Source organism: Clupea harengus, chromosome 12 (genome assembly GCF_900700415.2).
Source record: "Clupea harengus chromosome 12, Ch_v2.0.2, whole genome shotgun sequence".
NCBI lineage: Eukaryota > Metazoa > Chordata > Actinopteri > Clupeiformes > Clupeidae > Clupea > Clupea harengus.
This window is the reverse complement of record NC_045163.1, coordinates 25,072,349-25,137,777: the sequence shown is the minus strand read 5'-3', so window position 1 is coordinate 25,137,777 and position 65,429 is coordinate 25,072,349. Positions and strand designations below refer to the sequence as shown.

At 43.2% G+C, this 65,429-nt stretch overlaps 3 protein-coding genes across 4 annotated transcripts; 2 read left to right on the top strand and 1 right to left on the bottom strand.

Annotated features, from left to right (window-relative positions):
* The first annotated feature begins 11,120 nt into the window (after positions 1–11,120).
* Positions 11,121–33,819, top strand: amacr (alpha-methylacyl-CoA racemase). 2 transcript variants are annotated; one of them, XM_012837969.2, is made up of 6 exons: positions 11,121–11,193; positions 11,690–11,943; positions 13,984–14,127; positions 25,124–25,284; positions 31,532–31,718; positions 32,759–33,819. In XM_012837969.2, exons 2-6 carry the CDS (start codon positions 11,697–11,699, stop codon positions 33,166–33,168), a joined length of 1,149 nt encoding a protein of 382 aa, XP_012693423.2. In that variant the 5' UTR covers positions 11,121–11,193; positions 11,690–11,696; the 3' UTR covers positions 33,169–33,819. The 2 variants fall into 2 exon arrangements, with proteins under 2 accessions (XP_012693423.2, XP_031433555.1); XM_031577695.2 differs by lacking the exon at positions 11,121–11,193 and adding an exon at positions 11,209–11,523.
* A 1,208-nt stretch (positions 33,820–35,027) lies between these two features.
* On the top strand, positions 35,028–55,869 carry slc45a2 (solute carrier family 45 member 2). The gene is made up of 7 exons (XM_031578071.2): positions 35,028–35,784; positions 37,804–37,980; positions 41,648–42,006; positions 46,929–47,072; positions 51,393–51,516; positions 53,205–53,410; positions 55,552–55,869. Exons 1-7 carry the CDS (start codon positions 35,301–35,303, stop codon positions 55,777–55,779), a joined length of 1,722 nt encoding a protein of 573 aa, XP_031433931.1. The 5' UTR covers positions 35,028–35,300; the 3' UTR covers positions 55,780–55,869.
* Positions 55,870–55,932: 63 nt separating this feature from the next.
* rxfp3 (relaxin family peptide receptor 3) lies at positions 55,933–58,031 on the bottom strand. The gene has a single exon (XM_012837590.3). The coding sequence runs from the start codon at positions 57,645–57,647 to the stop codon at positions 56,379–56,381; it is 1,269 nt and encodes a 422-aa protein (XP_012693044.2). The 5' UTR covers positions 57,648–58,031; the 3' UTR covers positions 55,933–56,378.
* Between the last annotated feature and the right edge of the window lie 7,398 nt (positions 58,032–65,429).

The following is a 65,429-nucleotide window of genomic DNA, read 5'->3' as shown; positions in this document are numbered from 1 at the left end:
TTCGTGGACTTTGTGTCCGGTTTTGTGTTGTTCCTTGTTTATCTTAATTCTACCATGTATGTCATTTCATAACATCTGTTTCAATAACAAATAATGCTTTGAAAATGGACAATCAAATATATGTTAACCAACCAATATTTCACTGTGGGTGGAGATAATTGTGTGTTTGCTTAATGCAGATATTTCTTGAAACACCCCGTATTTATAAGACTACATTTTGGAACCACCAATTACCCAGCTGTCAGCTGTGAAGGCTTTTTGCCTCCCTCATGAAAGGCTCCACCACGGCCACAGCAATAGATTGATGGCACTTTTTCTATTCAGGTCCTCGCAACAGCACTCAGTGCGGCTCCGGGAGATAGGAAGCCACACTAAGAAGCACAGCCCTATGCACAAACTCACAAGGGACGTACAGCAGTAGATGGATGTCCAGCGGTAGAACATATACAGACCAAGTGGTCACAATGCAGTGTTGACATAATGCAACATTCCCAAATGAAAATATGTCAAATGAATGCATGGATAAATGAATGAATGCATGCATGAATGGATGACTGATTAAATGACTGACTCATTTAACTGACTGACTGACTGACTGACTGACTTATTGACTGACTGAATGAATTAATTAATGATAGGATAAATGAATGTTCAAATACATAACAAAAAAGAAGTATTAATGGTGGTAGCATTACTTCTATATTCTCATTCTATTTAAGACTTCTGTCCCTTGTTGGTATCTAAGAGCTGCTGATGGCCAATATAATAACAAACTTTAGCTTCAGCTTCAGCTTCTACTGTGCTCTGCCTGTGGTTCTTGGACTGCTTTAATGAAAGATTGCTTATCATGAGGTGCAGGTGGTGCTTTGCATCTTATCTCTAATTGGTCACTGTTGTACAGACGTGGCGGAAGAAAGCTTGTTTCCTGTTTTAATAAGAAGAGGGAATAATATACAACAAGGAAAATCCATGTTTAAATGTCATTTAAGCAATCGGTATAAGGGTATTTAGCTGATAGTGGAAATGTACTGGACATTCTTCAATTTTATTTTATACATTATGGATTGTGGGTCTGTAGTTGGAGTTTTGGAAAAACATAAGCTCTGAAGATATGGGCATAAAAAGTGTTGAGAAGGAACTTCTTCATGAATTTGTATACAGTGAGGCATAAGGAACTTCAATAAGAGGCATACGAATTGCAAGAGCTTGACTATAAATCATGATGATGGCATTCATTTAAATGCATGGAGCATGCACTTGTGAATGCATCGTTTGTGAAGTCACATTATCAAAGACATGCAAAACCAAAGGCCACTTGATATGAAGTATCATAGTAAATCTATTCCCTTGCTACGTGATTCACATGCTCCAAATTCTCCATGTACGTGTAGAACTGTCACATGTTGGCACCCGAACCATAGATTCCCTATTCTCTCAACATTCAAACGCAGCCGTGTCAACTTTTCAGACTTTCATCTTTCTCGTGCTTCATCCTGCTCCGTCTGAGTTGCACACAGGTCTTCTCGAGTGTGCACATGATGTGGAGAACAATGTTAAACGGCAGAACACGTGCGTCCTTCCTTCTACAGCCTGATCTCTTTTTGCCCTCCCGGTGAAATAGCTCTCATTTGTCTTTCAGATTGAGTAATTACATGCCATCTGCTGTTGTGACAAGGATCAGACGGCAAATATCAGAAGCGCCCGTCACTTTTAATAGAACATAATACGTTTGAAAAACCAACTGAGTATGGCTTTCATGTACAGGAACATATGTGAAAAGGAGAATCCAACGCCACCCTTCACTGTATGACAGGAATGAAAAGAGCAGAGTTATTACTTCTCCCAAAGCAATAGAATAGGTCACGAGGATTCTCATCAGATGTGACGAGGCAAGAGACAATCATGTACTGAATAGAAAGTCCTGATTTTCCTTGGGACAGTTATGTCTTCTACTGGTAATTACCTCTGAAGAATTATGATTGTCTAAACATTGAGGGAAATGCTATTCATCAGCTCAGGGCAAGTGAATGCGGAGGGTTGAGACCGTGAGATATGGGAGTTAAAAAACTGAGGATGAGCGAAGGCTGTGGGGAATGATACGATTGAAAGGACAACATCCTCTTGACATTAATGCATGACAATATTTCGAACTATACATAATTAAATGGAAAAAAACGCTGACACTTTAAGGGAACTTCAGGAATTGAAAAAAGCCTCTTCATTAGGATAAAGGGCTGTCTTTGCCACCAAATGGCCTCAGAGGGACTGTTGGCCTAGTAATTAGGGTTGGTTTTCGATGGTTTCTGTGAATGTTAATAAGGCAAGGGCAGAGGTGAAGCATTCATTATGCTGCCATTTACTTATTAGAATCAGGGAGCAAATATTATGGATTTGCACAATGCCATGCGCTTTATTAAACCAACAGGCCGAGGTTCCGTGCAAACCTTTCACTGATATAAGAGTAGAGGTCAGAGTAGAGGTCAAATGCACATCGCTTTTAATCAGGTGCTGGTTTGAGACTGAGCGAGCCACACAGCCAAAGAAGCACGTCTGCAAGGCTAGCAGAGATCCGGAAATAAAAGCACCTCAGTACACCTTTTATGCAGCGATGCAGAGACCAGCTCTGCCTAGGGTGTGTCTCTCTCTCTCTCTCTCTCTCTCTCTCTCCCTTTCTGGCAGCGATGCCAAGAACAGCTCTGCCTAGTGTGTGTGTGTCTCTCTCTCTCTCTCTCTCTCTCTCTCTCTCTTTCTCTCCCTCCCTTTCTGGCAGCGATGCCGAGACCAGCTCTGCCTAGTGTGTGGGCCCGCTGCTATTGCGTTGACATTCAGCTCCTGTACTATCTGAGGATTTAACCAATTCACTCATATAGGGTCAATACATAAACATGACTCTGATGTACTGACTTTACCATGGGGCCTGTGGTGCACATTTACATACCCTAGAACGATGAGAATTTCAATGACACTTGGTGGCGCCAGGGACTCACAAGGTCATCTGCTGGCTCTGCATCTCCCTACCGGCAGTCTCACGCGACTCTCTTTAATGCTTTTATTCTTTACTGCTCTTTGGCACTGAATGTGATCATTGCTGAAATAGTCTGTTGAGGATGAAGAAGCCACGAAGAACCTAAAGAAGAAAATTCAGAAATTCGTTTTTTGTCCAGTTGATTTTTTTTGTCTTGTTTAGAAATGTCTTGGTTTTTTAACACGTATATATCTGCAATGATTTGACACGGTATCAGAATATCTACGCTATGAAGAACTGAAAATGAGAATATGGACTGAAAACTAGTGTAAATATTGGATTTGGTCTCGCCAAAAATGCTTTTTTTCCACTCTGCCACGCTGTAAAGGGAAATCCGAAACAGCTGAGATTCAAAAATTGATCTCGAGAGTTCTGTTCAACATACCCTAATATTGAATTCAGTGTGTTGTCTACAGTTTTTCAATGCATACAATATTACAAGGATATGATGAAACAAAAAAACTTTTCACGTCAGGAAGCAGAACTCTGGTGCATTGTCTGTCGTGCTTGAAGGGGGCTCTGCCTACCTTTATGGAACAGGTCCCCTAAGAATAATGGATGAGTTTAATACCCCTGAGGCTATCAAAGAGTTCAAAGAAACATCCTCTTTGGTGCAGTGAGGAGATGTCCGTAGAGACTTCCCTTGTTGCTGAACTACTCAAAGGTAGACAAACAGGTTGCCACTGCAGAGAGAGTATCTTCCTGAGCGCATTTCACCAAACAGCTGTTGGAGCTTTTCCACCGCCGGCTCACCAGGGTCTTTTTTTAATGTCACTGTCACTCCACACTTGACGAATGTGCGTGGGGGTTGTTGAATTTAAAGAACAGTCACGTCACACATGCCATGACTACACTTCATCACAACCACCCAAGGCTTGAAATTTCAATGGATGCCACTGCTGGTTCCAAATATTACACCGTACCTTTCCACCTTCAGTTTTCTTTGAGGATTCATGGAGATCTGAGACCAGGCGATGTTCTTTGACCCTGCAGTGTCCCTACCCCTGTCATTAGTCTTCTGCAACCTGCACTTGCTTTTAGTTGAAAAGTCGGGTTGTCAAAAGATATTTCAGATATCTTTTTAGATATCTTTGGGGTAACTACACTTGACGGCCAGACCAGTTGACAGAACTATCATCCTTACTTGTTCGTTTTCCATTCAATGAAAAGAGGTGTAGAAACCCTTGACACTCACAAGCTTACCTGACACTTCCTGACACTTCCTGACACCTCCACCTGAAGGGCATGCTTTTTCCTTTCTTTCTTTCTTTCTTTCTTTCTTCTCAAAATTCCACAGTTCTTCTGACGTCAACCCCCAACAAATATTCACACAACACACATCCCGGAGACCCTGGACACTAAACATAGATAAGAACCTTTGTGAAATCTTTTTTTTTAAATACAATATGTCAAATGAAAACAGAAAACAGACAATAAGTTAGTCTTAAGAAAGTTTGTCTTTCAGGTTATCTGTAACTCTGACCTTAACTCTGCTGCATTCAAACCTAGCAAGAAGAGTTAAAGAAGTTATATAAAGCAATCTCAAAAGTATGTGTAAGTAAATGCTTTTGGAGATGGTGCTGAGAAATGCTGAGACTGGCTCAGAATGATCTACAGCTTTCATGAATAATGAATGACACTACCTACTCACAAGAGTGCCCAGGGAGAGAGAGCTAACACAAATGTATGACTGAAGTCGTTTACTCTTTGAATATCGCTGCCCTTGTGGCAATTGGTTTTAGTTTAAAAAGAAAAAAGAAAATGTGACCAAAATCCCAAGTCACTACAGGGTAAAGCGTGATCATTATTAATGTTCACTGTAGCGCAAAGCCTCCCCAAGGCCTCCACAATCATGTGCCCCAGATTTGTGACAGCATTTGACAGCAAGGTGTCGTAATTGATGTTCATAAAAATGTACACCCATTGATTCAGTTTGATGAGAAAAAAATCTTTTTACACCCCCCCCACCCTTACCCCCACCCCTCCATCCAACCCTGTCACCTGCAGGTTTTTGACCCATCTTGCAAAGAAGAAGTACAAAATCAGTGTTCTCCATGGCTTGCCTTTCATTTGAATGCTAGCAGGAAGCCTGTGTCTCTTGATCACGACCCAGTGCTTAAATCATTCACACCGCTCTTGATTTGGTGAAATGTCAAAGCCTGCGAAAGGCTGAGGCCTTCTGAGGGTATTATTAGGGAAAATCAAAACTGTGAAACCGTGTTGAAACCGGGGGTGTGGTTGAAGCTAAGAACTGTTATTTCCACGCCATTAAGTGTTGTTTGCATGGACGGTTGGGAAGCAATCTCCGGGAATTCAAGATCGATTCCTAATGACCCGAAGACCTCAAAACTGTTGCATGTCTGGACTAGAAGAGCAGCCAGACCCAGTGGACTGAGAAAGTCCCCACATGGATATCATGTTGATGACCCGAGGGAATTTCTTTATTAAATAATTTAATCTGTTAATACGTGACATGCCACTGCATAGCCTATGGCTTGATGTAGTGATGTCTGATTCAATTACCGTCCTGTTGATCTGTTACATCTGGCATTGGGAGATTTGACCTTCGACCTTCGCCCTAACCGCTAGCACAAGGGCTTTAGAACTGAAACTCGTGTAAAATACAGTTCAAGCTCATCGCCAAGCCAACTAGGATTTGGACCATATTTAAAATGCCTGAAGATACTTGAATCTGATGAAATATACAAATGAACCAAACATTTAGCCCAACTCAAAACAACATTTGTCATTGCCAGCTATATGGGAGAGGCATAAAAATGCAGCACGTATGTGGCCCAGTGCAAGCGTTAACATCTTCTGTCGTGTTGGTCTCAACTGCTCATGTTGGTCTCAACTGCTCACGTTGGTCTCAACTGCTCATGTTGGTCTCAACTGCTCATGTTGGTCTCATCTGCTCATGTTGGTCTCAAGTGCTCATGTTGGCGTTACCCAATTGCCAGATTCTTGGGGCGACAGTGGTTCAGTAGGTAGAGAAGTCATTTAGTAATCAGAAGGTTGCTAGTTCGATTCCCTGTCGAAGTGTCCTTGAGCAAGACACTGAACCCCTAATTGCTCCTGATGTGCAGTGTGCCATCAGTGTAAATGTAAAATGTGTATACATTGTAAGTCGCACATATGTAAGTCGCTTTGGATAAAAGCGTCTGCTAAATGACTAAATGACTAAATTCTTGCTAGGCAGAGAACAGAGGGCAGCCCGGAACTGGTCCAGTTCCACACAGCACCTGCAGCGGGAGGCCATTTTCTGCCAAAATAAATGCAGTTTTCTCCGACTAACACATGCTGAAGTTAATCCACAACACGCCTCCACACATCCACAGCTGTACTTAACAGGGTTGCAGCAGGGGAGCAGGCATCAGGCAGCGCACATTAATATTCTTCACCAATAACCAATAGTACCCCAGTAAGACTGGATATTAGACCTCCTTTGTATGTCATTAAAGTAAACGGTGACTACATATGGCATACAGGCACTGGGCTCTGTAAAGCACCTTGAGACAATCTTATTGTTTTGGCGCTATATAAATAGAATAGAATCGAATAGAATCTGTTCTGTTCAACACAAAACAACAATCAGAACCAATGAACAAATTACTAATTTCATGGAAAAGATATTTTTTTGCAGCCCTTTTGAATGGGTTATGAGGATGACTGTCTCATCTGACAATAGTAACATTCTTGACAAACGTGCATTAAACATAGTCATGAAGGGGCTCTGATGTGATCAGTGGACCTGAACACAAATAGACGCATTCTAATGTGTACTCAGTTCAGCATCTCGTACTCTTCCGCCTGTCATAGCACCATGGTCACACATATAGCCAGTGTTATTTGTCATGGTGGCAGCTCATATTGAATATCTGAGCAAACATTGTGTACCCGTTGCAGTAAATGTCAGGTTGCATAAAGGAGAGAAGGATATCTGATGGATTATTTTCAAAATGCCAAACTTTATTCATCAGATGAACTGTTCTTAACGGTGGTCTCATAGAGACATATTTGAAATTGTGTTTGTGTGACATGGACACTGTGAAGCAGGTTTTCACTGAGAGATGCGTAATTGAACACGTAAAAAGTTAAGATGTTATTTTCTTCAAAGTATTTCCTGATCATCTCCCCGTCCCCGTGGTTTCTATTTCCCTTGTATCAGCAACATTCTGCGATTTATTTATTTATTTATTCAGTGCAAACTGACTCTCATTTACTGTTTACTAAACTGTTTTAAGCCTTTAATATCATTTAATTATCTACTCCGAAATTGGAGCAATGATGGTACAATTATAACAATCTTATTACTTACCAAAGCCAAACACCACAAGTAAACAAATATTACTGACCTTACTAGGCTTTTATTTATTTACATGAATATTTACTGTTTGAAGATGTTATTAACATCTTTAATAAATAAATAAATAAAACAAACCACAAAATTGGAGAGTTTTTCCCTTTGAAAACTAATGATTAATCATAATAATTCAGTGCTATCTTAAATCCAACCTGATTTCCCCTCAAGCATGCAACACCCCTTATGATGGTCTTTAATCTGCTACACCCCTTATGATGGTCTTTCATCTGCCCTCTACTTAGAAGAGGCCTCCCTTCATCCCTTAATCTGTTGGCATGAGGCGACTCACACTTCGCTCGTCCCTGAATCCACCCAGGAATCTTCTTAATAGCTTCCTGTTTCAAAGTGTCTTCCTAATGATCCGGTTTCAAAGTGGTCGTGTGGGTGGTAAAATTAAAATGGCATTGCTAACACCAGCCAATCCTACTGTAGTTGATTGCACCTGCTTTGAAAATGAATTGTATTCATTGTATTTAGGGATGAACATTCATTTCAATTATTGTTTCACTTTTTTGAGAAATCACAGGAATTTAACATTGTCGTCAGAGTAATCCCTTTTTCATTCTTGACTTGACAGCCAGACACATCAGACGGCACACGATGCAAAGCGGAGCATCATTTCTTCCTGCCACTGGCAACACCTACTGCAACCCTCTGAGTCAGAGTGCAGTGAGTCGGGGGTGTTGATGATATGCTAATGCGCTGACGCTCGAGGTCCTGAAAAACCTTGAAGGATTATTAATGTGCTGATGACAATTTCAATTTCACTTTCCAACATGCTCATTTATGGCCTGTAGCAGGCCTGCCATGTGTCTTGCTCCCATGGACAAGGTGATCTCCAAAGCCCCACCCCCCCACCCACCCCCGCTCACAAATTGGTGACTTTCCATTTGCACACCGTAAAACAGCTCTCCCCTCCAACACATTTCTTAGTCATAGCACTTTGCATGCCGGCCCCATCTGTGACCTTTGACCCCCCCCCCCCCCCCCCCCCCCCCCCTTGATGCCAGGCCTGCCTGTAGGGAGAAATAGAAGTGGCTCAGCTCACTGTATGGACCAATACCACAGTATTGGGTTGTTCACAAGAGCGTGTCTGCACATCTTTCATGATTTATGTACAGACAAGGATGGATTGGTCTCTTCATGTGTGAATCTAAATATAATTCCCTTTACTTCAGTGTTTTGCTGTGAATACAAAATGACATGTCGCAGACTTTCTGTCAAGATGATTTTAGCAGGAAGACATAAACCCCATTTAGATTTATTCCCTGGGTTGGAAACACAAGTGAAAATGAATATTGCATAAGTTGTGTGAAACTGTTCCTTGCTGAAATTGCAAATGGCTCAGAAACTCACTGATCCTTGAAGGGAAGCGATTGGCGATTGCAATTTTGTGAAATTTTTTACTCTTAACAACTGTCAGGCTGCAGACATAGCTATATGGGGGGAATCTGTTTCCTAATTGCTCAATCTTGTAAATTTCAGACAAACCAAAGTATTTATTATAGCGCAGCAAAGAAAAGCACTGTACTGTTATCCTGGTACTTCTTCTTCGTTGTCTTCTTCTTTGTACCTTTTTCTGTGATTAATTCAGCTCAAACTGTTTAACAAAGAAATGTTTTCCATTAAGCCTTTGTTACGTTGGCTTAGGCACTTCGGCTGTGTATTTTTCATTTTTCTGAACTTTGTACTTTTGAAGATATAAAAAATAAATAAATAAGATTCCTCCCATGGACTTACATTAGGCCATTGTGACATCATTATAGGGTAATTTAACTGGCATGCACCTGTGCTTCACTGACACCTGCACCAATATATAATAATAATAATAATAAAACTTTATTTATATAGCACCTTTCATGCAAAAGAATGCAGCTCAAAGTGCTTTACAGCAAATACATAATATGCACAAATAAATGACATGCACATAAACAAAGAAACATAACTCCGATATAGTGCAAAAAAAAAAAATAATAATTATAATTCAAATTATAAAATTGAATACATAAAATGCATAGCATAAGATAGAAAATAAAAATGCAGAGATATATTTAATCTAACCCCTTAATATGAAGACTCCCTTTCTCTCCGTCCCTGTCAATATAGAAGATCACTCTTCAACTCTTCAACTGTCTATCTATCCATCTACAACTATTCTTACACTCCATCTCTCTGTATCACTCCATTTTCTCTTCTTTCCATCTTTACTACCTTCACTCTTTCTCTTCACCCTGACCCATTCTCTCTTCTTCCCAGTTTTCTGTCTATTTCTTACAGTTCCCACTCTATATTTTATCTTTTCATGTCAGCTTTCTCTGACTTTCAAGTCACTCACTCACTCACTCACTCTCTTTCATTCACTCTCTCTCTGTCTCCATTTCTTTCTCTCTATCTTAATATCTAAGTTCTACATCTTCATTTCATTCATCTCTCTATCTTTGAATTGCCATAGCATCCACCATGTCTACCCTGGCAACACCCTATCAACCACATGAGTTACCTTAGCAACATCCTAGCAACCACGGCCATAATGATAACTCTAGCAACCAACATGAATAACAGCTCAGCAAACAGCTTAGCAACCACTCCAATTACCATAGCAACCACCATAACTACCCTAGCCACACCCTAGCAACCACTGCCATAATGCCAACCTAGCAACCACCAAAGCAACCACCACCGCCGTCGCTGTGGTTACTTGACAATGTACTCTGACTGCCATACCAAGCCTGTTCTGGCTGGTTGCGCTCAGGGTGCGCGTTTGTTACCTTGTAGATCTGGATTTGAGGCCCCAGAGGAGGAACCGCTCTCCTCCCAGCTATAGTTGTCCCAGGGGAAAAACACTTATCTTTGTGTGTAGTCCTCATAGAGAGGTTTATATCTGAGAAAGAAAAAAAAAAGTGTTTTGAATAAACGCCATCTAGAATGTCTCAGGATATTCTGAAACAAACCAATAGTAAAAATACAAGGAGTTGTTTGTGTGTACATAAGTCAGTTAATTAAGTAAATCAAAGATGAGTCACAATAATGGGACCATACCTCAACAGATGTTTTCTCAAATCCAAACACATAAACACTCCTAGAAGGATATGCATCATGTCTTTACCCAACCCATTCTGCCTACCTTTCACTACCCAATAAAAAGCAGCACATTGTAGAAAAACATACAGTTGGATGTGAATTGCTTCTGGAAAATCATGACATACGTGCAGATAATTCAGTATGGTAACATGCAATTCATGCTGAAATTGTCTTTGTACTTTTTGCAGTGGATTAAAATATTACCGGGGTAGTTGTTAATATGGGGTGTGCAATTGAGAAAGATTGTTTTTCTAAACACCAAGATGATATGCCAGTCTGAGAAAAGAACATTTAAGGTTAGCCTACTAAAGTCTCTGTGCAAATGGGTGTTTCCATACCCATGGTTTGAGGGTAAAACGTAAAAAATGAAAAGTTGTACTTGTCATTAGAAAGTCGCTGCTTTTGTTCAAATGTGAGCAAAATATAGTGACAAAACAAAAACTTAAATCGGTCATGTAAACTTTCATGAAGCCCTACGAGAGAAACTGTGGAAGAGGTCATAATTGGATGACTAGTTAAATGTGCTGCTGATGTCAAGATAAAATTCAAATATGACTTATTTCCAAAGCCACATTTGAGTGGGGGTCACTAGAATTTCAACACACCCCATAGGCAACGTCAACATCCCTTATACACTACAAGTCCCAGGCAATTCGTCTACAACCAATGATGTCATCACTACGCGTCAAAGACATCAATACGAGGGTAAACAGGGTAAACTTAGGTATGTCATGCTTTAACTTGCCACACCGACAGACTACTGTTCAAGCACATCAAGTCGATATTGTAAACAGAAGGGCTGTATAGAGTCATGTTCGCTGTTTTTATTACCATCTTCGGTTTGTTAATCGTTCATGTAGCCAGTTAGCAGTAACGATACCACTATTCCTTCGCCTTTACTAGCAAATGAACTCTGACACAATTTCAGTAGTACCAGAAGGACGCATTAACGTTGCTGTTAATTTCAAGACATATAGATTGAATTTATTCTGAGTAAATATCTTATCATCTGTAAAATCGTTTAGCTGTCCAATTATTTGAGGCTAAACATCAGGTGAGAGAGCACCCTATCGCTTACGGGCTTGCTTTTATGTCCTCTATCACAGTGCACAGTTTTGACTTCTGGACTTTGAGTGTCCTGTCACACAGTGAAACGCTAGGTCGACATTACAGCCTACTGAACACACTCAAGCAGTGTTCCTCTCTACCCTCACCTACAGATTTGGCATGGCATTAGCAGGTGTGCGTGTGATTGAGCTGGCAGGGTTGGCCCCTGCGCCTTTCTGTGGCATGATCTTGGCAGATTTTGGGGCCAGGGTGATTCGGGTGGACAAGACAAAGGTCGCCATGGCCATGGACACACAGGCCAGGGGCAAACAGTCGGTGGCGATTAACCTGAAGCACCCACTCGGTGTGGCTGTACTCAAGAGGCTTTGTGTGCAGTCCGATGTACTTATTGAGCCTTTTCGTCATGGTAAGTGCCCACAGTTTGGACCACTACATGTGAAGTTGAACTCAAACATGTTTCAGTTTACCTCCTGAGATGAGGTTTGCTTTGGTCACTAAATGGTTGTAATGAAACACAAACTTAAATATTGTTGTGAAATATAGTGCATATTTCCATTTTCTGGACACAGTGCACACAGGCAAAATGATATTGGGGGTGGAAATCACCTTTTCTTGCACTAAGCACAATGAACACAAAATGTTGATATGCAGCTTAATATTATATTAATTAATATAGTACAGCGATTTTTTTCCAAACAGGTAGGTGCATGGCTTTCAATGCTTTTGCTGTAATTAGCCTAATAATTCACATGTCTTAAGCTTATAGTCGTCCTATCAGCAGAATTGGTTGTTGAATTCGGTCATCCCACATTCACATTCGGTGTGGGGTTGCACAAATATGCCTGGGATTTGTCTTTGCCCCGTGATTAAGCGTGGTTCCTGCACCACGAGATCAAACTGCCTATATATTACTTCACTGACATGTACCTCCCATTTTAATCCCACACTGTTATCCTGGTGCATAGGACACAGGACACAGAACTCCAGTCCATGCCTTTCGATGCAATATCACAGCAAAAACCCACAGTCTGTTGTCAGTTGTATCACATCTTAAGAATACACTACTGATTTTAGTGCTGACATTGCAATTTTAGTGTTTTTATTTGATTTGGACATATTATATGAAATAATCCCCAAGGCCTGCGCTCTGTATAAAGGGACAGATCTGGTCCTAGCCCTTCCTCAAAGAGGCATAATTGCATTGAAGAGGATGGCTTATTAGTCAACTGAGTGTGCATGAATGAACATCGCTTTTTATATATGACCTTTGTGTAATCAGTGGTAGTTGTTTAATCAGTGGAAAACTGCTAAATGCTTCACAAACAGGGCCAACTGTCTGCTTTTGTTATCTTCAAAATTAAGTTTGACATCAACAAAAGAAAATTGAACAAAATAACAACAAACAATGGCAAAGCGTAGAACAGACATTTTAATTTATTTTTTATTGCCTTTGTTTTTGTAAGCATGATGCTGGATGAGGTGAACGTTTGCATGGGTGATTTAGTCAAAGTCAAAGTCAAGTCAAAGTAGCTTTATTGTCAATTTCCTGCATGTCAGACATACAAGGAATCGATAAAAACGTTTCCCACTCTCCCACGGTGAAACATATAAAGTGCACAGGCACAACAACAGATAAGACAAGACATTTATAAACAAAACACCGCATTTTCGGAAGCGTGAGTACCCCGTAGCTGGTCTCAAATTGGTCACAGTCAAAGTCTCATTTTTCTGGAGTTGTGTCTTCAAATGAATAGGGAAAGGGTCTTGTAATTGTGTCCGAATGGTTCATGTTTATTTCAGTGAGCATGTCAGGGCTCAGGGGTCATCCGGGGTTAGTGTTTGGAGGGTTGTTAAAGATGTCCTTTCAACTATATCTAGTGGCAGAGCAGGTAAGCTCCTTTGATCTGGAAATCTTCTAAATCTAGTCCGGGGTAATCAAAGAGAACGGCTGTTTTTCTTCAGTTCCCCCTGGACTGACTTCTATCATCTGTCTGCAAATGAAGAGAAAGCCCTACTGTTTTGTTTTAAAAGCTCTACGCTACGCCGCTACGCCGCTCCACCCGAGGCAATGGCTCTTTAATCCCAGGCCTCACGCAAACTGTTAAGCATTTTGCCTCCACTTAGGTGAACGCATTGCCCAATTAAAAACAAACTGGCACAGTGTTTTTTTTTTTTTTCTCACATAAATAAGTTTATCCACGCAGTTGAATTTCCAGACCCTTTGAATCTGGGGTGGAATCTGCCGCTGCTTGTCTGACCCCCCCCCCCCCCCCCCCCTGGCGTTTGGGGGCTCCAATTAACTCTGATACCCAGCAGCTCCACACACACGTCACACCAGGATTCACAGCCTCATCTCGCTTGTTTTCCCTCACACAGTCATCCATTCATTCTCACTTTCATTCACTCATCTTCCTGTTCACTTGTTCTTTTTTTTATTTTTGGAAAGGGGTGATGGAGAAGCTCGGCTTGGGTCCCGAGGAGCTGCTGAAGGAGAACCCGCGGCTCATCTACGCCCGGCTCACCGGCTACGGACAGACGGGCTCTTATGCCAAGGCCGCCGGACATGACATCAATTACCTGGCCATGTCAGGTACTGCCTGTCTTCAGCTCCCCCACAGCAGTGCAGCACCTCTGCTGGAGTCTTGCCTCAAAGCTGTGTGTGTTTTCTCTGCTGGAGCATTGCCTCAAAGCTGTGTGTGTTTTCTTTGCTGGAGTCTGGCCTCAAAGCTGCGTGTGTTTTCTCTGCTGGAGTCTTGCCTCAAAGCTGTGTGTGTTTTCTTTGCTGGAGCATTGCCTCAAAGCTGTGTGTGTTTTCTCTGGAGCATTGCCTCAAAGCTGTGTGTGTTTTCTTTGCTGGAGCATTGCCTCAAAGCTGTGTGTGTTTTCTCTGCTGGAGTCTTGCCTCAAAGCTGTGTGTGTTTTCTTTGCTGGAGCATTGCCTCAAAGCTGTGTGTGTTTTCTTTGCTGGAGCATTGCCTCAAAGCTGTGTGTGTTTTCTCTGCTGGAGTCTTGCCTCAAAGCTGTGTGTGTTTTCTTTGCTGGAGTCTGGCCTCAAAGCTGTGTGTGTTTTCTCTGCTGGAGTCTTGCCTCAAAGCTGTGTGTGTTTTCTCTGCTGGAGCATTGCCTCAAAGCTGTGTGTGTTTTCTCTGGAGCATTGCCTCAAAGCTGTGTGTGTTTTCTAGTATAAAGAAGAGTGAAATGAAAAGTGAGAAGTCTGTGAAATTACCGTTGGCAGGTAGCACCATCTTCAGTATCGCACACCCCCTTGAACACGCTGAGGGAATTTAAACTTCAACGCCTTAGCTTTTGTATTCTTTGAACCAAAGCACAAAACATGACGTAGGCTTGGCCCTAGCTTTGAAATGAAACCCTTTAGATTTGATGCGCCTTGCATTGTGCCTTGTGTTGTGCTTGCACTCCTCTGCCCTTCCCTTTAGTGTTAACGTCCTTTTGTATGACAGGACAAGTTGAACCGCAGTTTCATTGCTTGCCCATTCATTGTTGTCATAGTTACAACAGCTCCTGAAGTGAGTCACCTGATGGGTACGTGGCCTTGCAAAATGTTTGCACAAGGTTAAATGTAATCCGTGCAGCAGTATGCCAGTTACACAATGCAGTGCAGCGGTGCTAAAACAGCTGGAATGGAGCAGTTACACAATGCAGTGCAGCGGTGCTAAAACAGCTGGAATGGAATGGTGCCACAAATGTCAGGCTGGTTGTTGTCCTGTCATTTCATACCTAATGGTTCCCTCACGATTTGACGTCATTGCATCTGAACTGCATACAAAACCCCACGGAGGCTTGGAAGCATTGAAGTGGCTGTCGTGCCAAGCTGCTTTTCTGGGGATGAGGAAATGGGATGGAGAGGCCCAGTGGAGCTGATGCTGCAGTGCAGTGTGGATGCTGGTCAGTAGTTGCTGAGGCAGTGTTGGCCAGACCCGGGACTATACTGTGTTTTTGTTACAAATGGATCTTATATATTCAGCATTTCTCCCAAGCACATTGCAATCTCGGTAAACTCTTATTAAACGGTTCAGGTTAGACCTAGTTTCAGTTTGCTGAAGTTGCAGTCTTATTATTTATAATCCAGCTTTGGCTACGAATTTGGTTTAGCACACTCAAACACTGAACAACAAAATGCTCATCAACATTAAAATCAATGTTTTTTTTTTTTTTTGACACTTTATTTTTTTAAGTTTTATCACACAGATACAGAGGAACAGAAAAGTGAACAAACACACAGATTGCCAAAAAAATAATACAAAAACAAAAAACAGTGGTTTAATTATCCACTCAGTTCAAAATGGAAAATTATTTATGTTTTGAACTTGTCAGACTTAAGCACTCAAGTTGATTGTAGTAAACAAGCTGGCCACCAATTATCCTCTCATTAAAAATAGGGAAACAGATTCACTTTAATGAGGAGATTGCTTGTGCCACAACTAATTTTCTCTCCAATTGTCATGTCACATACATTTTACGGTACAAAATTAGCCTAGCCGTTAGTTCTGGCCACCTAAACTGACATTGTTAGCATGGCTGAATAAAGACCCACCAGCAAACTATAAATACAGGTTCCAGGCGCTACATAATGTGAAATATTTTCTCTCAGTTATCTGCAGAAGATGCGGCCAACTTTGCTGTTAGCTTGATGAGTGCTGGACTGGGTAATTCAGACTAATCTGAGACTACCTCACAGTTGTTCAATTCAATGTATATGACACCAATAACAATTGAAATTCTTTGCAGTGCCCAAAGCCTGAACCCCCTAGAGCAAATGAAAAAACCTTGAGCAGTATCCAGCTCATAAGTTGGGACCCATCTGCTTAGGGTTGGCTGGGTAGACAGATAGAAGGGGGGTGGGAGGGTAGAAGGGAAGGGAGGAGGAGATGAGAGATTCAGAAGCAAGCGGATAAAAATCAAACATGCATCAGGCTGAGACATATTAGCATACATGTGGCATGTACACACTCAAGGACACACACGAGATTGATAGTGGCTAGAAATGGAAAGAGCCAGCTTTCATAGCATTTCATTGGTTGTAGAGCAGCCTAGTGGGTATACAGGACGCTCATAAGGGTACTATAATGGAAAGGCTAATATGGTTAATATAAAGGATAAGCAAAACTATGAAGCAGAACACCATGCCAATGATGGCATTCATTTATATTGCGGGTAAAAATGCTGGCACATAATATGTATATACAGTAGGATGGATCATAACCAGAGGAGGAATTGTGCATAGCTGTTTGGTGGGAGTGGGCAGCTGAACACACACAAACAAACACACTCACACTCACACACACAAACAAACACACTCACACACACACACACACACACACAATCACACTCACACTCACACTCACACTCAATAGACCTACCATTACAATTATAGATCACACATTTCTTTGCAAGTGGCCAAACTTGCGAAATCGGCAGGGGGTCAAATACTTATTTTCCCCACTGTAGATATCACCCCATAGACATCCTCACACACCGCTTCTTGTATTGCTCTCACAGCGGTGGCGGTGTTGAATTTTGCCATGATTATGGTCTTGTATTCTTCATAAGCGTTCATGTTCATCTCCTGCTCGCCAGCGGAGAAAAAAAGAGCCCTTTTCTTTGAGTTTAGAACCCTTATACCGTTAGAAAATCATTGTTTTGGTGATCGACCTTTCCTGCCTTTTGAAGTAGGACGTGCACACGCAATTGCCCTGATAAGTTTAGCCTGGTTGAAATGAACCACATGATTTGGGTACGGATCAGCCGTTGACGAACCGATATTTGCTGTTCTCAATCAGCTCGCTAATGTTAACGGGCTAAAAGGACTATTGATTAACTTAGCTTCAACCCTTACGACGAACGGGGCCCAGGTGCGGCTGACACAGACCGACAAAGTTGTCATGTCAACAACACCGGTGAGGCAAGCTTTTCCCCCTCAAGTTCAAACTGCCTTCCAGCTCCAAACAAACTGCCAAATGAACAGGCGAGGCAGGGACAGGCTGAGACTCATGACATGTCGTCTCAGACTAAGAGTGCCTTTAACAGACAGTCATAAAGCAGCTCTACACTGTGCGGTATAACACAGATTGACACATGTAGACAACCCATGGGACATACACATAAGACAGACAAATACACACACACACACACACACACACACACACACACAAACATCAACCCATGGGACATATACATAAGACAGACAAATACACACACACACAAACACACACACACACACACACACACACACAAACACAAACATCAACCCATGGGACATACACATAAGACAGACAAATACACACACACACACACACACACACACACACACACACACACACACACACAAACACAAACATCAACCCATGGGACATACACATAAGACAGACAAATACACACACACACAAACACACACACACACACACACACACACACACACACACACACACACAAACATCAACCCATGGGACATACACATAAGACAGACAAATACATACACACACACACACACACACACAAACATCAACCCATGGGACATACACATAAGACAGACAAATACATACACACACACACACACACACACACACACACACACACACAAACATCAACCCATGGGACATACACATAAGACAGACAAATACACACACACACACACACACACACACACACACACACACACACACACACACACACACAAACATCAACCCATGGGACATACACATAAGACAGACACAGCACTTTGAGACAGATCTCGAAGTGGACTCATGGTCCTGATCAGCCATTCAGAAAGTTAGCTTAAAGGAGTCATCGTGCCCATTTTTACACAAGTTGAAATGGTTCATTGGGATCTTAATGAACATACTTTGGTCAAAAATACCACATGGATTAGGCAAAACAGCACCCTTCTCACCCTGTCTAAAACAGCCCTGTTCAAAGCCACCTGTTTGAGTTCCTTTAATGAGGCTAATGAGCCTTCACCAGCACTTGAGCCCCACTCCCTCACTTGCCCCCTCCTCTGAACCTCTCCCCTACAGTCTGCCATTTTCCTCCTTCTATCTCCCTGATCCCTCTGCTATCTCTGATCTCATCTGTAAATCAAAACCATCCACATGCCAGTTAGATCCCCTACCTACTGCCCTGGTCATATCCTGCCTCCCCTCACTGCTCCCTCTAATTGCTGCTATCATCCACTCCTCTCTCACTACTGGTTCATTTCCCGCACCCCTCAAAACGGCTGCTGTCTCCCCAATCCTCAAAAAACCTGGTTCAGATCCCAACAACTTTAATAACCTCCGCCCCATCTCCAACCTATCTTTCATCTCCAAAATACTTGAGAAAATCGTTGCTTCTCAACTCCATTCCCATCTATCTCAAAACAGTTTATATGAACAGTTCCAATCTGGTTTCCGTCCCCGCCATAGCACTGAAACGGCCCTTCTGAAAATCACCAACGACCTCCTTATTGCAGCTGATTCCGGTTTACTATCCATCCTCATCCTCCTTGACCTGAGTGCGGCCTTCGACACAATCTCCCACACCATCCTCCTCAACAGATTATCCTCCATCGGCATCACTGGCATCCCCCTTGACTGGTTCCACTCCTATCTCTCAGACCGCACTCAGTTCATCCAACTCAAATCCTTCCGTTCCCAACCGTCCCCTGTCTCCTCTGGTGTCCCCCAGGGCTCTGTCCTTCTTCTTCATACTTTTAAAGCCATCCACAACCTTGCCCCTCCTTACCTGTCTGACCTCCTTCACACTGCCACCTCCACCCGCTCCCTCAGATCCTCCTCTTCCATCCACCTAACTGTCCCCTCTGCCCGGCTTACCACCATGGGGAGCAGAGCTTTCAGCCGCTCTGCTCCCAAACTCTGGAACTCACTCCCACCTGACATCCGAAACATTGACTCCCTCCCTCAGTTCAAATCCTCTCTCAAAACCCACCTTTTCAGGATTGCATTCTCACTGTAGTTGCCATGCTGTTTTTACTTGCACTTTTAATTTTAATTGTTTTGTTATTTGTTTGCTCCTGTTTTAAATTGTAAAGCGTCCTTGAGTGACATGAAAGGCGCTGTGAAATAAAATGTATTATTATTATTATTATTACTGATCATCCACCCACCTCTAACAAACTGTGTGCCCACCCAAGCAATGTTTGGTGTTACCATGGCAACTGTATCTTGGAAGAAAGATGGCTGCTGGAGACTTTGACACAGCGGTGCACTCATATTGTTTTGAACCAGAGTCAGACCCTGAAGAAGAAGAGGCTCCCGAAAAAAGTTCGAGAATTTAGGCTTCAACAGCACGTTTCTGAATGGTTAGTTAACTTTATGTCAATTCAAAAAAAATAGTTTGTATGTTTGTACAATGGCTAAGATCATATGGTCTTGCTGGCTGTGTCGAGAACAACCCAATGCTAGTGACTCGAGTATTTAAAAACAGCGTGTTTATGCACGAGTGTGTAACAAATACAGTGTGTATGTACAAGTATGTAACAAATACAATGTGTCATTAAGCTATGCCTTCTATACCAATAAAACTCAAGCTGTAACATTTAAGTTAGGTCACAGCCAGCAGTGTTATTTGACAACAGTAATGGGCTAAGCAGGAAGTGTAGGACATAACTCGTAGTAATGGATGTTTCCCTCTATTTATTACAGCGTTTAAACATTGTGTACTTATCAAATCGTTGCATTTGGTCACCTATGTCTTCAATAGTAACACAACATTCAAATAAACTGCAGCTGCAATTTTGTCACTTTTTAAATCTCTTTTCTGATACAGGTGCATTAGTGCCAATAGTGAAAAAATGCCTACAGAGCCCGTTAGTATGCTGCGAGGAGATAGGAGAAGGAGATGCTTCCACAGGTAGTGTGAATTCATTTTGAATGGCACTGTAATTATGCAGTCATCGTCTGTTCTATTTTCCATGTCACTCAGTTACACTTTCAGATTGTCAGGGTTACAAGACTGTGGTAGCCTCAGAACACACCAGCATGCATGGTTGAACATCCTGGCCGCGAACCGGTGTGCTTGAATGTGTTCTCACTGCAGAATGCGTTCAACTATATTCATCTATAGAGCAGACTATGGGCCTTTACGTCTAAGGGGAATAGAGAAGTATTTTTTATGCATATGAGTTGTCAATCATTATGTCAGTCAAATATGACTAAGGAAGCAAATATATTAAATTACTCTTCCCTCTGTCATACTTTGCTTACTGCTCATCTTACATGTGTCAATTGTTAACATGTTACATTACAAATACTCAAAGACCACAAGACTGTTTATATAGACTTTTATTGTCAGAATGACTGCCATATCGAATGCCACAGAGCTTTCTTAAGCACAGTTATTCGATGTACTGGCTGATACAGAAGAGCTGATTGTAATAAATACAAAACGAAGACAAAAATTATACAATACAAAAATACAATTTGTGCCATCATACCAAAATAAAAATGCGCACACTATAAATGTGTCAACATTTATTCTGAACAGATGTAAACTTTGCTCAGCCGTTACAGGTATTTGGCGTACATACGTTTTGTAAGCCGGTGATGGGGCTTTCTGGGCCGGAGAATCCTGCAAGGTGCTGTGGGTACAGAGAGAGTCCCCTGACGCTCAACGAAGGTACGTGGGGTTCAGACCTGTCCTTGATCGAACCTTGACAGGTAGCTGGCTATCACCTCCAGCTGGTCTGGTTTGTCAAACTGGGCAGAGAGGTCCTCGGGGATGGGGATCTTCTGCACTGCGTCCACATATGTGGCCAGGTCCTGATGGGGATCTTCTGCACTGCGTCCACATATGGGGCCGGGTCCTGAAAAACCCCTGGTGCAGTGTTGCACATTTTTCATTTTTTTTGTATTCATATTTTTTTCATTATTCTGTTTAATATGAAGGCCATTTAAAGATAAGAATTATTTTGTATCTTATTTATGTTTGGCTTATTGTATAATGACTGTCTGTACGTTGTTTGACTTTGTGGAATTTTCAATAAAAGCTTGTGACACTCACGGAAGGCTGGAGTTGTTTGTTGTCGGCTTTGCTGTGCGTTCTCCCTTCTTGTTCTCGTTCTAAATTCCGGCTCATTAGCTGATGCTCTTGCTTGGGGATGCCCAGCACTTGTGCTGAATTCTGCAGTGACGGTACAATAACAATAACAAACACAGCAACACATGCCCTACTTGCATTTTTCTCACAAAATCCCAATGAAATAATCAGTGAAAAGTATTTGTACTTGTCCTGGAATATGTGCAAAACCCTAAACTGGCGACAGTGGTACAGGAGGTAGAGAAGTCGTTTAGTAATCAGAAGGTTGCTAGTTCGAATCCCTGTCGAAGCGTCCTTGAGCAAGACACTGAACCCCTAATTGCTCCTGATGTGCAGTGTGCCATCAGTGTAAATGTAAAAATGTGTATACATTGTAAGTCGCACACATGTAAGTCGCTTTGGATAAAAGCGTCTGCTAAATGACTAAATGTAAATGTAAACCGCTATGGTAACCTCTACCCATAAAAGGTCTTCACACCATTCACGAGCAAATAATTGCCCATTTAACATTTATAAGTGCCCATCATTGTAGTGTTGAAAGGCATCAAAGAGCGGGCTAATGGCCTTGAACTATATACAGGGTGGTTGTTAACTTCTCTCCTCACATATGCGATTCTGAATGGCCCGCTGAATCACATCTTTTCTGACATACACAGCCAAACAGACTGGGTTGCCTTATTTCAGTTTTTTGGGGTTGTTTGGCACGCCAGATACCCACATTTTAAAATCTATGCCGGAAGCACTAAAGAAGGGAAATTGTCATAATGTGTTCCCTTTAAATCAACTTGGTCTATTATCCAAATAAAATGTTGTAATTAGTAGTTTGAACGTTTTTGTTGGAGTTATGTTTTTGGATTTTGACAGTCACTGTTCCGGACCCTGGACTGAATGGAAATTTGGCGAGTGGACCTTTTGGGTTTCTAAATTGAGTACCCCTGGTCTAGACGCTTCTTCTCTTGCGTGTTACAAAATAGAAACCCACAGAGCGAAAAGCCTGAGGTAGGCTCGAGAATAAAGCTTAAAGCCTGAGGTAGGACCGAGAATAGAGCTTTAAAAAAGCACAGAAATAGAGCCTCAAATAAGACAAAAAATCAAACTTTTTTTTTATCCCTATCTAGCCTTTTTAATCTAATCAGAGTAAAAATATATTTATTTAAAAAAAAAAATGCAGAGAACGTCACATATATGTATGTGTTTTGTTCCCCAAGTGTGCTGTTTCTTATTGTTTATAGCATGTCAGTAAAACATTTTTTGGCATTTGGCATTTTATCAGCATAACTGGATACACTGTGGGCGAAAATACTCTGGGGGGGCTCTGCTTAAAATATTCAGGACGATAGCCAAGTGATGGGATCTAACAGCGCCAGGATCACACTACCTCTAGACCGTTTGCATTCAGGCTGGGGGCCCATGTATCCCTTTGTGTATCGCTAGGGGCCCTAGGGTCTCAAGGGTCAACCCTGGAACAGCCAGGCTTACTTGGTGTGGGTTTTTAGGGCCCCTGGGCGCATAAGCCTGTGCGATAATCTAAAGTTTGAATAGAAAAAGTTTGTTGTATGTCTTATTCTGAGTGAAAATGTGAGGAACTATAGTTTGTGGATATGGTGGTTGTACAGTGATAGGGTGTGAAGCAGTATGTGAGTTACGTTGTGTGATTTTGGGACTTGTCTCATGTATACATAAGAAACCAAATGTGAAGTTACTTGCCATTTATTTCCTAACTTTTGAGAAATATGCATGTTTGTATAAAATGTAGGATATTAGTTCAAGGCAAGAGTAGGTTTGAAAACAGTACTACATGTAGAGTGTCGACATTTATAACAAAACAGGGGTATACACAATCATAATAAGAAGTTTGAATATAGCTGCAAGCAGCAATAATCGGAGTCCAAGCAGATTTTCAGTAAGTTTGAACCTTGTGTTGGATGTGGAATTTTGATTGGCTGTTGGCGATCATTGTATAGCAAGCCAAATGGAACTTCAAGAGATATGATTAAATATAGCCAAGCATAAGCATACCAAGTTCATAGAAAAATGTTTTTGCTTCAGCAGTTGTAGAGATTTTGAAATGTCAGCTGCAGCACCCCCCTATCGACCAGATTTCACAAATGCTTGGTGTTTGTCCAAAGAATGTGGTAATGATGCGGGGTGTTAAATTACATGAAGTTTGAACCTTTACATCATAAGGTATTAGCTAGTCAAGTGCTGGGTTTTTGCTTTGAGCATTATTCACTAGGTGGTGCCACTCCACAAATGCATTGCAATGAGTTTAATACACCTCCTATTTGCTCCTTAATACACCTTTTAATACACCTCCTAGAGGCCAACTTGCCATACAAGTACGCCCTCAGGATTACGAACCTGGCTTAGGGTAAGGGTAGGCATTGCATACAGACCGAGGTTAAGATTAAGGTAAGGGAAAGAGTTTAATTCTTTGAGGTAATTTAGAGCTAGGCTATTTAGAGCTTTGTATGTTCAAAGTCAATCAAAAGTTTGCAATTCAATTTTTGACAAGGAGCCGGAGTAGAGAGGCAAGTTTAGGTGAGTTATGTTCATATCTTTTAGTCCCAGTAAGTGTGCGTGCAGCAGCAGCTTTTTGTCTCAGTTGGAGGTTTTCTTCAGTGGATGTCTACGGGGATGGAATTGATGATTGCAGACAGCGGTGGGGTCATGACCTCAGAGTAGATGGGTTTGGGTGGGTCCTATCCTCCAGCACAGAGCAGGCACATTTGAACACCTTTCATAGCGAGGATACTTAGAATTTCAAACAATAGTTTGACAGGCGGGGGCAGGGCCCATTTGGTCTGGGGGGGGGGGGGGGGGGGTCCCCTCCTGCCTGGCGGGGGCTGCGGGGGTATATGTGATTGCCTTCTTGATTACTGCGATTTTGAATGATTGTGGTTCTTCACTACAGTGACCCAAAGCCAGGCAAAATCTGCACAGTGAACAGGAACTGGATTATCCTCTAACTTTTTTGTTTTTGTACTTCCAGTGGATGCCTGTGATGCTTCAGTGGATGTCTGTGATGCTTCAGTGGATGTCTGTGATGCTTCAGTGGATGTCTGTGATGCTTCAGGGTGTCTGTGATGCTTCAGGATGTCTGTGATGCTTCAGTGTGTCTGTGATGCTTCAGGGTGTCTGTGATGCTTCAGTGGATGTCTGTGATGCTTCAGTGGATGTCTGTGCTGCTTCAGGGTGCCTGTGATGCTTCAGTGGATGCCTGTGATGCTTCAGGGTGCCTGTGATGCTTCAGGGTGCCTGTGATGCTTCAGGATGTCTGTGATGCTTCAGTGTGTCTGTGATGCTTCAGGGTGTCTGTGATGCTTCAGTGGATGTCTGTGATGCTTCAGTGGATGTCTGTGCTGCTTCAGGGTGCCTGTGATGCTTCAGTGGATGCCTGTGATGCTTCAGGGTGCCTGTGATGCTTCAGGGTGTCTGTGATGCTTCAAGGTGTCTGTGCTGCTTCAGGGTGTCTGTGATGCTTCAGTGGATGTCTGTGATACTTCAGGGTGTCTGTGCTTTTCTCTGCGCAGGGCTCCTGTCCATGTTGGGGCGCAGCCAAGAGAAGCCGTACGCCCCGCTCAACTTGGTGGCAGACTTCGCTGGTGGCGGGCTCACCTGTGCCCTGGGGATCGTGCTGGCCCTGTTAGAAAGGAGCACGTCGGGCAAAGGCCAGGTGGTGGACGCCAGCATGGTAAGTCCACGCAGACCGCTCAGCTAATGTCTTCCCTCTCAGTGCCTGTGTAAGGTGTCCACACAGACCGCTCAACTAATGTCTTCCCTCTCAGTGCCCCTGAGGTGTCCACATATCCGACGAATCACTGATAACTGGCTATATCCAGCAATGAGAACATTATTGCAGGAAAGTCACGTTGATTAAGAGGAACTAGTTTTATGTATGTATGAAATGAGTGTTTTTTAATTGATTCTGAGCAGTAGCCCAAAGCTAACCATCTTACTGAGATATTTTTATTCTGATAATTAATTCTCATTTAACATTAAGCTACGTTAAGCCTTTTCACGTTAAGCATTTATGAAGGTCCCTGCCATATTGGTTCAGCTGATCCTGGAGAAACACTGCAATGTCTAGCAGATCAGGATGGGCTTTCTGTCTGAACAACCGCCAACTCCTGAAGTGCCTGTGTTGACAAACTAATAACTTTACCATCTATGTTAGGCTACTTAGAGACATGAGTTGGCTATGTCCCAATGTCTCCAATCCTACAGAGGTCAAAGGTCAGAGGTCAGAGGTCAACGTTGTTGATAACAGGAAGGAGGCTATCTGGGGGTGGGGAGGGGTTCAGATGCTAATGGTTCAGGTCTCAGTGAGACAGAGGACACATCCAGGGGTATGAGTTACAGATACAATATAATACAACACACATGTCATGGAACACTATTCAAGTGGAGTTGAAATTAACCAAGTATTTGTCTGTCAACCAATTTAAGAGCCTTTTAGATAATAAGGATGTGCCTCAATGCTGTTGTTTTGAATGATTCTCTGATTTAATTTTTTTACTTTATGTTATTTTATTTATTTATTTTTTATGCTTAATTTCTGAGTTGTTTGGTGTGTTTTTTTTTTAAATGTATTTTGTCTGTTTCGTTTTGTTGTGGTTTGTTTATGTATTGTTCTTCTGTACTATGTGGCCTCAATCAGGGCATTGCTGCAAAAGAGCCCTGTGCTCAGTCAATTTCTCCCTGAATAAACAATGATGATGATGTCTCTTACAACAGTAGAATAGCAATATTCAGTTCCATCAGTCCCCCATATGAGCATTTCTATGCTCACACAAGAACCACCATGCAACAACCAATCAGAACAGGAACACATCAATATGCAGTTCCATCAGAAGTGTGTTTGTGAAGAAAATTAAGAATGAGAAGTAGATTGTAAACCCCCGGGCTAATTGCTTTACTTTCGGAAATGCATCGAAGGAAAAAAGTGAAGGTGCAGTACTTAGTGGAGAAGCCACAAGACAGATGCTGAATACAAAATCAAACCCTCAGCCATAGGAGACTACGCAACTATATGGGGAAGATACCTCAGAGATCCGTCACAGTAGAGAATAATGAATAACAAGTTCATGTATGTGATGTAGTTACCTACTGTGTTCTTTCATTTTGTGTTAATTCTGCTTTAAGTGGACTCCTTCAGGTTAATCTCACCCAGAGCCTAGCTGCCTACGCTTTACATCAAAGTAAAGTGGTTTCTCCCTTTCAATGACTTTTAAATGGTGATAAAGAGAAAAAGGACTTGTGTAGCATGCACTGGTTGCCTAGTTGTTTTCAGTTGTCAAGAAGTTTCCAAGGTAAACTCTTTGATACAATTAAAAACTTGGTTTCTTCTATTCCTGATTGCCCTCAGGTTTGCTGTTGGAAACGTACTTACTCAAAAGCAGACGGTTTGCTGTTGGAAACGTACTTACTCAAAAGCAGACGGTTTGCTTTCTTTACCCATCGTCTGTTTCATGTGTCGAAGCTCAAAAGAACGCAGTGAGCGGCCCCAGTCCAGCCCCTTTCACTCCGCTGCCGATGGAGAGGCTGCGATGGATCTCCCCTCCAGATAGATTGTGTCCGGGCCTCCCACAGAGGATGCAGAATACAAAATCATACCCTCAGCCATAGGAGACTACGTAAACTATATGGGGTAGATACCTTAGAGAATAATGATACATGAATAACAAGTTCATGTATGTGATGTAGTTACCTGCTGTGTTCTTTCATTTTGTGTTAATTCTGCTTTAAGTGGACTCCTTTATGTTGATCTCAGCCAGAGCCTAGCTGCCTACACTTTACATCAAAGTAAAGTGGTTTCTCCCTTTCAATGACTTTTAAATGGTGATAAAGAGAAAAAGGACTTGTGTAGCATGCACTGGTTGCCTAGTTTCCAAGGTAAACTTTTGGTTACAATTACAAACTTGGTTTCTTCTATTCCTGATTGCCCTCAGATTTGCTGTTGGAAACGTACTTACTCAAAAGCGGACGGTTTGCCTTCTTTACCCACCGTCTGTTTCATGTGTCGAAGCTCAAAAGAACGCAGTGAGCGGTCTGTGTTGGGCCCAGTCCAGCCCCTCCCACTCCGCTGCTGATGGAAAGGCTGCAATGGATCTCCCCTCCAATTAGATGGTGTCAGGGCCTCCCACAGAGGATGCTGAATACAAAATCATACCCTCAGCCATAGGAGACTACGAGAATAATGATACAGGAGAGAATAATGAAACATAAGTTCATGTATGTGATGTAGTTACCTGCTGTGTTCTTTCATTTTGTGTTAATTCTGCTTTAAGTGGACTCCTTTATGTTGATCTCAGCCAGAGCCTAGCTGCCTACACTTTACATCAAAGTAAAGTGGTTTCTCCCTTTCAATGACTTTTAAATGGTGATAAAGAGAAAAAGGACTTGTGTAGCATGCACTGGTCGCTTAGTTGGTTTCAGTTGTCAAGAAGTTTCCAAGGTAAACTCTTTGATACAATTAAAAACTTGGTTTCTTCTATTCCTGATTGCCCTCAGGTTTGCTGTTGGAAACGTACTTACTCAAAAGCAGATGGTTTGCTGTTGGAAACGTACTTACTCAAAAGCAGACGGTTTGCTGTTGGAAACGTACTTACTCAAAAGCAGACGGTTTGCTTTCTTTACCCATCGTCTGTTTTATGTGTCGAAGCTCAAAAGAACGCAGTGAACGGTCCCAGTCCAGCCCCTCTCACTCCGCTGCCGATGGAGAGGCTGCGATAGATCTCCCCTCCAGAGAGATGGTGTCAGGGCCTCCCACAGAGGATGCTGAATACAAAATCATACCCTCAGCCATAGGAGACTACGTAAACTATATGGGCTAGATACCTTAGAGAATAATGATACATGAATAACAAGTTCATGTATGTGATGTAGTTACCTGCTGTGTTCTTTTTCATTTTGTGTTAATTCTGCTTCTGTTGATGGAGAGGCTGCGATGGATCTCCCCTCCTAATAGATTGTGTCCGGTCCTCCCACAGAGGATGCTGATGACAAAAGCATACCCTCAGCCATAGGAGACTACGAGAATAATGATACAGTAGAGAATAATGAAACATAAGTTCATGTATGTGATGTAGTTACCTGCTGTGTTTTTTTTCATTTTGTGTTAATTCTGCTTCTGCTGATGGAGAGGCTGCGATGGATCTCCCCTCCTAATAGATTGTGTCCGGTCCTCTCACTCTGTTTGTGATGGAGAGGCTGCGATAGATCTCCCCTCCAGATAGATTGTGTCCGGTCCTCTCACTCTGCTTGTGATGGAGAGGCTGCGATAGATCTCCCCTCCAGATAGATTGTGTCCGGTCCTCCCACAGAGGCCCAGCTGGCCTCAGATGAAGCGGCTCCGGTGCCTCGCTGCGTTCAGCTGAAATCACTGACACGCTCCTGGTTTCTGAGTAATCCGTCATCTTTGTCTGCTGCCGCGGGACATTCGTCTGCGATGCGTGCACTCGCAGACGTCATGCACTCAAGCCGTGAACACAAAACATCTATTTGGTAGTGATATTTAATTGCCATTTTTAGCCGTCTGTGTGTGTGTGTCTGTGTGTGTGTGTGTGTGTGTGTGTGTGTGTGTGTGTGTGTGTGTGTGTGTGTGTGTGTGTGTGACATGGAAACACCCTGTAGCCCCAAATGGACACATAGCCATAATAACCAAATAACATGGTGTTGGATAGCAGGTGGAAGCAGGGTTAGTCATCTGTTTTCCACACGCCTGGTCATCCTCTTGGGTTAGTCATCTGTCTTCCACACGCCTGGTCATCCTCTTGTGGCACGGAGCCTCAGAGGATCTTTGTTCTTTGTCACGACAATCCATCCATGAGCCAGAAGCCCTCGCTAACTCTCCCTAGTACCTATTATTAAGAGCATCGATGAGGGCCCCTCTCGATTATGAACTGGTGGTTATCAGCTGCTAGACTTTTAAATGATGTCCCCAAAAGGCAGACTGTCGACCTGAGATAAAGAAAATGAGCTTATCACTCTTCACTGCTGCTGCCACATAAAGTTGCAATTAAAATAAAGATAGTGAAACGAGATGTTCCTGAGTCTCTCCATGCATCTAGATTCTTGGTTTCAGGTGTTTAAATGCATTTATTTGCATTTAAGGGCTAGAGAAATGTAAAGAAGAACGATAAAAGCCTTGAAATAGAAACAAGAAGCAAAGGAAGTATTTGGGGCACTAGAGTCTAAAAGCACATACTGCACCTTTAAGGCATAGCAAAATAACAGGGTATCAACTTGGTGTTAAATTTAAAAGTAACATCTTTTGATCCGACATTTTTCCAAACAAAGGATACAAATCAATTGAGGCCAACCAAAAAAAGATGGATTTGCTTGTCATGATTTTCACACAGCAAGCCAACAGCGCAGCTTTTGTAGGTCTGCAGGGGAGGTGTGTTTGCAGGTTTGTCTCTAGAGAGGTTCAACCTTCAGGCTCCTTCCACCCACCCCTATGCTTCTCACCTGATGTGTGTCTCTTGGCACCATCCCCCGTGTGGAGTGTGATAGAAGGTGTGTGTGTGTGTGTGTGTGTGTGTGTGTGTGTGTCTGTGTGTTACATCCCCAGCTATGTTTGCTGCTAGATAAGACCTGTGTGTATCCCTGAGAGGGATCCCTGCGGACCATCTGATTAAAGCTGTAAGCGCTGTCATTTTGTAGAGTGTGTGTTCTCAGTGACGTGACATGAATACTGATGTTGCAGTGATGCAATCAACAAATGGCCCCAAAGTCTAAACATAGACTGTCCTTTCTTCTCATGAAGTCACTGTCTTGAAACCACACAGTCTGTCTGTACCTGAGGTATTCACGCCTCAACCTTTCTCCAAACATTTCTTGTATAGTACCGACAGCGTACTTACCGACAGCATACTTAACTATTCTTTGGTGTTCTTCCCTGAGTCTTCTTCACTTTCTGAAGTTGCCTTTTTAAGCTCTGAAGTCCCCTAAATGAGTTTGTCAGCGGTTATTGCCCTCTGCAGTGCTCGTTTGCCATGCGTCCGGGCCGGCTGCAGGTTCATGCGGACGCATGCTAACCTGGTGCTGAGATGTTGCAGACAGCTCTTCCATTGTGGCGTCTCTGGCACCCCCACGGGGGCTTCTGTGGGCGCCCCTTTCATCCTGGCGAGCTCCTCTGCGTCGCGTGGCAGGGCTCCACTCGCCCTTCGCCATTCCTCTCTCGCTGCTCCAGACGTCGGGTTCAGCCATTACTCTTACTCTTCAGTGTGTTCAGTTTTCCTCTTCTCATTTTGTAAACACAGTGCTGAGAGAGAGAGAGAGAGAGAGAGAGAGAGAGAGAGAGAGAGAGAGAGAGAGAGAGAGAGAGAGAGAGAGAGAGAGAGAGAGAGAGAGAGAGAGAGAGAGAGAGAGAGAGAGAGAGAGAGAGAGAGAGAGAGAGAGAGAGAGAGAGAGAGAGAGAGAGAGAGAGAGAGAGAGAGAGACGTGTCATTGAACACAAAAAGGGAGTTCCACTTGCCTATTTAAATGTGCTTTGACCCAATTCTACATGCATTCTCAGAAAGGCCTCGAGCCTAAACCTGTTGTGCAGTTTTGTTTTAGTTGTGTTGGTGATCCTGTATGATGTATTACCAATATATGATGTCATAGATGTGCCTCTACCCATGTGTTTCATTTGGGTTGTGCTATGCGGTCTCTTAACTATGAAGACAGATTCGGTCCATAACCTTAAAACTTGACTGCATAATACAAGTTCTAAAACAAATCTGCCTTCATACCTAAAAGCTCAGGAGTCTTTTGTTGGTGTGAAAGGGTACCTGCAGGGAGAACAGAGAGAGAGAGAGGGAGTCATATAGTCAACTTATAAAATTTTTTGGTGTTCTTTTCCGTATGTGCATTTTTCTGTCAGTGTTTGGACCATTATTTGTATCCAGATCCTTGTAAATAAATATCCTTTTTTGTCTTCTTTCTGTGTGTAGGTTGAAGGGGCAGCCTATGTCGGTTCCTTCATGTGGAAATCCAGAAGCATTGGCTTGTGGAACCGAGGCCGTGGCGAGAACCTTCTGGACAGCGGGGCTCCATTCTACGAGACGTACCGCACCTCTGACGGAAAGCACATGGCTGTGGGGGCCATAGAACCACAGTTCTACGACCAGCTCATTCATGGTAGGCAGCGGCTGCCTGTTTTTTTTTTCTCCTTACATTTACATTTAGTCATTTAGCAGACGCTTTTATCCAAAGCGACTTACAAGGTATACACATTTTACACTGATGGCACACTGCACATCAGGAGCAATTAGGGGTTCAGTGTCTTGCTCAAGGACGCTTCGGCAGGGTATCGAACTAGCAACCTTCTGATTACTAAACGACTTCTCTACCCCCTGTACCACTGTCGTTCTCCTCTCGCTGGCTGTCGATTGATTTCCTTTCTTTGCCTTCCTCACACAAGAGCCTTTACAGGCACTCAAACAAGGTCGCTGGGAAGATGTCTCAATAGGACAAAAGTTTCTCATCACTGAATGTCTGCTCTGATCTCGGCCCACTCAAACGCAGCCTTCAGCAATCAATGAAGTCCTAACGACTTAATGACTTAGACTAGTATTTGACTGTGTGAAACTCAGAGGTCATCATTCTCTGCCATGTGATTGGCGAGTTGTTCCCGGCAGACTTGTGGTTGAGTCTTAGGACCTACCGAATGTGCGCAGCCCTATTCATGAACATTCAGTATCTCCACTTATCATGTTCTAACATCAATGCTGACCTTCAGAGGAATAGTTCAGTCAAGAGTTAATAATGTCTCGCTCTCCATTAAGTTAAGTTTGGCCTCCTTCACTTTCAGATTAAGCACCATCCTGAGTTGTCCACCCTTAAGGCCGAAATATACTTCTACGACTCTGTTACTCCGTGGTCATTACGTTGCCTTGACGGACTCGTTTATATATATGGTTCTCCGACGGTTGTGGGTGTTGTAAAGCATTGATACTGATGTATTGACGGATTGACAGAGTCGGATAGTTACAAAATTTGGGAGGTGCACGTTAGGCCACGGAGAGGTGCTCGGAGAGGGTTTGCAACGTCGGAGAGGGCTCTCCGTGTCTCTGTGTGTCCGTAAACGGACGACCATGAAATTGCGCTTAAATTGACCTTAATTTGTGTGCTCTGTCATAATGACTTGCTGTTGTGACGCTCCTCTCCTAACCCTGCAGGCTTAGGATTGGACGCGAGCGATCTGCCAGCCCAGATGAGCATCTCCGATTGGCCGGAGATGAAGGAGACCTTTACCCGGGCGTTCGGCAGCAAGACGCAGGCCGAGTGGGGGCAGATCTTCGACGGCACGGACGCCTGCGTGACCCCCGTGCTGTCGCTGGATGACGTGAGCTCGCACCCCCACAACCAGCAGAGGGGTTCCTTCCTGCGGGACGCCCAGGGGGAGGAGAGCCCCCGGCCGGCTCCGCTCCTGACGCGCTCCCCGGCCCAGCCGTGCCTCGCCCGGGACCCCTTCATCGGGGAGCACACGCGGCCCGTGCTGCACGACTTCGGCTTCGCCGCCGCGGAGATCGAACAGATGGAGGCGGCGGGCATTGTGGAGTGCAAGGAAACCAAAGCGCGTCTGTAGGCTCTACGTCCACCTGTCTGATCGAGCCCCCATTATTAAAGTCCACAGGAAATGGCGGACAGAAAGAGTAAATATATGTTGTAATCTAATGGTTGCCTTACGGCGCCTAAGTGCTGCTGAACCAGCGGGTGCTGCCATTTAGCGCAGGAACTTCACTTACGCCTAAAAGGCTCTGAATTGCCTGGATGTGAAATCCTGTCAGTCCTATTTAAGGCCGTGCTGTGGTAATTCTGTTCACATAGGTGCCTGTCACAGATGGTTATGTATTTCATAATTACATAAATATTTTATTTGTTATGTGTGATGTCTGAATGATATGAAGCACTACATCTTCTCATTAGTTTGATTGGTCCGTTGTTCATTGATTTTTGAACGGTCTGATGACCCTGAAATCTGTCCTTAAATAAAATGATTCTCCTTATCAGTACATAATATCGTACAGGATATTTCATGAAAGTATATATATATATCATTACTTGGCATTAACAGATACAGAATATCTTGAATGCTTATTGATATTGAAAAGGTCTATCTAATGTACAGAGATACATTTTCAAATGCTATTTTCTCTATTCAGATAACATTGTAGGATTTTTGTTCTTGATGAGAGATTTTCCATCTGAAATGATTAAAACCTCCTTTTTCACCCAATGCTTTGATCTGGAATGATGACTGTGTGTTTAGGTACCCTGCTCTCAGTACCCAGTCCAAGTCCATTTTTACTCTCCGAGAGCTGGAACGTGGGCACTAATGAAAGTAGGAATTAGATTATCACAGGGGCAATAACGCCAGTCTCTGCCCTTTCAAGTTTTATCTCTCTCCCTGCCTCTCTCTCTCTATCTCTTTCTCTCTGTGTCTCTCTCTCCCTCTCTCCCTGCCTCTCTCTCCCTGCCTCTCTCTCACTGCCCCCCTCTCTCTCACACACACACACACCCTCTTTCTTTTCCCAGCCTGGATTAGTGTGGGTTTGCACAGATGCTCAGAGGCCCAGAGATATGAGGGGAATGTGGGTTTTTCCTTTTTTTCTTTTCATAAATCCGTACAACTGAACTGAACCCTCATGTTCTGGTGGGGTGGGGGGGGGGGGGGGCTGAGCGGGCAGCCCGGCTCTACCCGGCCCGGTGTTGCCGTGAGAAACCCTCCCAGGAGCACAGTCCGGCTCACATGACCAGCTCTGTCCGGAGGGGTATGTCCCATGACGGTCCCTAACGAGGTTCTCCGAAAGCCACTAATGCTTCCTGTAAACAGTCAAACTGGGGGAACGAGACCGGCCCCCGAGGCTCGTGTAGGTAAATAATGTCTTAGTTCCCCCGACCTACAGGGCACAATGCTAGTGCATCAATAGCACAACTCTGTGATCCTCCTTCTCTAATCACAACCCGGGCCTTTTTTTTCTTCTCCCTTCAGGGAATCACATGTTGCATCACTTGATTAACCTAATGGGCGGGCAGACCTGCTGCTGCAGACGGCCCAGAAGAAAGAGACCTTGTGAGCATTCCAGAGGCAACCAGCTTCCTTATCTAGTGTGGGCAATCTGCCTAGAATTCATAATTGCTGTCTTTTTGTTTGTTTGGTGTAGGATTATGTGGTAATAATGCGTGGCGTCTCCTCCAGAGACAATGACTAATGTGTTTTGAGAGAGATTTGGTATTGTGGGTATTGACAAAGAGGGAGAGAGAGCAAGAGTAAGGGGGAGGAATTCCTGTTAATAAATAATAATATAGAATAATATTATCTGTGTCACGTGCCTCCAGCCTTTATGTGAGGATCCACCAAGGCCTTGAAGGGTAAAGTGTGTGTGTGTGTGTCTGTGTTGGTTGGGGAAGTTGAAAAAAAAAAACTTGCTACGTTCACCCAAACTACTAGCCACACCCACACCCGCCCCACCCCCTTCAGCCACCCTTCCCTCTGCTCGGCTCAGTCACTTCCCCGGGGCGAGTGAGCAAGCGGGCCAGACTCGCACAGCTCCCATTGCTCAGCTATGCAGTAGAGGTTAGTCCTGCCAACCAGCCAGCCTGCCTGCCAGCCAGCGAGGGTGAGGGGGGGACCGGCTCTTCACCACCACTGAGTTACGGGGCCGGCCAAGAGCCAATCTGAGCCACTGCCGCTGCCGCTGCCCTCTCTCTCCAACCATGACTCTCCTGACCGAAGAGAAGCCCTGCACGTTCCCGGAGCCAGGGAGCCACATCACGGCCATGGAGCTCTCCGGACACTCACCGGACAAAGGCTGCCCTGAGAAGGACGAGAAGCAGGAGTACGAGGACCTGGACAGTGTCGGCGTCGGGCTGGGCGTCTTCGGGGCGGTGGAGCCGCCCAGGAGGTCTCGGGGGCGCCTGATCATGCACGGCATGGTCATGTTCGGAAGGGAATTCTGCTACGCCGTGGAGGCGGCGTTCGTCACGCCCGTGCTGCTGAGCGTGGGCCTCCCGCGGAGCCTGTACAGCCTGGTGTGGCTCATCAGCCCCATCCTGGGCTTCCTGCTGCAGCCGGTCATCGGCTCGGCCAGTGACTATTGCAAATCACCGTGGGGCCGCAGGAGGCCTTACATCCTGTCGCTGGGGATTATGATGATGGTGGGCCTGGCGCTGTTTCTCAATGGAGATGCTTTCATATCAGGTGAGGCTTTTAATGTGCCTGGCCAATGAGACTGGCCCATGTCAGGTGAGGCTGTTAATGTGGCTGGCGAATGAGACTGGCCCATGTCAGGTGCTGGGTTTGATGATCCTGGCAATGGGACTGCCTGATCACTGATGTTATCAAAAAAACACTGAAAAAATTATTTTAAAAAACCCTGGCAGAGGAACATACGGGTGACGTGGGTTTGACGGTTTTCAGTATGGTTTCTACTTCTCAGTAGTACACTGGTCATAGTCTGCAACATGTCTGACTGATGAGAGCAGACCTAATTGCTCCTTCAGCACCTCCAGAGTCCTTAAGGGTCATTGACATACATGTCAATCACTTTGCGTGGCATTTAAAGTACCCCCAGGAAGTCATCGTTAGGGAATATTAGGGGATAGTCACAGTCACTGTTGGTCATAATGAGGAAAGCTTTTCACTTGTATGACCTAAGTCAAGAAGATATGATAAGCTGAAACCAATCGAACTGCATACGGTGCTTAAATATTTGGCCTTTCCCAGATGTTTATACAGAAGTCCCTGTTTTCCAACACATCAGGCTAATTAACATGACTCACAGAAGGAAGGAAGCTGTTTATTTATGCTGGATTTTAATTAACACCCGCTGAAAAAAAAATACATTTTCCTTGCTCATTTTGAGGTCTCAATTAGTTTCTTGTTCACTTCATCTGCAATGCTCACGCAGAGCAAGAAATGGCATTTTTGTTTACTGTTGAACTCGGGTTGCCCAAACATCATGTCGATGGAGGGATATAATTATATGGTACAGTATAATTGTCCTATCTATCAGCAGCTAAGAAACTGTGAAGTACTCATACCTAAGTAGGCCTAGCCAAACATTTTACTTCTCATGACATAATCTGACGTGAGGCACAGGCTTATATAATGTGACATTAGTTCAATGGTTATTGGACAGGTCATTCAAATTTCATTTCAAAGAGAGTCTCCCTCCTCCTGTCTGTCTGGTTGTCTAGAGCCTGGGAGAGTACATACATATTAATCCAATTCTGAAGAGTATGTAGTCAGTTTTTACAATGGTCAGTAATGGAAAGTAATTATGCACTGAAGGCTTTCACAAAAGAGTCTGAACTCAAATTATGTGGTGGAACACAATAATTGTTTTAGTGCTCTTACCAAAACGAACACTTATATAAAACTTTGGAACGAGGATCAGGCACAAAGAAGTCTGTGGAACTACAATCACTAATGACTTCACTTGTAAAGACTTGAAAACTTCTGTCTTCTGTGAAATAGTAATAAGCAGTAGTTCAATTATTAATGTCCATTCAGCATCTTGGCCTTTAATACATATGTCTGTAAAAGAAATAGAATATGCTTGTGTTTTCTGAACAAGAACCTTTATCCTGGATGGATGTAGCCAATAGTCAAACAGTTGCTTTTAGATTCAGTGTTTCTGGAGCCATTGCAACAGTGGAATGCATTCTTGTGTTTAAGCCCTATTATTAAACCAAAAAAAACAACAGTCACGCGTATCGTCCTAACCCCAACACAATCACCTTTTCAGATTCTACACTTCTAGAAGTCTACACTTATTGTTCTGTTAGAACAAATCCACATAAGATCATGATCAACAATGAACAAGAACTGAAACACGTGAGTTGAAGGTGCTCACTTCAGTTTGAAATAGATGGATAGATAGATAGATGGATACTTTGTTAATCCCGAGGGAAATTTTAGGACATCCAGTAGCTTATACATTTTACACAACTCCCAGACACACATACTTAAATCACATACACTTAGGGACAACATGTTCAAAAGGAGTAGGGTGGTAACAGATACAACAATGGGTCTGACCCTATGTTGAAAATATTGCAAAGCCAGGGCATACTTTTTTCAATATTTTTTTAGTAAGTATAACGATGGTGGTCGCTTTGTATACATGTTCGTTTTGGTGTTTTGCAGTGATTTGTAATGCACATGGGCCGTGTGTTTCTTTCATTTACTCACGTTCTATTTGTCCCTCTGTTGCAGCCATAGTGCAAGACAGGTCGCTGAGGTCCATATGGGCCATTGTTGTGGTCATGGCTGGAGTCGTCCTGTTTGACTTCGCTGCGGACTTCATCGATGGGCCTATCAAGGCATATTTATTTGACGTTTGCTCTTATCAGGACAAAGAGAGAGGCCTTCACTACCATGCCCTCCTCACAGGTAAGTTCGCAGTGCATTGTCTTCTAAATCCTGCCTCTCAAGACCGAACTAAAGTGAAACAAATTGTTAAATGATTCACACTGGCACATTGACTTTGATTGTATAGTTTCACACAGCAGACGTGTCTTGTTGCAGAGTTGATTCTATTCAGTGGTATGGTTGCAAGCAAATATGCTACTTACCTACTTACATAACTCATGGCAAAGTGATCAGATCATTAAATGACTCATACTTGTACTTTGTTTTCAATGGTGGCAGTACATTCAGCTGTCTGTAACGTAGGGTGTCTCGTAGCAGGTCTGTTTATTAAGTGGAACAGTTGTGAGCAAACAAAAGTGCGGCTGGTAGCCAAAAGTGTAGAGGTACGAGACAATCCTGGGAGCTGTTTGGGCCCTGGAGTCATTTATGGTGGGGTTTTGAATACCTTAGGCATAGCATCTTGCTTTGCCCCTTGAGCCCTGAGTGTCTTCTAGGAATGCCATCACCTGCAACCTCTCACGTGAGTGAGGTGATGGAATTCAGTTTGCAGCCCCTAAGTGTGACACAAGGGAGTTCAACTGTGTGTGTACACGTGTAAGCAGGGATGGATTACCAAACGGCCCTCATGAGCTCAGGGGGCCCCTAAGCCAGAGCCTCTGTGTGAAGTCGCTGTTATTAATAATTAAGTTTACGTCCTGCGCTGTGTTAGAAAATGTGTATGTGCGCTGTAAATCCTGTTGAGGTACAGGTGAATTTAGTTATTGTGCTGTTGAAAACAAATGTCATTACATTTTAGTAATGTTTTGCGAGAACACAAGATTTTTTTCTGGGGCCTTTTACACGTCCAGGCCCAGGGGCCCATGGATTCATAATCCGTCCATGCATGTAAGTGTTGTACTTAGTACGTTTACCTTTTGTGTACCTAGGTTAAGTCCAAATTGCATCTTTTTCCCCACATCATATCTCTTGGGGCATCTTCTGGGACTTGGTTGGTTTGAAATCCAATATAATACCAGTTGGTGACTGACAGCTGGGCATGTATCCACATTAAAAAGCCCTCTGGTGCACACCATGAATTAAAACGATTTTTGGACTCAGCACTTTTTGGACTTTTGGACACTTTTTCTGCTGCTAGTAGACTGTGCTACGCAGATAAGTTTTTAGTTTAGTTTTTAGTTTGGCTATCTTAAGCTTGAACGAAAACTAAATCTGGTTTGTTGTTTCCCAAGTCAAAACTCCTTAAAACGCCATATCTCTTATATGAGTTTTATATAGTTCCCAAACATGTCAGAATGTCATCATAGGCTTATGGTATGTATGTCAGGCAACTGCTAATCTTCTCATTTTGGGCCGTTTGGGGTGTGGTTAAAACGGAGGCACGTCTCCGTAGTTATGTGCGCGGACACGCAATCTTGAGTGCGGGTGGACTTGGCGGCGTTCTGACGGAGTATCAGGCACGGGGTGGTGTGAGCGCCCATGCGAGCGCTTTAATCCCGCATTCACTCGTCATGTGATGCGGTCATGAGTTGGAGCTGACTGTGGGAGGCACATGACTTTCGCCTCTGACATCTCTACCTCCGTTGCCGCTAAACAGCGTTTGTTTGTGTGCGCACGCTACTCAGCTGAGCCTCAGGTTCCATGCGCCCCTGGCCTTGTTGCAGTGGCAGAAGTAAATGCAGCTATAGACGTTCTATGGGGGAGAATTCCTTTCAGGGGTCTCGTTGCGTTCAACCTTAAACTTCCTCATGTGACAGCCTTTATGCCACACGGGACTATAACATGACGACTTATTAAACGTCTGTTCTTTCAGTCACATGAACCTGTCTTTGTTTATTAAAAGCAAGCACAATACATGCAAAGCAGTGTGTTTTCGATAAATATGAAACCACCTCAGATAATTGGATGATTGTATTGAATGCTGAGCTATAGTTTATGAAGAGCATTCTTACATAGTGGCTCAGTTGCGGTGTGAAGGGCTATGGCGATGGTGTCTATAAATAAATACATGTAATAAATACTATTTTACATAAGAATAAAAAAAAGTGCAGGAATTGAACTACTGTCAGTGTGAGTTAAGTACTAGTTAGAGGAGATAGCATTAGAGGAAGGATAAGGAGAGGTAGAGGAAGGGAGCGGAGGTGCAAAGCACTTCATGATTACATGACAAGGTACAAGAATCATGTAGCACAATGCTCAAACAGGCCCGTGTTCTTCTTCCTACCTGTTACATGTTGTTTGCCACATGGTGTTAGTGTTATCCTTACAAATTACATTTAAATGACAAGCGAGGCACTCATCTCATTATTGTGAGTCCATCTCTATATCCGTGTAACTGTGATGGAGAGCCTAAAACATGTCGCTCCAGTTCAGTATGTGAAGGGACTGCTCTGTCCCTCCACACATCTGAATGCACTTCCATATCATACATATAGGGATTTACTGCATGTTGTTTTCTTTAAGCCTATAGTATATAGTATAAGCCTATAGTATATAGCATAAGCCTATAGTATATAATATAAGCCTATAGTATATAATATAAGCCTATAGTGTATAGTATAAGCCTATAGTGTATAGCATAAGCCTATAGTATATAATATAAGCCTATAGTATATAATATAAGCCTATAGTGTATAGTATAAGCCTATAGTGTATAGTATAAGGCTATAGTATATAGTATAAGCCTATATCGTATGAAAGACTGAAGACTGTTTCTACTTCACATGGGACTACAAATCCGTCTTGATATTATCCTCCGCACCCTTAAAGCCAAGTCTAAGAGAGACCAAGCAGAAGTGTGGAACTGGCACAGATACAATCTCATTTTATTCTCATCTCACAAACACATTTGATGTAGATGGTGACGTTTTCTTCTTATCTAACTCAGAGCAGTAGAGCCTTGCTTTGTATGGTCAATTCCTTCAGGATTCCTTCAGGATTACCTCAGTCAATTGCATCAGATTTCCCCCTTGTGTTAACTTCCTCGTTTGAAAATGTTCAGCGAAGGGTGTCACTGTGGGGTCAGAGAATTGATCAATATCTGAGGAACCTAGTAAAAAAGTTTCCCCAATCTGTGTCAGTATTACCTGCCTGGACATTGTGTGCCGAATAATAAATCAAATAAACCTTTGAGTTTCATTGTCTACATTTAGATTTACATTTTGCATTTGCATGTATTTGTTTGGCACTCACTTTTACCTGACTGACAACTATCAAGCTATTAAGATATAAAATGGCTAACTATCAAAACTATTTAAATGTAAATGTTAAGTATTAGTAGTTTATTTACAATTTCGTAATATACATTTTCTAAGACAGCTCTTCTTCAAAGCCTCCGCTAAATACCATTTGTAGTGTTTTGTTGTGAATAGAAATACTGCTCTGCCTCAGTCTTAGTGCATTCTGACTGTTCAAACTGTTTCTGTATTTATTGTAAAGCACCTCAGGGAAGTACTGTTGATGTATTTATTGAAGTACTTTAATCTAAACCACTGCACTTTGTTGAACTCTTAATATATATGTATATATTTTAAGCTATTCCTACTGTTTTTAGATAGTTGTAATATTGTTGTGTTATATGTTGTCCCTCGTCGCACCAACAGGAGAAGCACTCCAAATTTCGTTGTATGAAAATACAATGACAATAAAGGCTTTTCTATTCTATTCTATTCTATTCTGTGGTGTGTTCCAGGCCTTGGTGGTGCTTGTGGATACCTAATTGGAGCCATGGATTGGGGTCATTCTTCCCTGGGCACTCTGCTGGGTTCGGAGTACCAGGTCATCTTCTTCTTCTCGGCCCTGACCTGGGGCTTCTTCCTGATTGTGCACCTGTGCAGCATCCCCGAGAGTCCCTTGAGCAGAGAGGGCCGCTCGGACTCCTCGGCCGGCAGCACCCTCCTCCTGCCGGGGAACAACAACGCGGGCTACGGGGCGCTCCCCAAAGAGCCCTGCCCCGTAACAGTGCCCGCGCCAGAGATCAGACCCCGCTCTTTCTCAGCCCTGAGTGAGGCCAACGCTGTCACACCTAGCGCCAAGACGCCCAACAAGGGAGTGAGTACTTTCAGACAATCACACACACACACACACACACACACACACAGACAAACACACACACACACACACAGACACACTCACACACACACACACACACACACACACACACACACAGACACACACACACGCAAGTGTATGGCTCAGGACTTTGTGGCCAGTTTTTTTCTTTTTCATAACGAACAGGATAACATTAATGCCCTGGCAGTGGCAATGAGCTTTCATTTTGTATTTGCTTTGATAACATTGTTTAAGTTGAGATTTACATTGAATAATTTATTTAACTGCTACTGTATTAAAATGCTGACGTTAAAAGTGTTCGCACAACAAATGTTATGGCAGTTTCGTTCATATGGCAGAACATTTAAAATAAAAGTACACTACTTTTGCATTTATTATTGGATTTTGCGTATACAAATACAAATAATCGGGACTAATCAGGGAAATCGTGCGATTAATCGCGATTAAAACATTTAATCGTTGCCCAGCCCTAGTTTCATTCCATTGAACTGATTAGATTCGTCTTCAGTTTTGTTTTTATTCAATCAGAGGCTTCTACGCATCTGTTAGAGTTGGAGAGTATGTCTTGAGGTCTTGAGGATGCATAATGAATTACTCTGCATTGTGGTTGTGGTCCTTGCTGATGGTTCATTAAGCACTCTGAAAGAATTCCTAGGATGTGGGGTGGCTCGTTAATTAGAGGATCAAAATAATCATGTGGATGTAACCCTCCAAGAGAAGAACAAAAATAAAATCTGACGAGTGGATATTTTTGAGCTCTATGGCTGTGTATTGTTCCCCTGTGTATAGGATCAGTTTGGGTGAGGAACAAAGCTCAAAAACTAGTTTCCATGCACAAAGCGTCTGCCCTTTTTGTTTGAGATAGTGGAGAGGATGTATTAAATATCGAAATATCTTTCTGTCTCCACTGCCTGCTTGTCTAGCTCGCCCTGCATCTGCTTCTCTCTTGGTCCTTATGCCCACTTGGGTCTTGTCCTCATTAAATTCATCCAGACTGAGGTAACCAACGTTTCCCATCAGCAAGTGTCTCATAAAAGCAGCCCTGAAGTCATTTTAGTCTGTTAGTCATTTTAACACCTCTTTTGTCCATTGCCTAAAATTCTCGATCTATTTATCTAGCGGAGACCTTGCAGAAGATAGCCTTGAGGGGGAACAATAGCTCCCGTCCACGCAATCAACATGCCAATCTCCCTTAGTCTGTCTTTCAATGGGTGTATTTAACCAGATGAAAGCTCCAGATAATACCATATAACCCTTAGCTCATTCAGCTATCTCCTTGAAGAAGAATTAATTATCTGTGTCATCGATTATTTGGACCCGGTTGATCCTTAAGGTCTGTGTGAAAAGGATAACACAATTCTCCGGCACTTCTTCCAGTTGGAATGCCTGAGGGATAAACTATTTCATTTTTTTTTTTTTTTTTACCAATGCTCGCTTAGATACAGTTTCTGAAACTAGGGCTCATTTTGTCAGAACTTAACACACAGAGCCCGCGGGTTCACACACAATATGCAAAACGTTGCGCACGTCTTGAAAAAGCAAACACATCATCTCTACACACTGGTGTGACAAATGGACAACACTACTAGCACTACTACTATTTTCACAAATATACAGGCTATTTATTGTGGCATCACGATGGGCCAGCTAGTAGAGGGGTGTGGCATTCCCCTAGAGGACTGGCTGCCACACCACAAGATGGCCGCCGTTCAAATCACTACATCTCCCAGAATGCAGCAGGACCCCAGGTGTAGGTGCTTAAGGCACCCAATTGAAAGGGCTCTTAAGAGTGGTGGTGCATGTGAAGCGAGAGAACCGGGAGGAACTAGAGCAGATGGAGCACCTGACGTGCATGTGAAACGCTTGCTGAAACGCTTGCTGAAACGCAACCGGAAGGGGGAAGGATAGCCCCAAGGTTGGAAGGAGCTGGACGGACCCGACTGTCACAGGAAAGTAACCAGAAGTTGTGTTTATTGTTCAACCCTGAAGGAAGAGGGACAAGGGACATTTTGTGTTGGACTTTTGTGTTGTGTTTCAAGAACCTACCTTTGCCTTTGTTTGAGTTTGTGGAAGAAATACCTGAGTTGTACCTTTTATAAGTGAGTTTACCGAATTAAAACCTTCTTTTAACCTCCAGTCGCGACTGATTCCTCAGTAACTGCACTGCCCAATATGAATTCAGTACATATACACCATAAAACACAAATACGAAGGGAAATGGGATTTTGTTTTGGCATGAACAGTGACAAACACCACATGCTGTGTAGACTGTCATAGAATATAACAAAAATAGGTTTGTCACTGTGAACTAAATGAAAAATGAGGATGCATCCTGTCTCCTATTTGGGTATGGGCCACAGCACCTCAGTGATGTCACAAGTGATGTTCTCTCTAGCCAAACGTCAGGGGGTCTGTCTGGAGTGATGCGTCCAGCCCTGGCAGGCTCCCCCATCAATGTCACCGCAGACCGCCTCCATCGCCTGGAGAGGTGGACTGCGCTGTGGGCTTGATGATCATAGATCATAGACCAATTGCGAACCAGAGCAGCCCGGTGTATACTTGCGTCGTCCCTGACGACGACAAATCCGGGCTGCTCTGGTCCATTCCCCTGGTTACTGAGAATAGGTATGTTTCGGTGTAGGGTGCGGGGGAAGGTGGTGATGTGGAGAGTGGCATGGGGACCAAGAGTGGCATGATGATGAATGGCACCCCTCTGGCTAATGGCTGCACACTTTGGGATGTTGCTACCGCGCAGCCCAGGGGCATTGGCGATGACACGGTGTCCTACCATGTTCCTTCCCCTGCGCCTTGTTTTGGCAAGGTTAAAGTCAGCTTCATGTTTAAAGGGTCAAGGTTAAAGCCAGCTTCAGGTTTAAAGGTCAAGGTTAAAGCCAGCTTCAGGTTTAAAGGTCAAGGTTAAAGCCAGCTTCAGGTTTAAAGGTCAAGGTTAAAGCCAGCTTCTGGTTAAAGGTCAAGGTTAAAGCCAGCTTCATCAATGTAAAGGAACTCGTGGTCCACTGCAGCAACATCTAGCTCCATCACCCTACTGAAACAGGCAAGACAAAACATTATAGTATTCTATGAATAGACGTTAAGTTGTCAATATTGTTTTACACAGTACACTGTAATACAGTACAGTACCAATGAGAGGCCAGCACAGCATACTTTCACAGCACATATTCATAGCAGTTTTTTGATGATGGTGATGGTTCCTCTTCCTCTCTCTGCAATATTGGCTTTCATTGTTGTCCAAACCAAGATATCTAACCTATCTAAGGGCTCAATCTCTGGTTTCTAAGTTAGCAACCTATACTAGCCATTCGTGTTTTCAAACGTGTTGACTGGGTGTGGGTAATTGGTAAACGGTTGTGGCGTTTGAATGGCAGTGTTTTCCAAAATAAATAAGGTTTTTAGTTTTGAGTGATGGGTCTAATGTAGAGAGCTGTGTTTAGTGTTGATCAAAAAGTGTGTCTTGCAAAATGATTATAAAGCAGAGAATGTGTTTACGGTTTAGCTTACCAGGTCAGTATATAGGCTATAGTATATAGGGTTAGTATTTTCAATAATTGTGTCACAAATACCAGTTTTTGTTTATTAGCAATTGCAAAAATGGTAATATATCATGCAGGTCATTGCTTGCGATGTAATTGACAGCATGAGCACACCTGCCCTTGTGTCCCACACTTATTGGTTTGCCCCCAAATCCATTGGGAGCGCCGTCCCCAGTCAATACATGGAGATGACTGAGATATGAGAGTCTGTGTTTGTTTTGTGGATAGGTTTATGTGTGTGTGTGTGTGTGTGTGTGTGTGTCTGTGTGTGTGTGTACACTTGGGATCTAAGTATGGTCATGTTTAACTGTGTGTGTGTGTGTGTGTGTGTGTGTGTGTGTGTGTGTGTGTGTGTGTGTGTGTGTGTGTGTGTGTGTATATATATAATAGGATAGTAGTGGTGTTATTATGGCTAAGGTGTATTAAAATCTATAAATAATTAAATGATTGCCAGGAGGGAATTGAGCAGTCGTATTTGTATGGCTGTGAAGTGGTTTGTTAAATGGTGAAATAGGTCACCTGACAGACCTCAGCTTGATCCTACTGCAGGCTGCAGGCTGAGATAGACTGTGATTCGAGCACAAAAAAGGCTTCCCTTGTTCCTGCACATATCCCTGCTTTCGCAAGCACTGGTTGTTAAAGAGGCCTCGCGGGCTGCTGTGACATGTGGACCCTTAAAACAGCCTAAAAGGACACTAAAATATGCAATATCCATGCAAATTGAGCCCGCATTAAATGGAAATTGAAGCATGCCACAGGCAAGCTCAGAACACATTTTATAAGCACATTCATGAAAACATGTTACCTACACAGCCTCGTGTGAACATGCTTCGCGCTCATACACATACAAATTAGTGTGTGTGTACAAATATAAATGGTGGGTTTGAGAGGGTGTGTGTACACATACAAATGGTGGGTTTGGGAGAGTGTGCTATGTGCGATTACATATTGGGCCCTTTCTCATTTGACATTTTTCATTCATGACAGACGGTTTTCTCCCAGGAGAGGAGTGGTGGATGAAAGAAAAGGGCTTGCCACAGCACAAAGTCACAAAGTAGTCTGTCTCCAGTTCAAGCATGATCAGCGTGTTCTTATTTTCACTTTAACACTCAGTTTAGTAATAACCGCTCTCTGAAGAACGGTTATGGTGCCTCAAGTTTATAGTTTGTCATGGGTGACAAATGTCTATTGGGAGTTCAACATTTATATTGTAGTATAGTGGCCCAGCTGTTCCTACCACACTAATACAATTTGCTTAGGTTCCTCCCTTCTCTATTGCCATCACAGACAGAAAGTAAACCATGATTGTGTGTGTGTGTGTGTGTGTGTGTGTGTGTGTGTGTTGCACAGGTGCAGAAACGGATGACACTGAAGAGTCTGTTCCTGACCATGATAAATATGCCCAGCCACTTCCGCTACTTGTGTGTGTGCCATTTACTTGGGTGGACGGCCTTCCTCTGCAACATGCTCTTCTTCACGGACTTCATGGGGCAGGTGAGTGCGTGAGTGAGTGCGTGAGTGAGTGAGTGGGTCTGCCCCCTAATCACAGTCGCATAGTGGCATAGTGGCATAGTGGCATAGTGGCATAGTCGCATAGTCGCTGTCTGCTCCCCTTCACTCCAGTTAGTGAAGAGCTCGGAGAGATTGTGTTTTTTTTCAAGATTTCGGTCTTGAGTGCATTTAAAAATGGATTTATGCATATGCTGTAAATTTGATTGCATTTTTGTTGTTTCTACTGTTCAAACAAATGTAAGTGCGTTGTGAAAGGAAACACTTACCTCAGTTATGTTAATGGTATTATGGTGTGTTGCCTGCCCTGTTGGCTGTGTGTGCCTGCGTTGACAACCTAGCAGAAAATGCCAAATGGAGGAAGCCCCGGGAGGGCCACTGAGGCCTGTCACTTTGCTTACATGAAAAAAAAAAAAAAAAAAAAGCTCTCCCCGGCAAGGCTGTTTCTGTGAGAAAACAGAATGTGAGGGCACATATATATTGGTTGTCAGTGACAACAGCTTAGCTACAGTGCATTGTGTACACAGCAATTCAATTTCGCCTGTTCAATTTCGCCTGTTTCCATATTGATTGGATGGGCACTGGGATCAGGCTGGGCTGATGTTCGATACAGCAGTGAGTGCAGGCATGCTGTGGCACTGCACAGCGTATTTTAAGGACCACAACGGCTGGAAAGGGCAAATTCTGTGAGTTTGTAAACTTTGCACACTACGGTTGGATGGGCAAGGGTGGGGGGGTTATTACAGTGGCTAGGTTATTAGAGTCTGGTATTAGGTGGAATTACGACATTTACATTTACATTTAGTCATTTAGCAGACGCTTTTGTCCAAAGCGACGTACAAGGGAGAGAATAGTGAAGGGTGGAGGAGGGCGGAGGGTGAAGGGCGGAGGAGGGTGAAGGAGGGTGAAGGGCGGAGGAGGGCGGTGGAGGGTGAAGGGTGGATGAGGGTGGAGGAGGGTGGAGGAGGGTGAAGAAGGGTGAAGGGTGGAGGGTGGAGGAGGGTGGAGGAGGGTGGAGGGTGAAGGGTGAAGGGTGGAGGAGGGTGAAGTAGGGTGAAGGGCGGAGGAGGGTGAAGTAGGGTGAAGGGCGGAGGAGGGTGAAGTAGGGTGAAGGGCGGAGGAGGGTGAAGTAGGGTGAAGGGCGGAGGAGGGTGAAGTAGGGTGAAGGGCGGAGGAGGGTGAAGTAGGGTGAAGGGCGGAGGAGGGTGAAGTAGGGTGAAGGGCGGAGGAGGGTGGAGGAGGGTGGAGGGTGAAGGGTGAAGGGCGGAGGAGGGTGAAGTAGGGTGAAGGGCGGAGGAGGGTGGAGGGTGAAGGAGGGTGAAGGGTGAAGGGTGAAGGAGGGTGGAGGAGGGTGAAGGGTGGAGGAGGGTGAAGGGTGGAGGAGGGTGGAGGAGGGTGGAGGAGGGCGGAGGAGGGTGAAGGGTGGATGTGGAGGAGGATGAAGGAGCCAGATGCACAGTTGGTTTAACAAACAAAATAGAGGCAAAGAAACAACGACAAGAAAAACTGGTATACACACACACCTACGGAAAGAATAACAGCTGAGCAAGAGTAACTTAACTTAAAATACAATCGCTCACAACAGGGAAATGTTGGAAATGCATATATCATAAACACAAATGGCAAAACAGCAGTGGCATAACAGAGGTTCCTTTTTTACACACACTCATAAGTCCAACTAGCCTCCAGCCTCCGAGAGACACAGGGTGCCAGATAATTAAGACCCAGCGGCAAATGAGGATGTGAGTTTAATTGAGTGGCATTAATTGCTGGGCTGGCCTAAAGGATATTGCAGGGAAGAAGTTCCTGGCTACCAGAGGTGGGTAGAGTAAGCAAAAGCTGTACTCCAGTAAAAACATTGTTACTTTATAACAATAGTGACTCAAGTAGAAGTAAAAGTACACATCAAAAAATGACTTGAGTAAGAGTAAAAAATGTAATGTCATAAAATGAGTACTCAAGTAGTGAGTGACTTCATATGATGATATTTTTTTTGCACCTATTAGGCATATGTATTATATTCAAATGTGGAACTAAAAAAAACTTAAACTAGTGCTACGATGTGCACACCAATTTCCTCACAGATTTCCACTCAGAGATGGATGCTTTGGGATTGATTTCCACAGATTTCCACTGTCAAGTGTCCTGGTTTAATGTAGCTGTGCCGTACGAACCAGAGGCCAATGTGGCGTTATCCTATGTGTATATGTAGCACAAACAGGCTAGAGGCTGTGCATGTGTGAATTAAAATAATCTAACATAAAAGTGGTGCGAAGTGTGTAGCCCATGACAGCAATTTATGTTATTACTCTTCTCAGAAGAGACAGTATTGAGGCTAACTTATATCAGTAATTACCACCATGGAATTACTGAATAGTGTATTTAAATAAACTGGCAAATATTCAGTAGTAATTACTATTTAATGTAAGGGGCGATTTAGGATTGTTTTAATAGTGAATTATTTAAAAAGAAATCCCTGGCAAAAACTGACAGTTAATCAGATGCTTTAAAAGCTGTAATTAGCAGAAGCAAATACACAGGTCTTAGATCTTAGCTCTTGTAAAGATTGTAAACATGAAAGCCAAACAATATGTTGCTGTTGATAGATAGATTACCAAATGTATATATATTTTTGTATGTATGTATGTGTAAGTATATACTGTATATATATATATATATATACACACACACACACACACACACACACACACACACACACACACACAAACAAAGTGCTACACTACTAGATTAAATGTAGAATGTGCATCGTGCATTGCCACTCAGAGGATAAGCCTCCTCTCTCAGCACAGTCAGGTCGAGGAGTCATTATATACTGTTATTAAGGTGGGCAGGAAGGCCTTCCTGTATCGATCCTTATGTGGAGTGGAGTTGAAAGAGCCTCCAACCGAGAAGCACTCTTCTGCCTGCCCAGTAGGTCGTGCAAAAGGTATGAGGTGTCCATTATGTTGAGCTCTTTGTGCCTTCACATCTTGCACAGGAAGTCTGAGGTATACAGGGTGAGTAGGAAAGTGGGGAGAGAACAATCCCATGCGATGCTCCTGTGCTGCTAACCGCCTGTGGTCTGTCCGTCAGTCAGGCAGTCAATAATCCAGCACGGTTGGGGAGGTCCCTCCCAGCCAGTAAAGGCTGGATTGTGTTCATTTGAGAAATCAAAGAACCTGATCCTCCCAGTGCTGCCACAGCCGGGAGTGGACTTGCTGAAGCAGGTCGATTATGGTATCCTTAATGCCAACCCCGGGGATGGTAGGCAAGCTGCAGTGGATGCAGAGAGATAGTCACCTGAGGTCTGAGAAGAGTCCAAACCAGTCTCACCAGAACTCTCATGTGGGATGTAAAGGCAACTGGTCTATAGTCATTGAGGGCAGATGGAGAAGACTTCTTTGGTACCTGAACAAGGCAGGATGTCTTCCACTGCACTGGCACTTTCTCTTGGCTCAGGCTAAAGGCCGAAATATATACTTCTACGACTCCGTTACTGCGTGGTCACGCAGTTGCCTCGACGGACTCGTTTACATTTATGGTTCATCCGACGGTTGTGGGTGTTGCAAAGTAATACAATTAAAAAAAGATGGCGGACCAAACTCAGTAGATGGTCGTATTTGTACATAAAAGTTGCTTGTTGGACATTGAAGGGCTCTCCGTCTTTTCGTGTCTCCCTGTCCCCGTAAACGGACGACCATAAATTGGGCTTAAGGTTGAAGAGGTGCTGTAGAATCCCATATAGCTGGTCTGTGCAGATCTTGCCGTCCAGACCTGCCGCTTTATTCTGGCACAGTCTCTCCAGCTGTCTCTTCAGGGGAGGGGGCAGCTGAGGACCCAGTACTGATCCTGTTGAAGATCACATTCAACTTGTTGGCTCTGTTCAGGCTTGATGTTGTTGTTGAATATATTTACCGTAGGAAATGGCATTTCTGCACATTGTCAACGTCCCTCATGGCCTTGCTCTGTAATCATCATACAGTAGTACAATGACTGTCATTTATAACAAACAATGTGGTCCTCACGGATGGAAGAACTTACATCTACTGCTCAGACCGATCGTAGTTTGTTTTTATGTGATCTTGTCGTGAGATAAACACCAATCACTCTCCTATTGTAATTAAGATGCGGCTAACGGCCGCCGAGGGGGAAAGAGACACCAAGGACACATGTATCTTCCTTGTCCCATTCCAGCTCATGTCCTCTTTCTAATCGCTTTTCCTTGCAGCCCTTTGTGAAGGATGACTTCCTTTGTAAAGCACATACACTCTCACTTCTAATCAAGCTCTTTTGTGCATCGACCAGATTGTGTACAAGGGGAATCCGTACGCTGACCACAACTCCACCGCCTATGCCGCCTACGAGAGGGGGGTGGAGATCGGATGCTGGGGCCTGTGCATCAATGCCGTGTCATCAGCTCTCTACTCCTGTAAGTGCCGAATCCTCATCAGCTAGAGACAGAATTGGGTATTTGATGGGGGGCCATTATGCTCCATGCAGGAGCCAGGGAAGAATGTTTCCCTGACATTGACCTGTGATTATGGATGCTTTCATTAGACTCTGTGTACTTTGAATGGATAATGTTTGAGCCAGAGTGATTCTGCTGGGGTGGCAGGAAATGTATGCATAACTGCTCAGAGCTTGCCTGCTTACCGACCCGTTTGAAATTGGGTTTAGTTAAGTCCATCAAGTTCAAGTTCAAGTTCAAGTATTTTATTTGTCAGATGCACAGAACAACACTGAGTCAGACTGGGCATTGAAATTCTTAAGACAAGACACCGCACAACAACCTACCATAGCATAACATAAAATAACATAACATAACATTTAAGTACTCTGAACATAAATTACATATATAATAAACATATAATAAATTTATATACAAATTAAATATACAATACAATCTACTAAACATATAATACACATAGTAACCTATATTAACCTAATAAACCTATACTAACCTAAAGACAAATCAAGTGTGCCATGTACACCTCCATGCTTAATAGCGTGCTCCACATGTGTACTTTCTAACCCACTGGGCTCCCGATCTGCCTCTCAGTGGCACAGAGCTCCCTGTGTAGCTGCTGTTTCCCGATAGCGCACGCCTGTTGATAGACTGCACGAGACTCAGGCGTGCCGTGTGCAAGATAAATAGCCGGCACTGTCCTCCTTATGGCGGCTTGGGACCCTCTCACCCCCTAAATCCCCTCCAGCGGTGCCTGTAAACCTTCGCCTAGTTCCTTGGCTCAGCTGACGGTTTCATTTTGCCGTTCTCCCGGGGAGAGAGAGAGACAGAGAGTCTGGATGCAATTCAGCTGCCCAGCGAGGCCTGCAGCTCCTCTCTTGGCAAACAGAGGCTCACTGCTCTATCCTAGGCAAACACAGACCATAATTAGTTCACGTGCCGGAATGGCTGAGAGGATAATTAAGGGATTCCCCCCCCCCCACATAAAATGATTTTGATTAGGCTGCATATGTGGCAGAATGATGATGACGCATGCGCACACAGCCAAGGACACCTTGCAGAGAATATATTGAATTGTTATTGTCAACTGTGCAATGGCTGTGTCACGCTGTGCATTCAAATATAAAATGACTGAAGGTGCCATCTGTACATTTGAATCTTTGTTTGTCTCTTTGTGAGCTGACAGTGGTACAGGAGGTAAAGAAGTCGTTTAGTAATCAGAAGGTTGCTAGTTCGATTCCCTGTCGAAGTGTCCTTGAGCAAGGCACTGAATCCCTAATTGCTCCTGATGTGCAGTGTGCCATCAGTGTAAAGTGTAAAATGTGTATACATTGGAAGTCGCACATATGTAAGTCGCTTTGGATAAAAGCGTCTGCTAAATGTAAATGTAAATGTCATTTGTTCACTTTGAAATTCAGATTAGTTTACAGTCTGTGGCCCATACAAGAGTCTATATGTTGTTTTATGTTATATTTTACAGTTCTTCTCTGCAGACTTTTCTGTCTTGGGAAGCGTTCTTACTCACAGCCTCTCTCCCCTCCCATGGCAGCTGCCTTCATGAATGGGGTGACATACTTTGGTCATTTGTGCCTGGCTGGCAGCTCTAAATCGGTGCCATCTGTACATTTGAATCTTTGTTTGTCTCTCCGTAGATGCACAGAGGCTGCTGCTGCCCTACATCGGCCTGAAGGGACTCTACTTCCTGGGCTACTTCATGTTCGGTCTGGGCACCAGTCTCATCGGTCTGTTCCCAAACGTCATCGCTACCCTGACACTCTGCAGTGTGTTTGGAGTGATGTCCAGCACCCTGTACACCATACCCTTCAACCTCATCTCGGAATACCAAAGGGAGGAAGAGGTGAGAGTCTGAGGGCCTATCTATGGGGCGGCAGTGGTACAGGAGGTAAAGAAGTCGGTTAGTAATCAGAAGGTTGCTAGTTCGATTCCCTGTCGAAGCGTACTTCAGCAAGACACTGAACCACTGAACCCCTAATTGCTCCTGATGTGCAGTGTGCCATCAGTGTAAATGTAAAATGTGTATACTATGTAAGTCGCTTTGGATAAAAGCGTCTGCTAAATGACTAAATGTAAATGTACTTCCACTGGTCCCTTAACAAAAACGTCTCTAAATCTGTTCGATGTGACTTTGAGAGGTCGACTGCTGAACTTCAACAAATGACAAAGACATCCGGTACTGTATATACGTAGTTTAAAGGCAAGATGTGATAAGTATGAATTCCCAAGTGCTTTTATTTGGATGAGATGACACTGAAATGAGGAGAGAAATTCGATGAAGTTTATTGAAGTGTTTATCAAGTCAGGCACAGATCAAGTAACACGTCGAACCAAGGCAGCATCAGGCAAACAGATCAGTGCCTTGAAACATGTGTTTTCATGCCACTGAGCAATTCATGAATTAAATCACACAGAATGACCATGTGTTACATGTGTTGTCATGGGGGGTCCGGTATTCTGTGAAAGTAACGTGTGTGTGTGCGTGTGTGTGTGCATGTGCGTGTGCGTGCGTGCGTGTGTGTGTGTGTGTGTGTGTGTGTGTCTGTGTGCATGCATGTGTTCTCATAATTAGTGAATCGTAGTCACTGAATCCAAAGACACCACACTACACTTGTCTTTAGTAAAGGAACAGTGCCGTTCACCGACGCCATTCGGACACCCCTCTGCTATATGGATAGTCTTAAAATAGATGCAAAATAAAATAGATGTGTCTCTAACCTTCAGTAACAGGCAAACATTGCAAACATAGACAGTAATTGGTCAGGGATAAATGGCTGATTTATATGCCATTTATATTCTGGAGCGGCATGACTCAGTAAAGGAAAGGAACTGAGAGGCACATGATAATGGTCCTTGGCTGCATTGGCAGCTCTATAAAGAATTGGCAGGTCTGTGGGTGTACACCTAAACAAGCCAAATTTACAAATCGGTTGTCGTTTACAAATTACAACTCATATTTATGTGTATCCCGTATCTTAATGACAGTGACATCTTTACGATGCAACATAAAATGCTATTACTTGATGCGGTTGCCAAAACTGACATTATATTATCCCCACTTCACTATGATGAAAACTAGATGCCAAAATAAATATGTATGCCAGACTATTATATCATAATATTGAATTTCCCATCCATGCCTACCCATGCATGACACATTGCTAGAACATACTGGAGTAGTCAGCATGGCATCTTATCTGACAGGTTGGCACCAGCGCGTGTGTGCGGAGCCTGACTGGATTAGCCAGTTTAAGCTGCGGATGAATATGTGTAGCTGCCACAGCTAGAATATGACACGATCAAAGACCCGACTGAGAAACTGTTGAGTGTAGATCTCCACTTGGGAACACCTTTAATATCTTTGAGGGGGGAAATTGTGGGTGTGTAGAGTGGATTTCTGTGTGGCGATTAATATCGATCACTCTTAATCTGTTCAGGGAATGGAGGTTCACTCTCTGATTTAAATCAGTACTCATCATCAATCGAGTTTGAGTGTCCGGGGTATTTTGCCGAAGTCAAGAACCACCAATGAATCTATATAAATGTAGTGAATTAATAACTGATTGTATAAACTGAATGAATGCTGTATGAATGTCACCGGTTATGCTACTGAATGCAATATAAATCATTCATGAGAAAAGAATGCCAAAGGATTAAGGATTCCGTTTGTGTGAGCTGTTTAAAAAGGGGAAAAAGCCCGACTCTTACAAATATAAATATTTATATTGTGATGCCACTTCTAAGTCTTGCCAGGGACTAAACTTAGGAGAGGAGAGGACTTGAATTTAAATATTATAATTAATAATGATGTGTTTACATTGAAATGTATTTGTGCTGAATGCATTTCTAATCTCTCTCACACACACATCTGCCTTCTCTCTCTCTCTCTTTCACACACATACACACACACACACACACATCCATACTCTCTCTCTCACTCTCATTCTCTCACTCTCCAACTTCCTCCTTCTACACTCCCCACAGCAACAGAGGAAATTGGGAGGTGAGGATCCCTCTCGGCCCAGTCGCGGCACAGGTGTGGACTGCGCGGCTCTCACGTGTATGGTGCAGCTTGCTCAGATCCTCGTCGGGGCTGGACTCGGCGCTCTGGTCAACCTGGCTGGCAGCGTCATTGTGGTGGTCCTCTCGGCATCAACAGTGTCACTAATGGGCTGTATCTTCATCGCACTCTTCATCAGAAATGTGGAATAAACTTTGTAAAAGTCATTTTATATGTGTAAAATTATGTAATAAAAGTAGTAACTACCTTTCCTTAGTTTGTTGTCATAGTGACTATGCGCTTTCAAAGGTCGGTCATGTAAAGGATAGTGCCGATTTGAAAGAACATATTATATAATGCTGTGCACCTTAATGTCTGTCTGACTGGAAATGCATGCTGTACGTTAACCACTTGTAGCCTACTAGAATGGTAATATATCAGCGAATATTGATGGCGGCTGTTCAAACAATTGTACAACATTGTGGGGTTTGAAATGATGCTATATGTTCATAACCCCCTGAATAATGTGGGTAAGGAGTTAGCGTTTAGCTCACACAATTTAACAAATCTCAGCGCAGTCTTTAATACACTTTCTACTTGCGCCACTACTATGGGGAGCGAAATGATTGTGATGCATTACAAGTGAAAATACAGGTTTCAAAACTTTATTTTGATCACAATAAAACACAAGTGGTAGAGCATTCTGCTCTCCACACTCAAATTAGCAATGCAGTCAAGATGGACATTCGGAACTCTGGTCAGTGAACCAACAAATTGATACATACATTTCTCGGAGTATGACTGTCAGCAGTTAGGTGCTGATGGGCAGAAGGTCGTTCTTGCCGTTGTACATGACAACACCTGGCGGGTAAAAAATGAGCGCGGGCGCCTGTGGGCTCAGCGGAACCAGAGCGTTGACTTGTCCGTCTTGCTCAGGCTTAGACGACGCAGTGAATGGTCTCATGTTTACGACAGAAGGAGAAGTAATTTGCCAAAACAGTTTTTTCAGAGCTTTTCTAAATTCCCTCCTCATTAAACAATATAAGATGGGGTTTAGGCAGCTGTTCGAGTGTGCCAGGCACACAGACACAGGGAATATGTAAGCCTGAGTCGTGTAATATTCGTCACTGAAGTGAACAACGTTGAGTTTTATAAGAATGCCCCAAGCTGTCAGGGCTTGATTGGGCAACCAACAGAGGAAGAAAGAGAGAACAACAATAGTCACAGATCTCGTTACTTTAGAACGTCTCTTTGCACTAGAGGTGTTCACGTTTTTGTTCGTAATGAAGCGCAGAAGCAGGAGATAACAAACCGAAATGATTCCTAATGGAATGAGAAATCCCACCAGTACTTTCTGAGCGTGGTAAAGCCCCAGCCAAAACGGCGCGTCTCCTTTTCTGACTGGGAATTTCACCAAGCATAGTTCCACGTTTGACACCGTGGCTGTTGTGGAGAACACCGCGTTTGGTAGCGCAGCCACTATCGCTAAGATCCACACAGCGACACTCATCCACCTTGCAGAAAGCCGCAGACGGCGTCGATTATGCTTGAGCGCAGAGGCTACTGAGTAATATCGAGCAACACTCATTGCGGTGAGGAAAAACACACTTGCATACATATTCATTGCAGTCACGTAGGAAATGATCTTACACATTGCTTTCCCGAAAAGCCACGTGAAATCCATTGCGTTCTCCACAGCCCAAAAAGGTAGTGTTAAAACAAACTGAAAGTCTGTAATAGCCAAACTGGTTACAAAAAGGTTGATAGACGATTTCTTCCATGCTTGCTTGGATTTCATTAAGTATAAAACAAGAATATTTCCAATTAACCCAAGTGCGCAGACCACGGAATAAATAACAGAAATAGTTATTCTCAGAATACCCCATCCATCGCCCATAAAATCGGATTTACCAAACCCGTCTGTGAGGTTATAGAAGTCCTCCCAGGAACGATTTGTTTTGTTTAACAAGACATTGGAATTATTTAAAACACCAAAGAGAGAACCGAAGGCATCATCCTCTTGGAGTTCCTCTTGCACCCCCCAGTTCTGCGAAGTATTCCTTCCGTTCATGACATCCATTCCATATCCAGTCTCCTTTGGAGGATACGACAAAGATTCCTGTTGCAAGACTTAAGTCTTAAGTTTTGACGTTATAATCCTTTTCTGTTTTCTTTGCTGTTTTATGGCTATCCTCATCCATTTATCTCCAGAACTTTACATTTAGTGAAGAATGAAAATTACAAGCTAAAAAAAAGTCTAACTCCGTCTTTTTACGAGCCTAAAACGGACTTAGAATAAAGGCATGCAGCACATCAATCTTATGATTCGAAAAGATAACGGCATTGTAAGTGTGTATCCTTATGGTGTGAGAGTGGCTGTAACACGTTATGGGAGCAACAACAGGGTTTTTATAGAGCTCAATTCTCGGGGATTGGACAGCATAGCTTTGCGCATCACCAGCATCAGACTACCCTACGACTCCGCTGGACAGCCAGAAGCTGGTGGTAACAGCTACGAGTCAAGTGAACATGTCTTTCCATCACTGTCCATCACGGATTGATATCACCCATCTTCTTTGTTTTGAAGATACAAAAATCATTGTCATAAAATACATTTGAAATCCAATTAGAAATGGGTTGTTTCATGTAGAATCAACTGACTTTCTGACTACTTACATAGCCTATGAATAATTCATACCCTCCAGCTCTTACTAGTTCCCAGTAGACTTTACATATTATTTTCTTATCATGTGTACCCCTGTCTCTTTTCCTCTTAACATATTTTCACAGAGCATCATCTTAACAATGCTTGTCTGTATATATAATATTTGACATGTAGACAGATGTTTCCCACAACTTTATCCACATTTCTTTTCATTTAACCGTTTCAACCAGTCTAGTTACCAGAAGCCTTATAGTCTTGAACACACTTCAAATGAAAATGTGTTTCACCTAAACCAACTGCACATTGTCACGACACAGCCTGGTCTGCCCCGCCCCCTGCTATCAGTGCTCTCTGTTTCCACAGCTGGGTAGCAGAGTCTGCGCAGGTGCCAGCAGGTGTGCGAAATGAGGGCTTGATGAGCTCCACCATAAGAGGGCCTTGGCGCAGTGTGCAGGAGGCTCCCTCTCCTCGACGTGCCGTTTATGTTTGTTTGTTTGGACATATGTACACCCATTAGACACCCGCTTGCACTACACTTTTATTTCTGACTTTTATACTGACTTTTCTATTACACTTTAATAAATGTCCTTTGATTACTATAACCTTGCGTGTGGAACTCCCGTTCATGTTCATGCATAGAGCCATGCATGTAACAACACTGTATGCTGATTGGTTGTCTAAAAATCTGATCTAAAAATGATCTACTGAACACGTCCACAGTAATTCCTGCAGAAAGTCCTTCAGCATGTCTGGATTGGTCCATGTGTATGTACCCATATGTAAATGATTAGATGTCTGTTTTCAATGCATGTCTTGTGAAATTGCATCTTTGTATATTATGACAGATAGTGCTTGAAAACAACAGAGAGCGAGGAAGGTTCCCGTTTCACCCCCCCCCCCCCCCCTCTCCCTCTCTTTCTCTCTCATCTAATGATGTCTTGAACATGAAGTCTGCCATTTTCTGAGATCTTTTGATCAATCCGCTCCTGTTTCATTCTGTCTCAAATAGCCCAGAGCAGCGAGAGGGCACAAAGAGACAGACGAGTACACAGAAGAAAGACGATGATTTTTTTAGTAACAAAAGGTGGTCTTATCTTCTATGTTACGTAAGAATCACAGACAATGAGTGTACGAGATTACAGTGCTTCTTAAGGGTGGGGACTATAATTGAAACCATCTATATTCATACTTAATGATACATAATGATATTGGGAGGTAGTACTTTGTGGAGTCTCAAAAGAGAAACCCATACTGAGATATTGTATGAGTGGTTTGAATGGTAGCCCTGGTCAATGAAGGCCTGTAGGTTTTTTCCGTCCCCCTGGTTATGACTGCACAGCTTATCAGACACATAAGTAGACAGAGAGACAGAGGGTGACAAAGAAACAGACATACACACACACACACACACACTGAGAGAGAGAAGGAGACAGACACACACACACACACACACACACACACACACACACACACACACACACCCAATGAGAGAGTGAGAAAGAGACAGACTTACACACACAGACACACACACCCAATGAGAGAGTGAGAAAGAGACAGACTTACTCACACAGACACACACACCCAATGAGAGAGTGAGAAAGAGACAGACTTACTCACACAGACACACACACCCAATGAGAGAGTGAGAAAGAGAGATGAGTGTTGAAGCACGCCCTACAGCTAATTTGATGCTTTGTCTTTTGTCATGTTGTCATGTTGACCATCTCAAACATAGCTTGCAACTGCAGCCAATTTCCTGGACTGGCAGCCTCCCATGGCGTCTCTGTCACACTTTTTAAATCTATGACGTTATAAATAATTGTCACATATACTGTAGGTTTGTCTATGCATACATTCAGTGAAAACACAATGAAAGAAAGAATGAATGGATGCATGGTGGGTTCAATGAATGGATACATGAATAAATAAGGAAATAAACGTGATGAATGAAGAGGCAATTAAGATACTGACATATATATATAAATATATATATATATATATATATACATAAACGATAGCTTACATGGCCCCCTCTCTGCTGTTGGAAAGGGTATATCCTTAGATAAGATGAGACAAACCGCCTCACTGATAAAGCTCTACTAAATCTCTATAACAGAAGCTTTAATTATATTGATTGTTGTCTGGTAATCTTTTCAGGAGGAGATGCCTTTCACATTCACTCTGTGCATACATGCCAATTCCAGGGGACTCTGAGGCTGTGCTATATTTAACGGCGAACATCATCCTCTGTTTAAGCCAAACCGTAAATGACTCAGCCATTGTGATGGAAACTGTATAAATGAATTCAGTGGTTTCTAGTTGTTCAAAGCTTGACAATAGAGAAATGTCTCACACCTGTTGAAAATGGACAAGAAACAAAAAGAGCTTGAATGCATTTTCAAGGTCCAAATGGTTGGAATGGGATGTGATGGGATGGGCAGGTGAGGCTGGGCAGGTGAGGCATGGGATTAAGGAGACTATCATCAGACTTACCACGAGCGAGTGGTGACAGAAGCTTGATTTCAGAAGATTTTGACGGCATCTCGAATCCTGCCTCTGATTCCTGCCTGACCAATGGCCTCTAGTCACGGGTGGGCCGGTCATCCTTCTCTCTGCTGTGGAGAACATCTCAGGGGGGAGAAAATTATTTGCTTGCCGTTCTTTTTTTCCGTGAACCAACTGCAGTAATTGATTGGTCTGGAGCCTCCGGGTTGGAAGTACGCAAGCAGAAATTGTTACAGGTAGAGGCAAAAAAAAAAAAAATGTCCAAGGAAGCTATAACTCAGTCTGTGGATATCCTCGATCCCCAAGGTGTTTCCGTCCTGGTGGCCAATAGAAGTGGTCTCAGCTGGGACTTTACAGGGTGCTGAAGGATTTAAGGTGCGGACGGATTTATTTCAGGCCTTATCTGGCCATAAACACACATCCCCCTTAAGATGAGCAGGCACTCAAATAAATTGTGCCATGTTATCAATCTGTAAGAGGTGTAACACCTTTCCTTCTATTTAATTTATTTTTCAGGGTACTCCAGTTATTAGGCACATTTCCACTATCAGGCTTGTGAGAGCCAAGGCTATTCACGTGTCAGTCGGGGATAGTAGCCTCGGGCTTTGAGCGGCAGGAACAAAATTAATTTGCGTTTCCACCACGGGCTTTGCCCAATCCGCCCCAAAATATGCTGTCTTGGTAAAAGCACATCCCTGGCTACCTCTCAACAGAATTTTGGTCTCTTTCAATGAAGTGACTAAGAAGTGACTCATGGACAGTCTTCTGTGCGCTTGTACGACTTGTGCGGTTGTTGCACAGGTTTTGAGACAAATTAAATGCCATAATTTATAATTTTAACTAACAACTTAATTATCAATCAAGGAGGCAGAGGAATAGCTAAACATAAGACAAACCGAGCAGCAGAGAGCAGGAGAGTCAGAAGAGAGAAGCCAGCACTAACGGTTAAGCTAAAGTAATTAGCAGATCTGAATAGCGTGTAAACAACTGTGGAATTAGCGAGAGAGTTGCTAAAAGAAGGAGTGAGCTATGAGTGCTTGAGCAACACCAGTGTAAGTTTGTTCATAAAACTGACTTTTTTGTCTTGATGAAGGAGATAAGTCGTCTTCATAACGCCAAAGCAAACTGCAGAGCAAGCGTAAGATAAAAAATAGGCTACATGCATTCTTCTGTATGAAAGTAAATAAATATGTAAATGTCAATAATATTTACTAAATATGTAAATAAATACATTTTCACAGACTGAGCTCTCCTCACAATGAGGCAGTCACTTCTTATTTGGTCCAACAGAATCGAATGTGGGGTCTCTCAAGCAGTTATTTAACTACCACGTTGCATTGTTTTGTCAATTCCCTAAAACCCTATTAATTCATTTGGGGACACTCTATTAGCGCCTGGCTAATGCTTGCACACTGTATTAGCACCTGGCTAATGCTTGCTCACTCTATTAGCGCCTGGCTAATGTCTGCTCACTCTATTAGCGCCTGGCTAATGCTTGCTCACTCTATTAGCGCCTGGCTAATACTTGCTCAGTCTATTAGCGCTTGGCTAATGCTTGAACACTCTATTAGCGCCTGGCTAATGCTTGTTCACTCTATTAGCGCTTGGCTAATGCTTGAACACTCTATTAGCGCCTGGCCGCCAGCCCCCTAGAAAGCCCTGGGGAGGCAAGATGAAGCACCAGAAGTGACAGTGGAAACACAATCGGCCTTGGCACGCACTATCTCACTCGCATGTGGCCCGATAGTGGAAACCCGGCCAATAATATACCATCTTGATATGGGCATTCATTTGGGAAAGAGTTTGCCAAGTTGAATATACCACTGGATTTGTTTATATAGTTTCCACCACAATGGCTGAGTCATTTAAGGTTTCAAAGTCTCAAAACCTGTGCAACAACCACGTCATACAAGCGCACAGAAGAGTGTCCATGAGTCACTTCTTAGTCACTTCATTAAAAGAGACCAAAATTCTGTTCAGAGGTGGCCAGGGATGTGCTTTTACCAAGACGGCGTATTTTGGGCGGATTGGGCAAAGCCGCTGGCCCATCGACCCTGTGGTGGAAATGCAAATTAATTTTGTTCCATGCCGCTCAAAGCCCGAGGCTACTATCCCCGACTGACACGAGGATGATGTTCACTGTTAAATATAGTACAGCCTCAGAGACCAAATGACTGGAATGCTTTTTCCACTCGTAATACTGTGACCGTTTTGAATGAAATAATTTCTCCACTTGTGCAGATGCGTGCGATATGTCATGTTCTATCATTGCTATTGTTTTATGCTATACTTAAACATCAGGCAAAAATGTTGTGGAACCTAAATGAACCAGCTTTGCCTTTGCAGTTGCCTTGCAACTGAATCCACTAAACAGAGGATATAACAATGTTTTCCAACATAGGCTGACAACATCTTTTCACAGATATGAGGATAAGTTACATGTGCAAATTTCTGATCAGCTCCATCTTCAGTGTCATATCACCAAGTAAAGGAAAAACAGCACAGCTTTGTCCACGATATGAGTCCATACTATTTCAGGGCAGGCATATCTTGCTTGCGTGTCTTGATAGGATCCACTCAACTTGTGTTCATTCACACATACATAATAAGATAAGATATTTCATAAGATAAGAATAAGATACTTCAGTATGGTTTGAGACCGAGCCATGTTTGCCAATGGCCTTTTATTTTCATGATTTCCAGGCCCACCATATTGCCACATTAAAGTGATGTGAAGAAGGGCTTCCTAGGCTGTTTTTTTTTCACAACTCCCCCTGGAGCAGATCAGAAGCAATCAATATTATTCTGTATAATATTATTATATTATTATGCAGTCAATATTATTCTCAACAGCAAACAATTAAATTAAATTAAATTCAGATTATTAGTCATACACACACACAAACAAAACAAAAACAATGCACTGCCAATTACGTAAACATCAATTTCATTATATCACGGCGTGCCCCATATTATCCAGGGCGGGGGTTGCGGGGGTTGCGGGGGTAAGGGTAGTAATTGGATGTGAACCCAGGTTAGGGGAAGGGAAGAGAACAGCACAAGAAAAAGGGCTTAAGAAGCTGGAAACTGAGGCGTGCATCCCAAGGATGTGTGGGAGACCATGTGATACTGTGCTGAGGACTGTGGGATCTACATCACTGTGTGGAACGTCTGCCGTCCGAGGACACGCACACTCCATGGACACTCCACAAAGAATAAACCATGGACACAAGAGACATTCCGATAACAATCACACCACACACTAATGAGGCCCATGTGTCACCTTATGTTTTCATGTGTATTGCAGATGAGTAAAACTGCACATGCCTAATATATAGGGATGTATAGGCTGGCTTTATGGTTACAGCCCGTCTATGTGTCTGCACAGTGTTTGCTGGGAATTATTGTTTGGAAATGCTCAAAACTGAACACCATATTTGGTCAGACCTTTTTATAGCACTAATTGGTGAGCTATGGGGAGTATATGATGACTAAAGTGCAAGAGACTCGTTTGAGAGGTAGCTATAAAAGCATGGCTGCTGTCAAAAAGGTTATAGAAAAGACACATGAATCCAGAAAAGTAAGTGATGGCTCATCTCTACTGTGTTACTGTGTAAATACATTTTCCACAGCTGCAGAAAGTCCATTATGCTAAGCATTGACCCAGTCACCTTCACAGGGTTGCCAACGCCCACGCTTTTCACATGAGACACATGCTTTAATATCTTGTCTCATGCTAGCATGAAAAAAATCCCATTGACTTCAATGCATCTCATGCCAAAAGTATACACCTGTTTTGGTCAATCTTTGTCAATCTCAACGATTCTCACGCCTTGAAAATAGGCAACGCATTGCCAACTCTACCTTCAGTATCGTTTTGATTGATTTGATTACATCCCAATCCCACGTGGGTCCAATGGAATTCTTCAAGGTCCCAGTGCATGGGCTGGGTTTGGCGGTACCACCCATGGATTACACAGTAGCCTCCTCAATTCCAACCTTTCTGCCAAATTTAGTTCAGCATCCTGGAATACAAATACCTGTGATTCAGGTAAAAAGCGAAACAAATTATATTTCTATAAGGTTAACCGTTGTTTATTTTGTTTGTTTGTTTGTTTGTTGTTTATTTTGACCAACTGGCGTTACAGAGCAACACAGACACACCAGCCCACTTAGTATAAGTGCTCAGAACGGCGTGGGCAATTTCACGGGCCACATGGCTCTGTGTAGAGCCCAGGAACAACTATAAATCAGCCGTTAGAGACAAAGTCTAGACTAGACTAGAATGAATGGGAGAGGACCATGGGAGATAGATCTTTTGGGTAGAATGATCCGGTGATTCTGAGGAAAGGTTGTTGATATTTGAGCTAAACAATCAATCAAATGATGCCCTTCACTTCTGTGCCCCAGAACAAGGACAGTGTACGAGTTTTGTTTTCTTTTATCTCACACAGCTAGACGACCATGGGAAGCAATTTGTTGATCTGCACAAAAAGCTACTCAGCTAGAGTTACTCAGAAATTGACCTTTTTGGATAATGTAAAATCATAATAAACTAATTGTCAAAATAGTTCCATAAAATTGTTGGCCCTTATCTATAATTAATGACACAATTGATGTTTTTATTTCCTTTCTCTTCAAACGTGTGCTTATCTGCCATACATTAGTATAATAATAAGTAATCTTCCAAAG

Coding starts and splice junctions, on each gene's coding strand:
- amacr (XM_012837969.2), top strand. CDS start 11,697: ATGGCATTAGCAGGTGTGCGTGTGATTGAGCTGGCAGGGTTGGCCCCT. Junction 11,944..13,983: donor TATTGAGCCTTTTCGTCATG/GTAAGTGCCCAC, acceptor ATTTTTGGAAAG/GGGTGATGGAGAAGCTCGGC. Junction 31,719..32,758: donor CTACGACCAGCTCATTCATG/GTAGGCAGCGGC, acceptor CTAACCCTGCAG/GCTTAGGATTGGACGCGAGC.
- rxfp3 (XM_012837590.3), bottom strand. CDS start 57,647: ATGGATGTCATGAACGGAAGGAATACTTCGCAGAACTGGGGGGTGCAA.
- slc45a2 (XM_031578071.2), top strand. CDS start 35,301: ATGACTCTCCTGACCGAAGAGAAGCCCTGCACGTTCCCGGAGCCAGGG. Junction 37,981..41,647: donor CTACCATGCCCTCCTCACAG/GTAAGTTCGCAG, acceptor GGTGTGTTCCAG/GCCTTGGTGGTGCTTGTGGA. Junction 53,411..55,551: donor AATACCAAAGGGAGGAAGAG/GTGAGAGTCTGA, acceptor CACTCCCCACAG/CAACAGAGGAAATTGGGAGG.